We start from the raw sequence: 72,089 nt of genomic DNA, 5'->3' as shown, positions 1-72,089 counted from the left end.
TGTTGTGGTTTATATACACAATAGAATACTACATGGCAATGAGAAAGAATGAAATATGGCCTTTTGTAGCAACGTGGATGGAACTGGAGAGTGTTATGCTAAATGAAATAAGTCATACAGAGAAAGACAGACACTATATGTTTTCACTCTTATGTGGATCCTGAGAAACTTAACAGAAGACCATGGGGGAGGGGAAGGAGAAAAAAAAAAAAAAAGTTAGAGAGGGAGGGAGCCAAACCATAAGAGACTCTTAAAAACTGAGAACAAACTTAGGGTAGATAGGGGGTGGGAGGGAAGGGGGGATGGGTGATGGGTATTGAGCGTGACACCTGTTGGGATGAGCACTGGGTGTTGTATGGAAAACAATTTGACAATAAATTTCATATTACAGAAAAAAAGAATTATAATTATGAAGTGATATGAATTCTTACAAAGTTTCTGCCTCTTACATCTATTTTGTATGACATTAAAAAGCTGCGTTTTCTTTTGCTATCGTCAGCAATGATTTCCTTTTTCTAAACTTTTACTTTGTTTAATAAAGTTTGAGAGAGAGAGATAAAGAAAGAAAAAGAGAGAAAGCACAAGCCAGGGAGGGCAGAGAAAGAGGGACAGAGGGAATCCCAAGCGGCTCTGTGCTGTCATTGAAGAGCCCCATGCGGAGCTCCATCTCATGAACTGTAAGATCCTTGACCTGAACCAAAATCAAGAGTCAGACACTTATCTGACTGAGCCAGCCAGGCGCCCTTAAACTTTTATTTTCAAAATTTCTGTCATTATGTTTTAAATGTGTCTCTTTGAGAGAATAAGAGGTTAGATTTTAGTTTTTTAATCCAGGCTAACAATTTTTATTCTTTAAACTCTAAAATTTTATCCTTTTGTACTTGGTGTCATTACAGGTTATTTTGGATTTATCCTATCTTATTTTCTACTTATATTTGTTCTACTATTTCTTTTTTCTTCCCTTTTACCTTCTCTTATATTAACCATCATTTCTCATTCAATTTTTTCCTCTACTAGTTTATATTGCACATTATAACACACTGTTATAATTATGAAACATTATTATACAGCATGTTCTAATAAATAATATTATTTTGAAAAAATTTAGGGGCTCAGTTGGGCGTCCGACTTCGGCTCAGGTCATGATCTCACAGTTTGTGGGTTAGAACACTGCATCAGGCTTTGTGCTGAAGGCTTGGAGCCTGCCTCAGATTCTGTGTCTCTGCCCCTCCCCCGCTCAAACTCACTCTCTCTCTCTCTCTCTCTCTCTGTCTCTCTCTCAAAAAATAAACAGTAAAAAAATTTTTTTTTAAAGAAAAACTTTACCCTATCATTCAGATATGAGAGGAGAAAGGGTAAGACCAGTCCATAAGGGATATTTATTTACATAAATAATTTAGGAAACTCCTAGAAATAAACTCATCCTAAGGGAAAGAACAATAGTTTACAGGAAAAAAAAATAAGACTATTAAAACAATTTGGTAGGAATTCAGTGAAGAGCCTGAGTAATATATAAGGCCTCTAAGTATTCATTAAGTATTCATTCAGAAATCTTTGTGAATACGCAAATTCAATAAATAATTTTAGAGTATGCAATTTACTTTTACAAAATGCAACAGATATAAACATAGAATATAAGTTCTAGGGGGTAGGAACTTTTATCTCTTTTATTCACTGCTCTACTCCTAGTTACCAGAATAATACCAGTACATGTGCTTATTTGTTGATTGAATAAATGGACCAAATATTTTAACAAACCTCAAATCCTCAATGACTTGGTAGATGCAGGATTGTGTTGAGTGTTCTCCACCAGTCACTCCAGATCTACTCTACAAACTCCAGCTTATTCTGTGCCCCAGAAGGTAGGCTATAATTGGGTCCATCAAAAGTTCTCCTCTTTGGCTTCAATTAGGGCTGAACCAATGACAGGCCCCGTCAGGATACCAGATGATAGGATGGCCATTTCCATGACTCCATCTCTCTTAACTTGCCATGGGTTGGCCACACCTCTTCTGAAGGCCACCACCCCAGAAGATGGCTAGCACTCTCTTTGGATTCAAGTATCCACTCCCATACTTTGGCACTTTAGACCTACGAGTGGTAACACTTCGGTCCCAAACCATTGCTGTTTTCTTCCTTATACACTTGTCTTCATCTTTGCAAATATGTTTTTTTCCATTGTCTACCTTCAATTATTTGCATGAGCCATCTTCTTCCTGCTCAGACCGTGACTCTTACAAAGACTAAATTCATGAAGAGATTACAATAAATGTGGCTTGAGCATCTACTGAAACAGTTTCATGAGTTGTCTAGTCTTGACTCTCTAAAGACAGTATAATGGACTCATTCAAAAAAGGAAGTGATTAGCACTGAGCCTGATATACCATGACGTCATTTACTAGAAGCTTCTATTTTCTAGCTAAGATCCACTTATTTTTTAGATATAGGTATGTTCTCTTCACTGTAACCATCCATGTTTTAGAGCCATTCTCCACACATACACACACGGCCTCAAAAATTCTCGGGGCGCCTGGGTGGCGCAGTCGGTTAAGCGTCCGACTTCAGCCAGGTCACGATCTCGCGGTCCGTGAGTTCGAGCCCCGCGTCGGGCTCTGGGCTGATGGCTCAGAGCCTGGAGCCTGTTTCCGATTCTGTGTCTCCCTCTCTCTCTGCCCCTCCCCCGTTCATGCTCTGTGTCTCTCTGTCCCAAAAAATAAATAAACGTTGGAAAAAAATATTTAAAAAAAAAATTCTGCCATTATTTTATCACTTTGCATGAGCTATTGCCAGCAAAGTAATAAGAAGGGGCAATAAATCTGCACTGAGAGGTGAGGACCTAAACAGTCTCACACCCTAGCCTCTCTATACCTCTAAGACTTCTATCTCAGCAATATTACACATTATTACATGTCACAGATCTTCAGAGCTACTCACAAACAAGCCAAACTCTGAATGTAATGGTCATAAATGCAAAGGGCCTTGTGTACTACTTTGTGAAACAATTTGTAATCTCATGGCTGGTGCAGTCTGTGATAGTATCACAGGATGAGTTATAGTTAGTCCCTTAATAAAAACAAGTTATTGAGGCAGATACTGTTTTTATCTCCATTTTCAGATGAAGAAACTGAGAAACACACAGTTAAGGAAATTACCCAAGTTCAGAGAATGCATAAATGCTACAGCTCGGATTCAAATAAGGAGTCTGGTGGCGCCAGAGTTCATGTTCTTAACTCCAAACTTTCAAGTAATTAAATAGAAGTATAGAGCAATGGTTATTAGTTGTAAGCCAATAGATAGTGAAATTAGTTCTCCTTCATACCCCTGATAAAGATTAAATGGCTCATCATATGTCCTCTTCAGATTTTATTTTCACGTATGTAAAACAGAGATAATAAATGTGCCAAATCATGGAATTGCTGTGGGGAACTGATCAAATTAAATAAGACAGCGGAATATAAAGTACTTGGCTCAGTAAATTTTAAGCAATACCATTTTTTTAAGTTTCTGGAAGTATCTGGCAAATGCGATTGTTTTCATTAGAGAGTTAACTTATCTTAATTATTGTTTCCAAATACTATTTCTGAGAGAGCAAAATAAATCACCCATTTCTTTCATGTTGTAATAATAAGCTACATAATTCACACATAAGAGCCTATTTTTAATCTCTTCAATTTTCATAGCAAAAAATATATATACATCAAAATCCAAATTTCAAACACAGCCAGATGGGAAAACATCTTTCCCAGGCTCTCCCAAGGTGGAAAAGCAAATTTTTCTCAGATTTTCCCGGTGGAAAATTTGACCACCACCCAAAGAATGCCAATGTGCTGGGTGGTGTTCTCATGAAGGTTCCTCCATGGTCATACTCTTCTCAAATGCCAGGTTGCTCAAGCAGTCCATGACATTATAAAAAATCCAACATATTTTCTCTACAACACGTCTTGTTTCTCATCCAGTTTTACCTGGTAGGCAAGATTTAGGGTCAAATCCAGGATCATACTGGAGTGGAATGATGGCAAATTTGATCAATATACCTGGATCAAGGCAGAGATACTCCACAGAGCAAACAAATTTAATGTTCTACTTTACTTTTGATGTGCATTAACAGTTGTTGTTGCCCAGATTCCCCAAGAGATAGGTAGCATGGGTAGTCTGGGAGATTAACCAGAGTATGCAATGGTGATGGCTTTCTCTGTGGCTCAGTGCTGATCAAACCACATCTTATACCGGCCCTTTGCCCACTAAACAATGCTGGTGTTCTTGCTAAACACACAGCTATCTATGTTTTGATTCCTGAATCTCAAGGAAGTGTGATAATAATAAATATGAGTACTAAATATGAATAACAAATATGAACCTTAGAAATCAAGACATCAGATGGTTAATGAGAAAACAGGCATAGCCATGGAGGGATAGCCCAGCAAATTAATACTTCTATAGTTGCAAATTTGTAAACTCAATTTAATCGACAACATAAAATTACATGTAGTTAATATTTTACATACTATTAGTTGGCCCAGACTGTTATAAAAACTTAAATATTTGACTTTAACCTCAGCAGCATTGGTTTAGAAAGCTTAAATTTTTTGGTGTATATAATTGAGGTTAACCTTCTCCTTTTTCTTGAAGAAAAGTTCTAGTATCTTATTTTCCTGTGGTTTAAAGAGTTACCATCCTGGAGAATTTCTTAAGCCCTTGAAACTCGAAAAGTGACATCCCTTTATTATCATCATTAACAACACTGTAATTTCTAGGTGACAATATTTTCTAAATGGTTTCTGGGCACTTGTGGCACCGGTTAAAGAGACTGATCAAACGTTTAATTGACTTCCGTCACATTATTCTTCTAACTCAGAATCTGTGACCAAAGAATTACGGTAGCCTGAAAGTCTCTTGTTTTTCTTTCATTGTTTTCTGTGAAACACACACACGTGAGCGCACCCCACTTCCCCCTATTATCGAACTCCTCTTGTTCTATTCTGCTCGTAATGAAATCAAAATTATATTCAAGTGATCAATCTTTAGCATGAGAGTCTTTAAGAGGAAACTAATTTCCAAATCTTAACTTTGCTATTATGCTCTAAAGAGGCAAGACACTATCAGATTCAATTTATGTAATTATGCTTTCTCTACCCCACTGAAACGTGAATGCCTTCAATACAAAGTAAAGGATGGATTTTTCCAAAGTTGACCTTTGGACACTAGACTGTTGGATGTCAAGACTGTTAAATAGCTGTTCTTCCAAGGTTAAAACTCGCTGTTCTTGTTCTTGTGACATTTACAAGCTGTTGTCTTTTATCTAACTTTTTTTAAAATACATACTCAACATCTACAATGTGCTGTTATTAGAGCTATGGACTCAGAAGCAATGCAATATTTAACATTCTAATCTTAGAGAGCTATATAATTTACAAATAAATAGTTTCAAATAACAGGTGCTCTGAAGAAAATCCAAGTAAGTGATATACTAGTGAGTGATAGAGTACGAACTGGTTACAAAAGGTCTTTCTGAGAAATTGACATTTGAGCTGAGATCCAAACAAGGATCCAACCATGCGAAGATCTCAGGGAACTGTGGTCTAGGCGGAAAGAAAAGAAAAAGCAGGAAGAACAAAATTAGCACGGCCAAGGAATAGGGGAAAAAAGCCAGATGAGTGAAGAGCAAGAGTGGTAACACACTGGAGAAGTAACCCCAGACCCCAGAACATTTAGGACTTGGATTTCATTCTAAGTGCTAAGTCAATGGAAAATTCTAGCCAGGGGAATGTCATGATCTGTTGTTGTTGTTATTGTTATTAAAGAAATTACCCTGGCTTTTAAGAGGGGCACCTGGGTGGCTCAGTTGGTTAAGCATCTGACTCTTGGTTTCAGCTCAGGTCATAATCTCATACTCGTAAGATCGAGCCCTGCGTGGGGCTCCGTACTGAGCATGAAACCTGCTTAAGATTCTCTCTCTCTCTCCCTCTCTGTCTCTCGGTCTCTCTCTCTCTCCCTATACCCTACGGTATAAAATGAAATAAAATGAATTAATAAAATGAAATAAAACAAATTAATAAAATAAAATAAAATAAAAAATAAACATTTCCACATTTGGAAATGTACTCGAGAGGGCAAGAGTTGAAGCAGCCAACAGTCTAACATGTGAAAAAAAAAAAAAGTGATAGTCTTTAGCAGGACCATCATCCAAGCTCATGCTTTCCTAAGCCAATACCACATTACACCACCTAGGGAATTTTTAGACATTTTAAGAATACGAGTTTCCAGGCCTCGTTTCTTAAAGTTTCTGATGCACGGCTAAAGGGTTGACACCGAGGATCTGCATTTTAAAAATCTCCCCAGATGTTTCCGATGCACATCCCTGCATCAACACCCCTTGCCTGACTAAACCACACAGATCTGAAAATAAAGTTGAGAAAATGATCAGAAATGGCAAATAAAATTTCAATATAAGAAAGCTGCAATGAATAGGCATTTAAAAATATTTTTTTTTTCTCACAGTTATCCTTTACTATACTGAAGGGAATCAGAATTTTTTTTTTTTGACAGATGAGAACACAGGTACTTAAATATTCCCTTTGATATTCCTTCTGTTCACTGACCTGCTGATCTCTCTTATCACCCACAGCCTTTCTTAATGCTAGTCAATGTATTTGCTGCTGGGCACACACAATCCGTATAGAACGGTACCAAATACTTTAGGTTTCTATTGGCCTCTGACCTAATGTTCAATCTCAATGCTATTGCATTTCTGACAGGTTTTCTTTGATCTTCCTTTACACAATCCTTTAGCAGGTGCATTCTAACCCTGGTCTCCCTCGGTTACTATAGCAGCTAATAACTTTTCTGCTCCTTTAATTAATTCTGAAGCACAGCAATGAGATTTGCCTAATGTGGCTGATCTGGCCAATTGTGTTGAATATTCCTTCCTCTTCTGATAAATTCAGCAGCATAACTATGAACTTGCCTCAACCTAACCTATATTCACCCTCCTTGGTGGACCAGACTGCCGGGTAAATTGAAAGGATTATGTCAGAGATTATAACCCAAATAGATAACTTCTAAATTGGCTCTTTTCTCTGAGTCTGAGTAGTGACACTTATCAGCCCCTAGGAGCTTAAGGCAACATTGCTTTTAGATGTGACAAAGGAGTATGAGCCACCTGACTGCACATGTCCCCCCTTTTTGTCCCCTCACTCTAATTCACCAGCCTAGGCACACTTCTCTTTCCTAAAATCTCAGAACTGATTGTCTGCTTTTGCAACAGGCAGACTTCTTCCAGCTTTTCATACTGACAAAGTTCATTAGATGCTTTTCCAGTGTGCGGATCTACTCCGTGAACCATGGTGCTTCCCTCAGCCTAGGACCTATGACAGCCTCTCCATTGTTGACGACCACCTGGTCTACTGGACTTCACACTGGACTTGAAAGTCTATGTGAGTCTAAAGGGAGATTTTAATTTATCTGGGCATCTCATAGCCGTGACTTTGACTCTATAAGCCCTCCCTGAGGTAATACTGAGGTTTGACCTGAGCAGAGACACTGCATCTCTCTCAGGGTACTCAGGAAAATGGTTGTTGTTCAGTTTAATGTGAAGAGTTGGGGGTTTACAGTGCCTGGCACAGTTCTAAAGCATGGAAGTCCTACCTTCCTCAGGCATGTCTCAAAACTGTGGAGACCTTTCTAAAAATAGGAAATAGTAAAACTTCCTCCTCATAGAGCAGTGGTTTTCATTGGGGTTGTATTACCTCCAAAGGACATTTTGGAAATCTGTAGGAGTGTTTTGGTTATTACAAAGGTCAGAGGGCACTATGGCACTTAGTGAGGGAGATGGGGGGGGTGGGGAAGAGGTGAGGATTTTCTATGAGCTGCAATCTTAAGAACGCTCTAGCACAATGAAAAAATGTCCCATATCCTGCACTACTCTTGAATGTCCTACAGAACAGTTAGTTTAAGTGAAAAATCTCTTTGTAAGTTTCTGAGGATTTTTTTTTTTTTTTGGCACAGCTTCAATATAAACGGAATTATTCAGGGATACAACTACACAGGAAAATAAGGGAAAGCGTTGACTTCCGTTGGTGGGAAGCTCTGCCGAGAGTTATTCATCATGTCATAAAATCATGACACTATTAACCGCGCCTCTCCTGGCATTTCAGTCAGCTCCATCCATCTCGCCTTGGAGCTACAACACTCACAATGATCCTATGTATGGGGAATATCATCTGGCAACTTCACTATGCTTTCTAGAGTGGCATGCCTATGCATTTGTATATTAAAATACGCCTTTTCCTGCATATATCTTTCCTTGGATTTTTGCTTTCCATTAAAATACATTCATTTTTAAAAGTATTTCATGTGTGAGTAGGCTCTATGATCTACGGACTTTATTTCAGGAGGAATCAAAGACAGCGCTATAGAACGCTATGAAAAGGAAGTTTTGCCTGATAAAATTGGTAACCTCTTCCCTAGGTGGAAGGCTCTCTTCAGATAGGCTTTATTTATGATAACCTGCCCAAGGAGACCACACTCAAAGCCCAATCTGCCACCCACCAAACACTACTAGCATAAAAACCTACTTGTAACATAACTTGCTTATACCAAATACAACTCTTATTAACCGAACACCTACTGTATACCAGGCATTGTACCACATATCTTTCAACATATATTACATCTAGCCTTGGGGTGCCTGGGTGGCTCAGTCGGTGGGACGTCCGACTTTGGCTCAGGTCATGATTTCAGGGCTTGTGAGTTCAAGCCCTGCATCGAGCTCTGTGCTGACAGCTCAGAGCCTGCCTTGGATTCTGTGTGTGTGTGTGTGTGTGTGTGTGTGTGTGTGTGTGTGTCCTTCTATTTCTCTCTCTCTCTGCCCCTCCCCCACTCATTCTCTGTCTCTCAAAAATAAATAAACATTAAAAAAAATTTATATTACATCTGGCCTTCAACTCCCAAGGGAAGTAGTATTTCTAATTAGCTGTTTTACAGGCAAGAAAACTGATGCAGGGTGAGGGTTAAATAACTTGAGTGAGACCACACCATTTGTAAGTGCTTTGACCCACATCAATCAAATTCCAGTGCCAATGACTTTGTCAAAGACAGAGACGGACAGAATTCAAAACTGGAAAGGCAAAGACGTTGGAAAGGCAAACCTAGGCACAGCCTGGTCAGTTTGGCTAAGCTAACTGTGCGGAGGTGAAATCAGACAACAAACAGGACATTTAGTACCATCTATTGCCACCCCCTGGTCCTACATCTTGACGTTAGTACCCTCACTCAAGCCCCCAGCAAGTTCCTACTACACTCCTCAGACTCTGAGCAACAGCATTTGAAAAGTGACTAGTCTGAACTGAAATTTGCCCTACATGTAAGACACACATCCAGTTTCAAAGACTTCAGAAAAAAGAATGTGAACTATCTAACAATTTTATGTATAACATTATGTGTTCTCCTGATCATGTTTGGGGATATATTGGGTCAAATACATTATTGAAATTAATTTCACCTATTTCTTACTATGTTTCTAATGGTGATTTTAAAAATATTATTTTTTAAAATCTTTAAAAACAAAAAAGGGGGGGCTGCTGGTGCCTGGATGGCTCAGTCGGTTAAGCTTCCAACTCTTGATTTTGGCTCATGTGGTGATCTCGCGGTTCATGAGATCATGCTCCGAGTAGGGCTCTGTGCGGTCAGTGCAAAGCCTGCTTGGGATTCTCTCGCTCTCTGTCTCTATCCTTCCCCTACTCACTCTCCCCCCACCCATCTCTCTCTCTCTCTCTCTCTCTCTCTCTCTCTCTCTCAAATAAAAACCATTAAAAAAAATCTTTAAGAATATTAAATTATACATATGTGTCTCACATAACATCTCTATTGGACAGAGCTGAGATGGATATTTGAGTATCCTTCCCCTGCACACAGAAATCTGCAGAAACTTGGGGCCTTGGCCAAGTGCTACCTGGAATGACTGTTCAGGTAGCTGGAAATAGCAGGAGAAAACAGTGTGGGTGAATGGTGAGGGAAGGGTCAGCAGATGTTCCCACACATTTTGTCATGTCATTCGGGTCACTCAGAGAGTGGGAACCACATGTTCATTTACTATTTATACCATTATTTTTATCCCATATGCTTCACACAACTGCCAACACATGGGAGCAGTAAGCAAAATCTGGAACAGAAGCTGTGTTTGAGTACACGTGTAAAGAACAGTCAAAATATTGAACAAGTTACCTGAATATAATATTGTTTGTATTTACTAACAGTGAAGAAGAAAATAAGGGGCTTGTAGGTCTACCAAGACCCAGACAAGTCATATTAGCTCATTACAGATGAAAAACACTAGAATTAGGTTAAATACAAACTCATTCAAGGCAAGGGGGTAAAGCCCATGACCTCTCAAGATCAGTGTCCCCAGTAATCAGATTCCCAACTTCTGTACTATAATAGTTTTCAAAAGGAAGGAAAACTGCATTCAGTGAGGTTGACTACAATGACCAATCACAATGATGTCACCTCTCATTTATTAACTGAACAAACTGTCGAGTAAAAATAAAAAAAGAATTTATAGACAAAGTATATGTATCACCTCAATGTCTATTAATGGAAGAATTGCTCATTGCTTCTGATACACTCCTACTGTGAAATATTACACATTTTGGAAAGGAAGAAAGTTGGCTTTAGCTCTAGATGTCCAAAATGTATTATTGTCTGTGATACTTACCTCTTACCCCATTTTGTAGCTCTTCGAGAAGCTCCACATACTTTGATTAACAAGATCTGGACATGCCAGAAAGAGCAAAGAACAGTTTCTAATTATCATGTGGATGACCGTGTGAGGCAACTCTAACAACTTGGCTCAGGTCTCTAAGCTCATTACTGGGCACGTGCCCATGAGGACCATTTGAGAGCCTTCTCAGCTGAGCCAGCCTAATTGCAGAGGAACTGCAAAGTCCTTGTCACATCATTTTTTCTGGATGAAAGTAAGCAAAATGCAAACACATTTTGGAGATTGTTTAGTTTCCAACTCAAATGTGATCTAATCTGAAAAATTGTTTCTTTGAAGCTGCCCTAATGCTTGACACATGAGGTCAATAGGTTTTATACTACTGGGTTGAACCTCTCGACTGTTCCAAGGAGCAGCAGCAAAGAGGATGCATCAGCAAAAGTACACCAGACCGAACAATCGGCAGCACTGATTTATAATCCAGAATCCACCATTTAATCTCTCCTGGGTTCAGCCCCATCCCCTGTAAAGCAAGAGGACTAAGCTAGCCTATCTCCAAGGTCCAATTCCCTTCTAACCCTTTGTGGTTCTGCTAATCTTTAAGACGTCTGAAAACGTTCCACTTTGTTATCTAAGATAGAGCAGATTTTTCTAATAAGGATCTAAAACATAAAAGTCGCTTTCCATGTTTTCATTATTGCCTGAAAAGCCCAGATCAGATTTGTTACCAGCTCCAGGAAATCTGTATCAAATTCTATCAACCCAATTTGAGATTTGATCTAGTAAATCACAGACTTTTATTTTATTAAGAAACACTCTAGCTTAAGCTCCTTTGTATGATAGTTTATTTGGGGATAGGCACATGTGAGAGAAATAGAGTCAGGGGAGAGGGTGGGGCAGGGAGGGAGGGAGGGAGGGAGGGAGGGAGGGAGGGAGGGAGGGAGGGAAGGAAGGAAGGAAGGAAGGAAGGAAGGAAGGAAGGAAGGAAGGAAGGAAGGAGAGAGAGAGAGAGAGAGGGAGGGAGGGGTCTCAGAAAAAGTGTAATGTCTCAAGCAAGTGCCCTATCTTGATTTTCCTCTTGAACTGCTGATCATCCAGACCCTCTTGCATAGGGGATGGTTTTTGACACATAATTCATGCTTATTAAATGTTTAAGAAATAAATGTGTGAATGAATCAATGAATAAGCAAATAGGTGATTTGAGTGTTTGAAAACTATTACCAGAATATCTTTGCAGAATTGCATCGCAACAGTATGAATTTGTGTATGGCTTGACTTCTGGCTTTTTCCTAGAAAGTCTACATACCAGGCAAAAATAAAAGGTGGGCGGACTGCCACTAACGGTAAACAGAATGAGTAACTGCACAGCCAGGAAGTCAGGGGAAACTGGAGGGCCATCTTCACCCAGATGCACCACAGAGACTGACACAAAAGAAGCAGAGAAGGCATGCCAGACCTCCCAGATTGATTCTCAGCAGACACTTCCCAGACCTTTGGATTCTCCTTCAGCATCTCAGTATGAAATGCAACATTATACGTGATTGACTTCCAATACCAACTGACTATTCATTTCTTTAAAAGTTGGGGGTGATGGTTTCATGACTTTCTAAAATGACTGGTACCTTCCTGACTGTTAATTGTTGGTGACTGCAATCTATTTTTCCTTAATAATTAGATTTCAGGAGAAAAAAAAAAAAAACAAAACAAGCAAACACAAGTTTCTTATACTAAGACAAAACAAGTAGAAAACAAAGCTTGGGGAAAGAGGAAACTAGCAGGGAAAATGACAAAGTTAACCTGGAAGGAAGAATGAGCCAAATCCTGCTCCAGGAAGAAGACAGTGTAAAGGATAGTCTGGGGCTGAGAAGGAGCCCTAGAGTTTAATTGGCAGTAAATCTACTTGGCTCCTCTATCGTAGGCTGAAATACAGAGAAAAAGCTCAATTACTATGCAGAGTATAGTATATACACTCTCTATGAAGAAGGATGAATGCTTGGGGCACCTGAATGGCTGAGTAGGTTTAAGCGTCAAACTTCTGCTCAGGTCACGATCTCACTGTTCGTAGGTTTGAGCCCCGCGTCAGGCTCTGTGCTGACAGCTCAGAACCTGGAGCCTGCTTCAGATTGTTTCTCTCTCTCTCTCTCTCTCTCCTCCACTCATGCTCGGTGTCTCTCTCTCAAAATAAATAAATAAATATTTTTAAAAAGAAAGAAAGAAACTCATTGTTAAAAAAAAAAAAGTACGAATGCTTGAAGTCATACAGGATGCACTGTGGAAATAACTGTGACACAATCCATCAGCATATGAACAACAAGGAAGAAAAGTTTCTAATACTTTCACTCCCTCCTCCATTCATCTTAAAAGCTTGGCAAGCAAAGAGGACTTGAAACAACAATAACACTAAGTTAGAAGTATAAAGTTCCTCTGATTTCCAAGACCTGCTAGTCAAAAAATATCACATATCTTGATGAAAGTTTTAATTTTGGAAAAAAACGAAGTACTACCGAGTGTTCAAATGGAAATATAAGTGATCAAAAATCTGCCACCCCCCCCGCTAAAAAAATTTCCCCTCCATCCAATTTAAAAATCTTTCTTATGGTAGACAGCCTCCAAAATGACTCCCAATTATTCTTGCCACCTGGTATGTCTATTCCTGTGATCTCCCCCTGTTGCAGAAATGATGAGTGTGACTTACGAGGGTGAAGAATGAGACCCTCGCCAAGGTACAGGTAATCAGAGAAGATCTGAGAATGGGGCAGAAATATTAAGGAAAAAAATGTAGCATCCCAGTCCCCACCCTAAGTGTAAAGTAAAAACAAAGGAATTTGAAGTTGATGGTACGCTGAAAGTAATCACAGGACAACAAAATCCAAACTCAGCAGAACTCCTACACAACAAATAGCCAGAAGAAGTGTGCTCACTGCTGGACATAAATAACCTCAGTCTCTAATGTTCTATGCACATTGTCCAGCACTCAATTGAAAGCAACTAACAAGATGATGGATTTAAATTCATCCATATGAAAGATTATATTAATTGTAAGTAATAGAAACGTAGCAATAAAAATAAATGATCATACTGAATAAAAAATTAAGACCCAATTATATGCTATCTATAAGAAATCTATTTTTTAAATATATAAACATACATTAAAGGTAAAAGAATGGAAAATACATATCATGTAAACGCTAATTAAAAGAAAGCAGGAGTGACTATATTAATATGAGAAGAAGTAGACGTCAGATGAAGAAATATTGCAAGAGATAAAAAGGATATTGCAGAGGTGCCTGGCTGGCTCAGTTGGTAGGGTGCAACTCTTGATCTTGGGGTTGTGAGTTTGAGTCCCACTTTCGGTGGGGAGGTTACTTAAAAATAATTTTTTTTATTTTATTTTTTTATTTTTAATTTTTTTTCCAACGTTTTTTATTTATTTTTGGGACAGAGAGAGACAGAGCATGAACGGGGGAGGGGCAGAGAGAGAGGGAGACACAGAATTGGAAACAGGCTCCAGGCTCTGAGCCATCAGCCCAGAGCCCGACGCGGGGCTCGAACTCACAGACCGCGAGATCGTGACCTGGCTGAAGTCGGACGCTTAACCGACTGCGCCACCCAGGCGCCCCAAAAATAATTTTTTTTAAAAAGACATTGCAAAGAAAAGAAAACATTACATAATGATTAAGGTGTCAATTCACCCAGATCCCCGGGGGGCTCAGTGGGTTGAGCATCTGACTTCAACTCAGGTCATGACCTCACGGTTCATGAGTTTAAGCCCTGCGTGGAGCTCTGTGCTGACAGCTCAAAGCCTGGAGCCTGCTTAAGAATCTGTGTGTGTCTCTCTCTATGCCCCTCCCCTGCTCATGCTCTGTCTCTCAAAAAATAAATAAATAAAATAAAATAAGAAACATTTAAAAAAAACTATAAAGAAGTCAATTCATCAAGAAGAAATAACCATCCTAAATTTGTAGGCACCTAACAACAGAGCATCACAGTACATTGAAAAAAATCTGAGAGAACTAAAAAATAGACAAATCCACAATTAAAGTTGAGGATTCAACAATCCTTTAAGTAAAGAATAGAACAGATGGACAGAAAACAGGTAAGGATATGGAAGATCTGAATAACACTATTAACCAACTTAACCTCATATTTCTAGAATGTTCCCCCCAACAATGACAAAATGCATATTATTTTCAGATGTACATAAAACACTCACCAATATAGACTCTATCAAGAACCATAAACCAATATCAAGAAATTTAAAATAATTGAAAAACAAAAGAAATTTAAAATAATTGAAATCATACAGCATATTCTGTAGGTTACATGGAAGCAAAGTAGAAACCAGTAACAGAGATATGAAATTTCTCCCAATATTGGAAAACTAAGCAACACATTTTTATTCATTTTCTTATATAATTTATTGTCAAGTTAGCTGACATATAGTGTATACAGTGCACTCTTGGCTTCGGGAGTAGATTCCCATGATTCATCACTTACATACAACACCCAGTGCTCAATCCATCAAGGCCCTCCTCAATGCCCATCACCCATTTTCCCAGTGCCCCATCTCCGTCAACCTTCTGTTTATTCTCTGTATTTAAGAGTCTCTTGGGGCGCCTGGGTGGCTCAGTCGGTTAAGCGGCCGACTTCGGCTCAGGTCACGATCTCACACTCCGTGAGTTCGAGCCCCGCGTCGGGCTCTGTGCTGACAGCTCAGAGCCTGGAGCCTGTTTCAGATTCTGTGTCTCCCTCTCTCTGACCCTCCCCCATTCATGCTCTGTCTCTCTCTCTCTCAAAAATAAATAAACGTTAAAAAAAATTAAAAAAAAAAAAAAGAGTCTCTTATGGTTTGCCTCCCTCTGTTTTTAACTATTTTTTTTCTTTCTGTTCCCTCATGGTCTTCTGTTAAGTTTCTCAACTTCCACAGATGAGTGAAAACATACGATATCTGTCTTTGTCTCCCTGACTTATTTCACTTAGCATAATACCCTCCAGTTCCATCCACATTGTTGCAAATGGCAAGTTTTCATTCTTTTTCATTGCCGAGTAGTATTCCATGGTGTGTGTATATGTATGTATGTATATATCACATCTTCTTTATCCATTCATCAGTTGATGGACATTTAGGCTCTTTCCATAATTTGGCTATTGTTGAGAGTGCTGCTATAAACATTGGGGTACATGTGCCCCTATGAATCAGCACTCCTGTATCCTTTGGATAAATTCCTAGTAGAAGCAACACACTTTTATATAACTGTATCAAGGCAAGAGAAGTCACAAAGGAAATTAGAAAATATTTTGAATCGAATGAAAATGAAAACACGATATATCAAAATTTGTGAAATGCAGAGCTCAACGAGAAGTTTCTAGTGTTAAGTGTTGATATTAAAGAAAAAGTCTTAAATCAATGATCTAGACCTCTTAAATAAAGATTTTAAGAGAAGCGTCCAAAATGATGGCACAGGACGACCCTGAGCTCATCTTCTCCTGCAGATGCACCAAATCGACACCTACATATAGAACAGTTCCTCCTAAGGACTGAAGGCTGATTGAACAGCTTCTATACAACAAAGGACAGAGGGACCACACAGAAAACAGCAAGAGAGATGGAGACACTGTAATGACAGAAGTCCCATTCCTGCTACAGATTTCAGTACGGAGGGAAATCACTGAGGGCCCCTTGTGCAGATTCACCCAACTTGGGGAACAACAAAACAAAACAAAGCAGCTTAAAAGACAACTAGACTATAAGTGAATTAAACTCATTTATTAACTCTGGAGCATCTACCCAATAGTGGGGAATCTGCTGGAATTCTCTCTAGGGTTGGAGGTGCTAGTGAATGCCATTGTTTATGTTCCCCTTCCACCTTGAGAGCACAGATGGGAGGAGGATCTGAGCATGGCCTGCTGGTTTAGTGAGCCCTGGGTGCCTAGTGTATCCCAGATCTAGCTATCCCCCCAAGACAGCTCTTCCCACCTGTGCCCATTTCAGCTCCAGCTGTCCCACCAGTGTCACCCCAGCATGGAGCAACCAGAGACTTCCTGGCTTGCACCTGCTTCAGCTCCAGCCATCCCACCAGGGTGGCTCTGGTGTGGAACACACAAGACCCCCCACTTCACACCCACTCCATCTCCAGATATCCTACCATGGCAGCCTTAATGCAGAGTACCCTGGGACCCCCACCTCATGACTACCATAGCTCTAGTCAGCCAGCCTAAGGCCCCAGGCACACAAGTCTATGCAAGGAACATTCCAACACAAAGCCACTCCTTCAAGTCTGGGAGAGGTAGCTCTTTCACTTAATTCACAGAAACAAACACAGAAAGTCAAACAAAATGAGACAGAGAAATACGCATCAGACAAACAAAAGACAAAACTTAAGAACTCAATGAAACAGATTAGCAATCTACCTTATAAAGAGTTTGAAGCAATGGTCATTACTAATTTACTAATGGCTAAGATGCTCACTGGACTTGAAAGAGTGTATAAACTCAATGGGAACTTCAACAGACAGAAAACATTAAAAAAGAACCAATCAGAGTTGAGGAATACAATAACTGAAATGAAAAAATACACACTAGAGGAAATCAACAGCAAATCAGAGGATGCAGAAGAACAGATTAGTGATCTGGAAGACAGTGTGGTGGAAAGGACCCAAGCTCAACAGCAAAAAGAAAAATAATATATATTTTTTTAATGGGGATAGGTTTGGGGACCTCTGAGACAACATCAGGCATAGTAACATTTGCACTATAGGGAAAGGATAAAAGAGAGAAAGGGGCAGAAACTAACTTGAAGGAAAGCTGAAAACTTCCCACCCTGGTGATGGAAACAGGTATCCAGGCCCAGGAAGTACAGAGAACCCCAAATAAGGTGAAACCAAAGAGCTCACACCAAGACACATAATAATTAAAATGGCAAAAGTTAAAGATAAGAAAATCTTAAATACAGCTAGAGAGGGGCACCTGGGTGGTTCAGTTGGTTAAGCACTGACTCTTGCTCAGGTCGTGATCTCAAGGTTTGTGAGTTCAAGCCCCACGTGGGGCTCTGTGCCGACAGCACAGAGCCTGCCTGGGATTCTCTGTCTCCCTCTCTCTCTGACCCTTCCCTGCTCACGCACTCTGTCTCTTTCTCAAAAATAAAGAAACATTTTTTTAAAGCAGCAAGAGAAAAACAACTACAAGTTACACACAAGGGAAACCCCATAGGTTTTCAGCAGAAAATGTTCAGGCTAAAAGGGAGTGGCATAATATAATCAAAAGGCTAAAAGATAAAAACTTAAAACCAATAATACTCTACCCAGCTAGGTTATCATACAGAAATGAAGGAGAGATAAAAAAAGTTTCCCAGGCAAACAAATATTAAAGGGGTTCTTCACCACTAATCGAGCCTTACAAGAAATTTTAAAGGAACTTCCTTAAGTGGAAAAGAAAAGGCCACAACTAGAAGAAAATAAAAAGGAAACATTTCACTGGCAAAAGCAAATATATGATAAAGATAGTAGATCAATCACCTCTAATGGTAGTATGAAGGTTAAAGTACAAAGGTAGTAAAAACAATTATATCTAAAAAACTAGTTAAGGGATTCACAAAATAAAAAGATGCAAAATATGACATCATACCTAAAATATGGGGTAGGAGAGTAAAAAAATAGTGCTTTTAGAATGTGTTCAAATTTACATGACCATCAACCTAATAGAGTGTTATATACTTAGGACGTTATATGTGAACCTCATGTTAACCACAAGCCAAAAACCTGTAACAGATACACAAAAAAATCAAAGGAATCCAACCATAACACTAAAGAAAATCATCAATCAAAAGGGTAGAGAGCGGGGCGCCTGGGTGGCTCAGTCCATTGAGCGTCCAACTTCAGCTCAGGTCATGGTCTCGCAGTTGGTGAGTTCAAGCCCCGCATCGGGCTCTGTGCTAACAAACAGCTCAGAGCCTGGAGCCTGCTTCGGATTCTATTTCTTTCTCTCTATCTCTCTCTCCCCCTCCCCTGCTCATGCCCTGCCTCTCTCTGTCTCTCAAAAAATCAATAAATGGTAAAAAAAAAAAAAAAATTTTAAAGGGTAGAGAGCAAGAGAAAAAGGAGCAGAGAACTACAAAATATAAATAAATCGAAAACAATGAAAAAATACCAATAAGTACATATCTATCAAAAACTACTTTAAATATAAATAGTCTAAATGCTCAATCAAAAGACAAAAGGTGACCAAATAGATTAAAAAGCAAGACCCATCTCTATGCTGCCTTCAAGAGACTTACCCAGACTAAAGACATCTACAGACGGAAAGTAAAAAGATGGAAAACGATATTCCAACCAAACAGAAGTGAAAACAACAAATCAAAACAAAACAAAGAGCCAGAGCAGCAATATATTTATCAGACAAAATAGACTTTCAAGCAAAGACTCTGGCAAGAGACAAAGTAGGGTGTTACAGAATCATAAGGTGATCAATCCAATCCAACAAGACGGAGTAACAAGTGTAAATATCTACGCACCCAACACGAAGCACCAAAATATAAAAAGCAAATACTAACGGACAAAAATCTGTTGCTAAATCTTTGTCACGAAATTTTCTTTGTCACTTAATCTTCTGCCTATGTTAAAGTAGCCTACTTTTTAATGCCCTTACTACAAGTACAATGTCAAGGAATCGTGAAACATTCCTAAATACTTCTAGGAATTTATATTTTGGCCTGAACCCTCATTTTAAAATTTTATTTTTTGTATATATTGATGGCCCAGCCAAAATGCTTAAATTCAAATTCCGTAACATAAACATGAAACTTTGGTGAATTACTTTTTTTTCTATTTAATCTTCCCGTATCTGATTGTATTTGCGTACCATCCTTCTAAAGATGGAGAATTTTTTCACAGAAGAGTCTTCATTGGTTCTGCTTGCCCTCATGTGGCTGGTGTTTGAACTTACTGTTTTTGATTTGACAATTTAGGAAGGAAAATGGTTCCTAATTTGGGAAATGTGGGTTTAATATATCTGCTATGCATCAATTGGACTGGGCTGGATTTAGCTGATATTGTGGGAGTCCCTTAATAATTCAGCATTTCTATAAATGTATCATCCTGCCAAAAGATGTTCTCGCACATTTGCACAGCACCTTTGGCCTCTCCAGAAAACTGAAGATGATAAAAACTGGTAATGTTAGAAATTGTCTCTTTGTGATGATACATGAAGGAATTGCCATAAATTGTGATCTATTATCTATAACAAGTTCTTTTGAAATCTCCTTATGAGCAAAATAGATTCTTCAACTCTCAAATAGAGTCCAACCTGGATAGTGATTTCCCCCCCACCCAAAAAAAGGGAGCAATTTTTTTTCTCCCCATGGAGTGTAGTATCTGCCTAATATGAAAAAGTGTCTGTAGATTGGTAACTAATCTCCCAAAACTGTGTTGTCATTTCACATTGCCAGCACAGTATATTTTCCCCAAACCAGAGCTTAAACTAGAAAGGACCTCAAGGGATCTTTAGTATCATGGCGGGAGAAACAGCCCAAACTGGTTGCTTTCCACCAACCAATAGCACCATTAAAGAACCCAAGTGATTCCACAGACCAGCCAGTATCCTGACAAAGGGGCAAGTTATCATCACCTGCAGCAGACAATTGATGCATCAGAGGGAGGGTTTTCCTGTCTAAAAATCTTCTCATTTAAGCTCAGTAAACTTGTTCCATTCTTTGTGGACCATATAGTTTCTGCCACAACTACTTAACTTTGCCACAGTAGTGCAAAAGCAGTCAGCGAAAATACGGGAACAATCAGGCATGGCAGTGTTACCATAAAACTTTATCCACAAAAACAGACAGTGGGCATAACCTGGCTCACCAACCATAGTTTGCCAATACCTGGTGAACTCTAAATCAGTTATGTACACCTTTTCATTAAAAACTATCCTTCACATTACAAGGTAACTCTATCTGTAAGGAGTCACGTATCAAAAATTCCTCAGTGTGGATGGGAGATTCCAGGATCCTACCCCATATCTACTTCAGGTACTGGTAGGCTGACAGCATCCAACTTCAAGAGCCTGAATCTCCACCCTCTTCTCTGAAGGAGGGTTTTCTCCAGAACACTGAAACCCAGGTATGGAAGTGTTAATCCCTCCAGGATAACCTTCGGGCATGGGATGATGAGAGTCCGTGGATAAATGAGAGCCTGCCTCCCTGTCTCCAGAGAGATGATTCTGAGATACGTTTCACATGGCCCCTCAGAAAATCCCAAGTAGAACTGAGTTCCAGTTGCCTAAAAGGTACTCTGCTCATTACAGACAATGTATTGGCATTTCTCCTGTCCCAATCTCACTTCCTCCCTTGCGCTTCCTGGGATCACTTCACGAATAACTACATACACTTCACATTCTTGTCTTAAAGACTACTTTGAAGACAACCCTAACGAAGACAAATCAATTCATGTGCTTTCTGTTGTTCCTCCCTAGCAGAAGAGAGCAGAGTGTGCGAAAACACTGGAAGCCATGTGAGTAAGTAAGAAGAGAAATTTTGATACTGGGGTAGAAGGTGCTGAAATGGACTGTGAGCGAATAAGAGGTGATGTGAGACAATGAAACAGGCCATTTAGTTCAAAGATGTAGGTCTAACTCCCCAATTCACCACTTACTGTGTGATTAGCCGGCTTTGGGCAAGTTACTTAAACTCTCTGAAGCTCTGGGCTTGTGGCTGTCGTTGTGTAATAATAAAATGGCACTTTGCGGGGGTTAGCAGATTCTCCTGTCCAGAATAAGAGAAACTCAAGCCAATGTGGTTTATAATAATTACAATATCAAAGAGGTCTCCCCAGGGTTGTTGGTCTGCAGCAAAGACTAGGTTAAGAGAAATAAAATCTCAAATTTTTCTTAGTTGGTACTTCAATGAAAAATAGAGACTTACGGTCCTCTTCAATGTTGTTGTGGCCGTATGTTGGCTTCTGTGACACATAACTAATCATAAAAAGCTCTTCAATATATATACTCCAGACAGAAGTAAAAAGGTCAACAGAAATGACTAACAAGACAGTGCTATTGCAGACCTCATTTCCTTATAATTACTATTTGCTAGAAAATGGAATTTGACATTACCTAACAATTATAGCAACATTTGCGAGGCCTGAACATCACGAGCGTATGGGCGGACTGTCGCCACAAACTGTCTTTGCTTCCTGAGTAGTTTTGTTTGAGCTCTGAAGGTCAGTAAGCACAGCCACACTGGTTCTTAACAAGTAGAATTTTTATGTCCGTTCAACCACAGTGTCTCTGACATCTTTCTGGGCCTAGTCATTTGCAGGGGTAGAAAGTGTCACTGCGTTCCTCATATCATGCATTCATATGTGATGCCCATCTTCACATGTTGTCCAATTTCTCGAGGATAAAAGGTGTCACTTGCAGCAGGAACGAGCAGATGAGGAAGTTCCATAGGGAGGAGATCGCAGCCTCAAGCATGTTCCAATTCACGTCCTTGGGTTCCAGCTTTGGCATGAGGCACTTGATCTGGAACATCCCAGCTTTGCTACTCTGGCTTCCAGCTGCCCTACAGGGCTCTTCTCAGAGGCTGCCTGGACCCCTTAAAGCTCTGTTTACTCATCCGAAATAGGAGGGAAATCACCTCCCTATGTTTTTTTTTAACATTTTAAAAACAGTTTTAGATTCACAGAAAAACTGAAGCTAGTTCAGGGTTTCTTTTTTTAAAATTTTTTTTTTCAACGTTTATTTATTTTTGCGACAGAGAGAGACAGAGCATGAACGGGGAAGGGGCAGAGAGAGAGGGAGACACAGAATCGGAAACAGGCTCCAGGCTCCGAGCCATCAGCCCAGAGCCTGACGCGGGGCTCGAACTCACGGACCGCGAGATCGTGACCTGGCTGAAGTCGGACGCTTAACCGACTGCGCCACCCAGGCGCCCCTAGTTCAGAGTTTCTATAAGCTCCTTACCCAGTTTCCTCTATTATTATTCCTCTATTATTGTATTAGTATACCACATTTCTTACAATTAACAAATCAGTACTGATGCGTTTGTTAACTGAAGTCCATATTTTAGCCAGATTTCCTCAGTTTTCACCTGCTGTCCTTTTTTCTGTTTTAGGATCCCATCTAGGATGTTGTATCATATTTTTCAAGTCTCTTTAGGCTCCTCTTGACAATGGCAGTTTCTCAGACTTTCGTTATTTTTAATGACCTTGAGGGTTTTGAGGAGTACTGACCAGGAATTTTATAGAATTTTCCTCAGTTTGGATGTATTCAAATTTTCTTCATGGTGACACCGGAGTTATGCATTTTGGGGAGGAAGATCACAGAGGAAAGTATCATTTTCAACACATCATGCCAAGGGATGAGACGATCACCATGATTTTTTTCATTATTGATGTTGACCTTGATCACCTAGCTGAGGTGGTGTTTTTCAGGTTTTAACAGTATAAAATTAATTTTTCCTTTTTCCAGATTGTACTTTGGAAGAAAGTCACTATGCACAGCCCACACTTAAGGAGTGGAGAATTATGTTCCACCTCCTTGAGAGACGAATATATACTTAAATTATTTGGAAATGTTGTTTGAAAGGTTGGTGTTTTCTCCCATTTATTAATGTATTTATTTATGTATTTTCACTGTATTTGAGTTAGAATCCAATTTTACTTTATTGAATTTGTTGTCTATATTGTTCTAATTTGGTCATTAGGACTCTAATTTGGTCATTTGGTCCTCATGTCCTTTGATAAGCCCATTGGTGTGGATCTTTTTTTTTTTTTTTTTTTTTTTTTGCACTTCCCTACTTTCTGGTGCCACAAGATGTTCTTGCCCCAGTCCAATTCATCATTTCTCCGAGGATCCCCGCTCCCCTTCATTGGGAGGCTTATTGGAAACCAAGATCTGGGTGCCAGGTGTTCTCACTATGTTCTTTTAAGGCTTGAGTGAAATAAAAATAAATTAGAACCCCAACATCCTACTCTTTTTTTTTTAATTTTTTTAACGTGTATTTATTTTTGAGAGAGAGAGAGACAGAGGGTGAGTGGGGGAGGAGCAGAGAGAGAGGGAGACACAGAATCCCAAGCAGGCTCCAGGCTCTGAGCTGTCAGCACAGAGCCTGATGCAGGGCTCGAACTCACAAACCGCGAGATCATGACCTGAGCTGAAGTCAGACACTTACCGACTAAGCCACCCAGGCGCCCCATCATACTACTCTTAAAGTTATTCAACAAACATAAGTATGAATTTTGTCTAGTTCCAGTGCTGATAAGGATGATCTTTGATAAATCCCCAGTGTATTTTTGAAACAATAGTGAATAATGGTGTACCATTCTTGATTTATTTCAGAGATAGAGTAGCCAAAAGGCAACTTGGGTGATCACACTTGTGCAGAGTTGGCTTCCTTCCAAGAGGGCATGTGGCCCTTGGATCTCCCATGCTATTCTTGATTATTCAGGTTTCACCATATTCTTTTCCTTACCCCAAGGTTATAATTGTATTAACTCCATATAAATTTTGAAATGCCATGTTATCATGACGTATTATTCCCTTATGCTCATAGAAGAAGAAAGTTTTAAAATCAAATGAACTAAGTGCCCACCTTCAGAAATAAGAAAAGGAAATTAAGCCCGAAGTAAGTAGAAATGAGAAAGTAATTGAGATAAGAGCAGAAGCAAATGGAATGAAAAATGAACCAAAAACGTAGAGAAAATTAACATATCATACATTGGGTTCTTTGAAAAGATTGATAAAAATGGTAACACCCTAATATGACTAACCAAGAAAAAAGGGAAAAGTCACAGATTACTATTACCAAGGATGAAAGAGGGACTAGCACCACAGATAATACCAACAAAAATGATAAGAAATATTTTAAACAACATCATGCCAATAAATTCAACAACTTAGATTAAATGGGAAAACTTCTTGCAATTACAACTCGTCAAAATTAGCATGAGAATAGAAAACATGATCTACCCTGTATGTGATAAAGAACTGAACTCATAATTGAAACCTTCCTACAGAGAAAACTCCAACTCCAGATGGCTTCACTGGTGAAGTCTATCAAATGTTTGAGAAAAACTAACACACAAATTTACAATCTCTTCGAGCACACAAACTCCTGGGGTGCCTGGGTGGCCCCCTTGGTTAAGCATCTGACTTCAGTTCAGGTCATGATCTCACAGTTCATGCTGCATAGGGCTTGCTGTTGTGAGAATACTCTGTTCCCTAGCGCCCCCTCCAACTCTCTCAAAAATTTGTTTTAAAAATTAGCATACACAAACTTTTTCTCTTATAGGAACCCTTTAGAATAATAAAAAGGAAACACTTCACAACTCTTTTTTTGAGGCCAGAATAACCCTTTCATTAAAACCTGATAATACAACCAACAAAACTAAAAGGCAACCAATGGAATGGGAAAAGATATCTGCAAATGACATATCGGACAAAGGGCTAGTATCCAAAATCTATAAAGAGCTCACCAAACTCCACACCTGAAAAACAAATAACCCAGTGAAGAAATGGGCAGAAAACATGAATAGACACTTCTCTAAAGAAGACATCCGGATGGCCAACAGGCACATGAAAAGATGCTCAACGTCGTTCCTCATCAGGGAAATACAAATCAAAACCACACTCAGATATCACCTCACGCCAGTCAGAGTGGCCAAAATGAACAAATCAGGAGACTATAGATGCTGGAGAGGATGTGGAGAAACGGGAACCCTCTTGCACTGTTGGTGGGAATGCAAATTGGTGCAGCCGCTCTGGAAAGCAGTGTGGAGGTTCCTCAGAAAATTAAAAATAGACCTACCCTATGACCCAGCAATAGCACGGCTAGGAATTTACCCAAGGGATACAGGAGTACTGATGCATAGGGGCACTTGTACCCCAATGTTTATAGCAGCACTCTCAACAATAGCCAAACTATGGAAAGAGCCTAAATGTCCATCAACTGATGAATGGATAAAGAAATTGTGGTTTATATACACAATGGAATACTACGTGGCAATGAGAAAGAATGAAATATGGCCTTTTGTAGCAACGTGGATGGAACTGGAGAGTGTGATGCTAAGTGAAATAAGTCATACAGAGAAAGACAGATACCATATGGTTTCACTCTTATGTGGATCATGAGAAACTTAACAGAAACCCATGGAGGAGGGGAAGGAAAAAAAAAAAAAAGAGGTTAGAGTGGGAGAGAGCCAAAGCATAAGAGACTGTTAAAAACTGAGAACACGGGGCGCCTGGGTGGCGCAGTCGGTTAAGCGTCCGACTTCAGCCAGGTCACGATCTCGCGGTCCGTGAGTTCGAGCCCCGCGTCGGGCTCTGGGCTGATGGCTCAGAGCCTGGAGCCTGTTTCTGATTCTGTGTCTCCCTCTCTCTCTGCCCCTCCCCCGTTCATTGTCTGTCTCTCTCTGTCCCAAAAATAAATAAACATTGAAAAAAAAAAAAAAACTGAGAACAAACTGAGGGTTGATGGGGGGTGGGAGGGAGGGGAGGGTGGGTGATGGGTATTGAGGAGGGAACCTTTTGGGACGAGCACTGGGTGTTTATGGAAACCAATTTGACAATAAATTTCATATATTGAAAAAAAAATAATAATAAAAATAAAACCTGATAGTACATTATAAAAAAGAACAATCACAGTCCAATAGCCCTAATGAATGCAGGCAAATCAGCAAATCAAATTCAGCATATTGTATCACAATGCACACAAGTGATACTTACCTAAGAATTCAAACTTGGTTGGAAAATGATTCAATACAATTCACTACGTTAAAAAACAGAACCGTATAGTCACTGCTTTAAAAGAACAAATATTCCTCAAAGAAACACCTACACTAACATTACACTTAAAGGGAAACTATGAAAAGCTCTTCACCTGAAAACCAGGAAAAGGCAAGAATGTTCACTCATAACTTCTAAGCAATTGTACTCTTGGAGGTCCTAGTCGGTACAATGAGGCAAGGACCAAAACATGGAAGCATAAAGATTGAAAAGGAAAAAGCCAAGCTGTCTTTAGTCACAAACATCATTTTTATGTAGAAAATCCTAAGTGTACCTACAAACAAGTACTAGAACTAATAAGTAAATTTTGCAAGGTTTCAGGATACAGGGCCATTATACAAAAAGCAATTGTAGCACGTGTCGGGATGAGCACTGGGTATTGTGTGTAAGTGATGAATCACAGGAATCTACCCCCAAAACCAACAGCACCCTGTATACCCTGTATGTTAGCCAAATTGACAATAAATTATATTTTTAAAAAGCTATTGTAGGGGCGCCTGGGTGGCTCAGTCGGTTAAGCGTCCGACTTCGGCTCAGGTCATGATCTTGCGGTTCGTGAGTTCGAGCCCTGCTTCGGGCTCTGTGCTGACCGCTTGGAGCCTGGAGCCTGTTTCGGATTCTGTGTCTCCCTCTCTCTCTCTCTCTCTCTCTCTGACCCTCCCCCGTTCATGCTCTGTCTCTCTCTGTCTCAACAATAAATAAACGTTAAAAAAAAAAAGCTATTGTATTTCTGTATATTAGCAATAAAACATGGAAAATGAAACGTAAAAGGCAATGCCATTTGTAACATCGGAAAACATAAAACTCTTAGTAATAAATTTAATAAAAAATGTGCAAGATCTCTGTGCCGAAAACTGCCAAAAATTCCTAAAAGAAAAATTTACTAAGTGAAGTGATATACTGTTTATAAATTATAAGATACGATTCCGTTAAGATGATGATCTAGAACGAGGATCAGAAAACTATTTCTGTGAAGGGCCAAATAATGAATATTTTAGGTTTTGTGGGACACACAGTCTCTGTTTCATCTCAACACTGTTGTTTTGGGGGCCATTCAGTTATACACGATGCGTAAACAGATGAGCCTGGCTGTATTTCAATAAAACTGTATTCACAAAAACACGTGGCAGGCTACATACGGCCTACAAGCTATAAGTTGTCAAATTCTGATCTAAAATATTAATTTTGTTACTTTGTTAATTTACAATATATAAGGAATGCCTGAAAATGAATAAAAGATAACCCTTTAATAAAATGGCCAAAGGTTTTTATAGACGTATTACTAAAGAAGATATAAAAATGGTCACACACACACACGAAAGAAACGACCCACACATGAAGTTTTTCACAACATTTTAACACCAGTCAATTATTTACATATTGGTTGTCTAGAAAAAGTACTGTAGACTTTATTTATTTTTTTTTTACTTTATTTGTTTAATTTACATCCAAGTTAGTTACCATATAGTGCAACAATGATTTCAGGAGTAGATTTCTTAATGCCCCTTACCCATTTAGCCCATCCTCCCTTCCACAACCTCTCCAGTAACCCTCTGTTTGTCTCCATATTTAAGAGTCTCTTAGGTTTTGTCCCCCTCCCTGTTTTTATATTATTTTTGCTTCCCTTCCCTTATGTTCATCTGGTTTGTCTTTTAAAGCCCTCATATGAGTGATGTGTTATGATATTTGTCTTTCTCTGACTGACTGATATCACTTAGCATAATACCCTCCAGTTCCATCCACGTAGTTGCAATTGGCAACGTTTCACTCTTTTTCATTGCAAAAGTACTATAGACTTTAGATTAGCTTTGCCCACAGAGAGAAGCACTCTTACTACAGATGCAACCTCCCTTCTTGCCACAGGGCTATTTTTCAGTGATATTGGGTAGGAGAGGGTGGGAAGCTCTCTGATTGGTGAGGGTGGCATGGCTAGGACTGTTGCAGCAGATTCAGGATTCGAGTGTCCACAGATGCTTTCTTTGCAATCTAGCTATCACTTTTATTGAATCTATCTGTGATTTAAAAAAAAAAAAAAAAAAAAATGTCTGCAACCCTCACAAAAACTGCAGGGTTAGATACTTCTCTATATTCCCTCCACATTACTTCTCATTGCTTATTTACTTTGCATTGCTTTGTGAGGGTTGAAAAGAGAAAGAGGAAACAATCAGATTTTGCTCTCAAAACTAACTGTTCAAAAAAAAAAAAAAATCCCGTAAATAGGAACAAAGCTTAATTATGAGAACAAATTCTAATATTTGACGAGCTTCAATCATTTTCTTCAGATATACAGCATACTCATTTGATAACTATTTGACACCCGATATATGGAAGGCATCCTGGGGTGTATCCGTAGATCTTTGGAATATCACAGTTTGAAAGGGCGGGCCTACGCCGGCCCTGCGGACCCCATCTTGTTCTGTGTCCTTCACCTAGACCACGCCTCCTCCCCTTGAGTAACCTCCCGCTCACCCGTTCAAACTTCCTGATTAAAACACACCCAGCGACCTGCGTAACAGGACTCCGACCCTTCCCCAGCCAATCGGCCGAGGCCACAACCCCTCCCCAGCCAATGGGCTGAGGCCACAGCCATTACCTCACCAACTTCCCCTAGGCCCCAATAAAACCTTTGTGCTTTTGAAACTCGGTCTCTCTCCCTGGTATCTCACCACTGCGTCGGTGCAGGTAGGGGATTGAGCTCGAGCTAGCTCGAATAAAGGCTCTTTTGCTTTTGCATCGGACTCAGCTCCCTGGTGGTCTTTGGGGATCACGAATTCTGGGCATAACAAGTTTAGGGTAGCAGAAGGTGAGGAATCACACCAATCTAAGTTCAAATCCCTACTCCGCCTCTTAACTATCTGTGAGAGCCTAAATGAAGCACATCAACTCTTTTGTTTCTTAATTTGAGGGATGGGCGCAGTGTTAGCTACTTCATGTGTCTCTGTGGAGATACATAACACATCTGTACTGTTCTGGACACAGCAGACATCCAGATATTAGTTCCCATTCCCACTCCATCCAAAAAAGGAATGGATGACCAAGAACACCGTGCACTCCGTTTCTGACACATCCTAAAACCCATAGTACACACAGTCTTATCCTTCTGGGCTATAGATGGAAAAAGGTACCGACTGACTGTGTCCAGAGCATTGAGCACCCTCATTATACTCGGAACAGAGAGCTGCTGACGTGTAGAAACAACAACTAAAAAAAGCCCTCCGCTCTCCTGGATGTGAAAATATTCTGGAACTTACCTTTGCAAACTGTGTTTTCCAATTTGCCTATCTCCACTCAAGAAATGCTGAGTTTCATTGTTGTGTTATTAGGTTGGATACATTCTTGGTTGAGATTATGACTATTTGCTATTGCGCCCACTCCCCAGAGCAGATTTCATTATGAATATCTGGGTCCTGACAGACTCGGATGGAAGCTGGCACCTCTTTATTTTCCTATGCTCTGCACTCCCTTGCATCGCTGCGCAGTCCTTCCCTAATTCACAAGTCAAGGAAGAGATCATTGTTGAATCAGAACAAGGTATAACATATATTACACAATCAATATAGTGCTGCCTATCCCAAAGTACCCTTTGATCTTGCTCAAATGTCCACAACAGTGGTTCTTCCTCCTTCGCATCAGAGATTATGGATATAATTTCCCCCCTTTAGAAAATTATAACTTGTTTTATCACTTACCATCTTTGTTACTTCCTCTCCAAGTCTTGCCTTTATATCTTTTTTTAACGTTTTTTAATGTTTTATTTTTTTTCATATTTGAGAGAGAGAGACAGAGAGAGAGACGGAGCACGATCAGGGGAGGGGCAGAGAGATGGAGACAGAATCCGAAGCAGGCTCCAGGCTCCGAGCTGTCAGCACAGAGCCCAATGTGGGGCTCAAACTCACAAGCAGCAAGATCATGACCCAAGTCGAAGACGGATGCTCAACTGACTGAGCCACCCAGGCACCCCACCTTTGTATCTTAAGGCTTCAATATCAATATAACTATTATAGAATCATGTGTGCACACTTTCACGTTGGTAACTATGCTTCCAGGACCTCTCCATACTAATCTAATGTGCTAAAAGAGACCTATTCTATCTAATTTGCCAGAATTAAATATATCCTCATGATTGCAGGAAGAATTCTATCGTTCTGTAAAAACTGTGTTTTAACTTTGAGCATAACTAAAGCAAATGTTTGATAGAGACCAGTTTCCAAAACTAAGGAGAAGCCAGCAGATTGGTAATATGTAAATATAACTAACCAGAATAAAGATTTATTTTAAGCAAAGATTCATTTCTTTTTTTTTTTTTTTAATTTTTTTTTTCAACGTTTATTTATTTTTGGGACAGACAGAGACAGAGCATGAACGGGGGAGGGGCAGAGAGAGAGGGAGACACAGAATCGGAAACAGGCTCCAGGCTCTGAGCCATCAGCCCAGAGCCCGATGCGGGGCTCGAACTCCCGGACCGCGAGATCGTGACCTGGCTGAAGTCGGACGCTTAACCGACTGCGCCACCCAGGCGCCCCGCAAAGATTCATTTCTAAGGGCTTACGTTGGAGAGGAAAATGGGTCATAGGGAAAAAATATATATTCTAATTGGAAAATAACCATTATTGAGTATTATGAAACTCTGGCAACTTCATATAATAGTATAGCAAGTTGTTTAGAAGCAGGGGCCTCTTCTGTCACTCACTAGCTAGGTGACCTGAGGACACTGTTTTATCTCCCTAAGTCCTAGTTACCCTGACAACAAAACGGAAATTGTAATGACATTATTTACCTCATACACTTACCATGAGGATTGAATGAGATAATGCCTGTGTAACTACTTAAGTGACAAGGACAAAAATGTATCTCTGTACGAGTTCCTCCATGTTTCCTCCCACCCAATCCTTTAAAAGAAAAAGGAACTTGTCTTTCTTTTGGTTTTTCTTTTGTTGTTGTTGTTGTTGTTGTTGTTATTTTCTTTCCTTCCCTCACTTACCCTTGAAAGAACTCTGTCTTTGCTGACTACATTCCCAGGCTTTTGAGATAACAGATTCAGAATAAAGGTGGAAGCAGGGGGTTGGCGAGTAACAAAGGTAGAGACAAGTAGGAGAAATAGACAAACCTTGCAGAGACTGCAAAAAGAGTGAGAGGCATTTGTGTGAGAAACATCAGAGCAGGTGGGGTCTTGGATATTTTAGGAGAGGAAGGAGGCTTTTGAGAATTGTGTGGCTCTGAGTTACGGATGGAATACCCATAATGATCCTGACATTTCCTTTCAATTACTTTGTGTTGCTGTTTAGCACCTCTTTGAATGTGACTCAATACAAAGACTGGAATACACGGGACTCCAGCTTACATGGAAGTTACTACCATGGTGGTGACAATGACGATGATGATGATTGTGTGGTCCTTTTCCTATAAGAGGTGCATTGAGAGGTAATCACCAATTTTCCGCGGTAACAGGATTCTGTTTTGAGGCCAAAGTATACTCAAAGAAGATAGCATGAAAGAGAGTATTTTGGGTTCTAAATGGGAAATTGATGCTCTCTCTGAGGAATTATAAGCAAAATTGTAAGGAACTTTAAGAAATATTTCCCAAAATAACTTCTCTAAAGTCCCCAAACCAGACAACAAAAGCTAGCCAGAAGCTCCTAAAATATTTTAACATATAAGAAAATATACTAGGAAGTTGAGAATAGGGAAAGCCAAAATCAGATTAAACAATGATGCATAACCATTAACACTTAACAAAAAGAAAACTTTGCTTCTCAGTTTCCACATCTCTGACACAAAGAGGGAAAGAAATCACATTATGTCTGAAGAAATATTAAGGTCCCATGGAGTTGCCCTTGACATTAGAATGGTAAAGTAAAAACCAGAGAACTGAGTTATCAGAGCTCTGAGTCTTTCACCCCAGCTCTAATCAGAGATATATTCTCATAACTTTTATTGACTGAGGATAACATTACCTTTTGAATTAAAAAAAAAAACTCTTTGGTTTAAAAAATGTGTTTCAATATTAAATTAGCAGTTCTATTCTCAGTTATCTTTAAAGTGCTTCCAGATCTGGATATTTTTATATTGCAGGATTTTAAATATTGCTCTAAACAGTATTTTCCATTTAAAGTCTACACACTGTATTTTATCAGTGATTCAATGGTTATATAACTTTATTAAAGAATAATATTTTCTGGGAAAGATTATTTTAAACAAATTAAATATTCAACTCTAGAATTTAAAAATCGAAGAGCAGAGGGGCGCCTGGGCGATTCAATTGGTTGAGCACTGGACTTTGGCCCAGGTCATGATCTCACAGCTCAAGCCCTGAGTTCAAGCCCTGTGCCTGGTTCTGTACTGATAGCGTAGAGCCTGGTGCCTGCTTCGGACTCTGTGCCCCCTCTCTGCTCCTCCCCCAACTCACATTCTGTTTCCCTCTCTCTCTTTCTCTCTCTCTCTAAAATAAATAAACATTAAAAAAAATATTTTTTAAAAAAAAGAGAAGAGCAGAGAGGTTCCTGAGTGGCTCAGTCATTAAATGTCGGACTTTGGCTCAAGTCATGATCTCAGTGTTTCTGAGTTCAAGCCCCACAATGGCTCTGTGCTGACAGCTCAGAGCCTGGAGCCTGTTTCAGATTCTGTATTTCCCTCTCTCTCTCTGCACCTCCCCAGCTCGTGTTCTCTCTCTCTCTCTCTCTCTCTCCCTCCCTCCCTCCCTCTCAAAAATAAACATTAAAAACATTTTTTAAATAAGAGAGAAGAACAGAGAAAAAAACCAAATGAAGTCAGTAGATAAAAATGAATTAATGTGCTCAATGTAAAATCCTTAGCACAATGCCTAATACAGAGTAGGTAATTTCATCCACCAGCTAAACAAAGAAAGAATTAACATTAGGATCTAAAAAATTAGAATTAGCATTATCTTTAAACAAGGTAGGAGGACTAACCCATAACTAGGAAAAATTTCCAAAAACTTTAGGGATTCAGTGTTTTTTGTTTTTTTTTTAAATTTTTTTTTTTATTTTTTTTTTTCAACGTTTATTTATTTTTGGGACAGAGAGAGACAGAGCATGAACGGGCGAGGGGCAGAGAGAGAGGGAGACACAGAATCGGAAACAGGCTCCAGGCTCTGAGCCATCAGCCCAGAGCCCGATGCGGGGCTCGAACTCACGGACCGTGAGATCGTGACCTGGCTGAAGTCGGACGCTTAACCGACTGCGCCACCCAGGCACCCCTAATTTATTTTTTTTAAACTTTTTTTTTTTAACGTTTATTTATTTTTGGGACAGAGAGAGACAGACCATGAACGGGGGAGGGGCAGAGAGAGAGATGGAGACACAGACTCGGAAACAGGCTCCAAGCCATCAGCCCAGAGCCTGACGCGGGGCTCGAACTCCCAGACCGCGAGATGGTGACCGGGCTGAAGTCGGAAGCTTAACTGACTGCGCCACCCAGGCGCCCCCCGGGATTCAGTGTTTTTGAGGGCTTCTTATCACAGGTACCTGGAAGGGAAAGCTTAAGTAGATTCTGAAAGGACATGAGTAACCTTGCAAGACAGAAGTCAATATGCTGTCTTCAAGTAAGATGGGAGAGCTAGCCTTCAAATGGAAAAAGTGATAGCTCTTACTTCTACAGGTGGAGAGAGTCCAGGAAATTCAAGATATTTCAGTGCATCAATTCAAATGTCTAGATCCCAGGTGTTATTATTCTAGTCCTGCCAAATCAGGACCCTGATCTTCAGACAACAGACTTGCTAAAGTGAAAATTCAGATTTTCCTAGATCACTACAACTCTTAGAATTAAAATACATGCACATACATATACATATATACATGGACACACACATATTTATACATGCATGTATGTATATATAATTAAAATATACAATGATTAAGATGTAATTAAGAAAGGAAATACATCTAAAAATAAAATGAACCAGAAGGAATGAATTATATCATCACTTCTTCTGTGTGCACAGATTATTTCCAAAATCAATATATGAATAAATTAATGACTACATTATTTTTTCTCACTTATCTGTGCCTGAAGAAAACTTAGCTGGTCATCCATCCTGCACTTTCTCAACAAAATACATTTTAAAAGGCTAACAGGATTGAGAGAGAGGAAGATGGTGGTAGAGTAGGAGGACCTTAGGCTCATCTCGTCCCATGAACACAACTATCAAATCATTCTAAATACCCAAGAAATTGACCTAAAGATGGACAGAACAAATTCCACACTAAAAAGAAGAGAAGAGAAGAAGAGAAAGAAGGTAGGAAGGCCAGAGATGTGGTTCAGAAGAGAAGTGGATCACAGGTTTTGTGGAGGAGGGAGCTGTGGTCTTGGGAAAGGATGATGGAGAAAGAGGAGCAAGCACGTGGGGAAATGCATGAGAAGAACATTTCCCTGAAACCATTGGCTTGGAAAACAAGAGAGACTGAATTTTATGAATTCTTACCACCAGTAAAGCTTAAATCCTGGAGTGTTAAAGGTCAGTGAGCTTGTCTGGGATACAGCCCAGAGGGTGTTGCCCTACTCCTGGAGAAAAGGCAGGCAAATGACCTGGGGGCAGACAACATGGAAACAGCAATCTGAAGTGCATTTGGGGTAAATAGAGGGGAGATTATTTGCTCTTTCTGGAATGTATCCCTGAGAGCCAGCATTCATGGAGACACCTCTCCAGGAACAAAGGAGCTGGCAAGCACGATTTCCCTCCCCCGCTCCTCAGCATAAACACAGAGCCACCTGCAGGAAACAGCACAGCTCCAACAATGGCTGCCTAGCTTGCATATGCCAAGCCCCACTCCCTGTGCTCTGGGTAAGACTGCCCTTTTCAGGTAAGTTTGCTTCAGTCCAAACACAGTGGGTGCCTCTCCCAGAAGACCAACACAAAAACCTGCCTAACCATGTCTCCCAATGAGAGTTCTGCAGGGCCTCAGTTCCAGTGGAGGTAGCGACAGGTCTCATTTCACAAACAGACCAGAGCACACCTGGTTAAAACTTGACATGTTCAGACCAGGGACCAAACACTGCCACAGTAGACAAGGAGAGCCTCCGCAGATGACTGGCCTGAAGGACAGCGCAGCCAAAACACAGCAGTAGAGTGTACACAGCACACACCAGAGACACTCCCTCAAGTGCCAGGCCTTGGGCACTACATGACCGCTTCTTCATGAGTCTATTCCTTTCAGGAGCAGAGGACATAACTGGTTTTTCTAACACAGAGAAGAAGGCAAAGACTTAGACAAAATGTGAAGAGGAGGAATTTATCCCAAATGACAGAACCAGGCCACAGCCAGAGATCTAAGCAAAACAGATATAAGTAGCATACCTGGTGGAGAATATAAAGTGATAATCATAAGGATACTCACTGGGATTGAGAAACAAATAGAAAACATCAGAGAGAACCTTGAAACAGAGATACATGAGTTAAAAAGAATCAATCAGAGATGAAGAGTGCAATAAATGAGATTGGAAATACACTTGATGCAATGAATACAGGCTGGAAGAAGGAGAGGAATGAATTGCTGATATAGAAGACAAAATAATGGAAAATAATGAAGCTGAGCAGAAGAAAGAATACACAACATGAGAATAGACTTAGGGAACTCACTGACTCCATCAAATGTAATAACATTGATATTAGAGGAGTCCCAGAAAAAGCAGAGAGAGAAAAGGAGACAGAAAATCTATTTGAAGAAGTAATAGCTGAAAACTTCCCTAATGTGGGGAAGCAAACAGACATCTAAATCCAGGAGGCACAGAGAATTGCCATCTAAATCAATACAAGTAGGCCAACACCCAGACATATTGTAATTAAATTTGCAAAGTATAGTGATGAAAACATTTAAAAGAGAGCGAGACAAAAGAAGTCTATATTCCAAGGGAAACCCCATAAGGCTAGCTGGAGATTTCTCAGCAGAAACTTGGCTAGCCGGAAGGGAATGGCATGATGTTTTCAGTGTGCTGAATGGGAAAAATCTGCAACCCAGAATATTCTATTGAGCAAGGCAAAATTCAGAATAGAAGGAGAGATAAAGAGTTTCCCAAACAAAAACTAAAGGAGTTTTTGACCACTAAACAAGCCCTGCAAGAAACTTTAAAGAGGACTCTTTGAGTGGAAAGGAGAGATGAAAAGTGACAAACCCAAGAAAGTATCAGAGGCAATTTCCATAAACAATGACAAAACAAGTAATAAAATGGCAACAAGTCCATATGTAGCAATAAGTACTTTAGGGGTGCCTGGATCAGTCAGTACTGCATGAGACTTAATGTCAGTGTTGTATGTTCAAGCCCCACATTGGGAGTGGAACCTACTTTTAAAAAATGAAAATTACTTTGAATATGAATAGACTAAATGCTCAAATCAAAAGACACAGAGTTCAGGATAGATTTAAAAAACAAAAACCAAAACTAAGACCCATCTATATGCTGTCTAAAAAGATTCATTTTAGACCTAAAGATACCTACAGATTGAAAGTGAGAGGATGGAGAAGCTCTTACGCAAAAATATCAAAAGAAAGCGGGAGCAGCAATACTTATATCTAACAAACTAGACTTTAACACAAAGACTGCAACAAGAGACAAAGAAGGGTACTAAATAATCATGAAATAATCATGACACAATCCAACAAGAAGATAAAACCATTGTAAGTATGTAAGCACCCAACATGAAAGCACCCAAATACATAAAACAGTTAATAACAAACATAAAGGAACTAATTGATAATGATACAATAATAGTAGGGGACTTTAACACACCACTTACATCAATGAACAGATCATCTAAACAAAAAAAAAACAACGAGGAAACGATGGCTTTGAATGACACACTGGACCAAACGGACTTAACAGATATATTCAAAGCATTCCATCTTAAAGCAGCAGAGTACACATTATTTTCAAGAGCACATGGGGTGTTCTCCAGAATAGATGATACATTAGGTCACAAATCAGGCCTCAACAAATACAAAAAAGATTGAAGTCACACCATACATCTTTTATGACTACAACGCTATGAAACTAGAAATCAACCACCCCAAAAAATATGGAAAGACCACAAATACATGGAGATTAAATAACATGCTGCTAAACAATGAGTGGGTCAGCCAGAAAACCAAAGAAGAAAAAATAAAAATACATGTGAACAAAGGAAAATGAAAACACAAGGGTCCAAAACCTTTGGGATGCAGCAGGAGTCCTAAGAGGGAAGTATATGATAATACAGGCCTAACTCAAGAAGCAAGAAAAATCTCAAATGAACTACCTAACTTTACACCTAAAGGAGCTAGAAAAAGAACAAAAAATGAAGCCTACAGCCAGCAGAAGGAAAGAAATAATAAATATTAAAGCAGAAATAAATAATATAGAAACTAAAAGCAACAATAGAACAGATCAATGAAACCAGGAACTAGTTCTTTGAAAAAATTTATAAAATTGATAAATCTTAAGCCAGACTTATCAAAAAGAGAAAGGACCAAATAAATAAAATCAAAAATTAGAGAGGAGAAATAACAACACCACAGAAATGCAAATAATTATAAGAATATATCATGAAAAACTATATGCCAACAAAGTGGACAATCTGAAAGAAATGGGTAAATTCCCAGAAACACATAAATTACCAAAACTGAAACATGAAGAAATAGAAAACTTGAACAGACTGATAACCAGCAAAGAAATTGAATCAGTAGTTTAAGAACGTCCAAAAAACAAAAGTCCAGGACCAAGAAATTCTACCAAACATTTAAAGAAGAGTTAATATCCATTCTTCTTAAACTCTTCCAAAAAATAGAAAAGGAAAGAATTTCAAATTTATTCTATGAGGCCAGCATTACCCTGATACAAAACCAGATAAAGACACCACTAAAAGAAAGAAATACAGGCCGCTCTTTCGATGAACACAGATGCAAAAACTCAGTAAAATACTAGCAATCTGAATCCAACCAAATGTTAAAAGAATCATTATATATTGTACACAGTACGTTGACCCCATGATCCAGTGGGATTTATTCCTGAGCTATCAGTGTGATACAATATTCCCAAATCAATCAACATGACACACCACATGAATAAAAGAAAAGATAAGAACCAAACAATGCTTTCAATAGATGCAAAAAGAAAAAAAAGGAAAAAAAAGCATTTTACAAAGCACAACATCCATTCATGATAAAACCCCTCAACAAAGTAGGGTTAGAGGGAACATACTTCAACATAATAAAGGCCATATATGAAAAACCCAGAGGGAACAGCATACTCAATGCAGAAAAACTGAGAACTCTTCCTCTATGGTCAGGAAAAAGACAGGGATATCCACTTTCACCACTAGTATTTAACATAGGACTGGAAGTCCTAGCCATAGCAATCAAACAACAAAAAGAAATAAAAGGCATCCAAATCGGCAAATAAAAAGTAAAACTTTCACTATTTGCAGATGACATGATGTTGTATATAGAAAACTGGAAAGACTCCACCAAGAAACTGCTAGAACCGATACACAAATTCAATAAAGTTTCAGGATACAGAAACAAAAATGTGTTTCACTTCTATACACCAGTAAAGAAGCAGTGGAAAGAGAAATGAAGGAGTCAATCTCATTTTCAATTGCACCATAAATAAATAAATAAATAAATAAATAAATAAATAAATAAATAAGATACCTAGGAATAAACTTAACCAAAGAAATGAAAGAATTACACTCTGAAACTACAAAACACTGATGAAAGACACTGAAGATGATTTAAAGCAATGGAAAGACATTCCATGCTCATGGATTGGAATAAAATATGTTGTTAAAATGTCTATACTACCCAAAGCAATCTACACATTTAACGCAATCCTTATCAAAATACCAACAGTGGGGTGCCTGGGTGGCTGTCAGTTGAGCATCCAACTCCGATTTTGGCTCAGGTCATGATCTCACAGTCGTGAAACTGACTCCCACATCAGGCTCTGCACTGACGGTGTGGACCCTGCTTGGATTTTTTTTCTCTCCCTCTCTCTCTCTGCTCCTCCCCCACTTTCATGTGCACACTCTCTCTCCCTCTCTCTCTCTCTCTCTCAAAATAAATAAGTAACATTTAAAAATGCCCACAATATTTTTATAGAGCTAGGACAAACAATCCTAAAGTTTGTATGGAACCACAAAAGACCCTGAGTAGCCAAAGCAATTTTGAAAAAGGAAAGCAAAGCTGGAGGCATTGCAATTCCAGACTTCAAGTTATATTACAAAGCTGTAGTTATCAAAGCAGTATGGTACTGGCACAAAAATAAACATACATATCAATAGAAAACCCAGAAATAACCCCAAAACCACATAGACAGTTAATCTTCAGCAAAGCAGGAAAGAATATCCAATGAAAAAAGAAGTTCTCTTCAACAAGTGATGTTGAGGTAACTGGACAGCAACGTGCAAACAAAAGAAACTGGACCACTTTTTTATATCATTCATAAAAATAATTTCAAAGTATTTAAAGATCTAACCGTGAAACCTGAAATCATAAAAATCCTGGAAGAGAACACAGGCAGTAACTTCTTTGACATTGGCCATAGCAACGTTTTTCTAGATATGCCTCCTGAGGCAAGGGAAACAAAAGCAAACATAAACTATTGAGACTACATCAAAATAAACAGCTTCTCTGCACAGTGAAGGAAACAATCAACAAAACTAAAAGGCAACATATGGCATGGGAGAAGGTATTTGCAAATTACATATCTGATAAAGGGTTAGTATCCAAAATCTATAAAGGACATATAAAATTCAACAGCTGAAAAATGAATAATCCAATTAAAATACGAGAAGACATGAATGACATTTTTTCAAAGAAGACATCCAGATGGCCAACAGACACATGAAAAGATGTTCAACATCGCTCATCATGAGGGAAATGCAAATCAAAACTACAATGAGATATCACATCACACCTGTCAGAATGGCTAAAATCAACAACACAAGAAACAACAGGTGTTGGTGAGGACGTGGAGAAATGGGAACTCTCTTGCATTGTTGGTGGGGATGCAAACTGGTGCAGCCACTCTGGAAAGCAATATGGAGATTTCTCAGAAGTAAAAATAGAATTGACCTACAATTCAGGAATGGCACTACTAGGTATTTACCAAAAGAATACAAGAATATTAATTCAAAGGGATACATTGCATCCTGATGTTTACACATGCATTATCTACAATAGCCACATTATGGAAAAACCCAAAGTATCCATCCACTGATGAACGGGTAAAGAAGACGTGGTATGTATATGTATACACACACACGCGCACGTGCACACACTGGAATATGAATCATAAAAAAAGAAAGAAATCTTGCCATTTGCAGTGGAGCTAGAGAGTATTATACTAAGCAAAATAAGTCAGTGAGAGAAACACAAATACCATATGATTTCACTCATACGTGGAATTTAAGAAACAAAACAAATGAGCAGAGGGCCAGAGAGAGAGAGAGAGAGAGAGGCAAACCAAGAAACACACTCTTAACTATAGAGAACAAACCGATAGTTACCAGAAGACAGGTGGATGAGGGGATGGGTTAAACAGGTGTTGGGGATTAAGGAGTGCACTTGTTGTGATGAGCACTGGGTATTGAATGGAAGTGTTGAATCACTATATTATATACCTGAAACTAATATTACATTTATGTTTACTAAATGGAATTCAAATAAAAACAATAAAATGAAATAAAAAAATAAAATTAAAGTAAAATAAAATCAAAAAGAAAAGCAAAAGAAGAGAAAATACTATTAGGGTTAATCTAGCAAATCCAAATATATATAGTGCTAGAAAATTGTTCTTTATAATTTTTCAATATATGCTACTCTTCTACGGCACAGAGTATATCATTAAAAATCCAGTTGTTGGTTAATTTGAATACTTTGAACTAATGTATGGAGAGAAACTGCTAATTATATCAAAACATAGATGAAAACGTTTTATACATGTCCATTCTTCTGCCCATGTGTTCTTGCACATTTTTTAGAATAGGCTCTGACAGTAATCCTTGCTTTTCACTCTCCTTCCTTTAACCTTGAGATTAGAAGTATGTTCTTTTCATGAGAATCATTTGATGTACAGAAGACTCAAAAAGCCCTGTGAAGTGACTTTGAAAACCTCTTGAGATCTTTCCTGCCATGTTAAGGCAGTTCTTCCTATCAATAGAAATTTGAAACCTCTCCCCTGCAAATTACCATTTTCTGTAGGTCACAAATCCAACCTGCAAGTTTCAAATGGGTCAGACATTTGAAAACTCAGAGTAAAATCCCCTGATACAAAGCTGTGTGATCAAATATAAGGACTCAAGATTCTAATCATATATGATGCCCAGATGAACGATGACCTTGAGCAACTTAGTTAACTCTTTGACTACTTTATTGTATAAAGCAAAGAGAAGCAAATACTTGGACCTGCCAACTTGCAAGTTGAGTGAGATTGTCAGAAGCAATGTTTGTCAGAAGCAGATGCACACCTCAAAAGATGACCTAGAAATCGGTAATTTCTAGAGTTTGCTTTGCCAATCCAAGAATATTTCGGGTCTTAAGTGGCCCCATAGTAACTTAACGTTATCTGTCATGTCATCTGTAAAGGCTTAAATGGCATGCAGTTCCAGCCCAATTGCCAATACTTTTCCTGGAATGTTTTCCCTCCCAAACCTAGCTTGGGTGTAATGGAGAAGGAGACTCTTAGGTTGAACAGAAAACATTATTAAGTCCCTTTCTCAACACTGTACTCACTGTTTTCCTTATCAAATTCAATGAATTAAAGTTAATTTGGATAAAATGCTCCTCTTTGGGGCTACAAATGGGTATTAAATATAGTAGTCATTTACTCCATCATGTTAAAAGTCACCAAGTTAAGGGGCACCTAGGTGGCTCAGTTGGTTAAGTGTCTGACTTTGGCTCAGGCCATGATCTCATGGTTCATGGGTTCGAGCCCCACATCAGGCTCTGCTGTCAGTGCAGAGCCCCCTTCAATCTTCTGTGTCCCTCTCTCTGCCCCTCTCCCCCTATCAAAAATAAATGTTAAATTTTTTTAAAAAAAAAAATCACTAAGTTAATTCCAGCTCAATAATTGGGAGTTTTCATTAAAGTGAAAAGGAGGAGGAAAAGTAATTATGGTAAATCAATTACTTGGCAAGGGAGGAGTAGAGAAAAACATATTGGGGGTGAGAATTTGAGAACATGGTGGCAGTACATGAACACTGTGTGCCTGGAGGCTGGTGTGTGCTATGGATGTGGAGAGAGAAAAGGAGATAGGTGGCCCTACTTTGCCAGGTAAATGCCCCAAAATTCATTTGTGTGAAATTTTACTGCAGTTTGTCTTACTGATGTGTTGATTGGAGCGATTTGGGCTTGCTTGGAAAACTGCAATATTCCATTTGCATAGTTCGTTCTAGCCTCCCCAGTCCCACCCAATCAAATTCCAAACCTAAGGTATCCGGTTCTTGCCTTCTCAGGGATAAAAGTGAGAAAGGAGAAAAGTGGAGAAAATAAGGAGAAAAGCTATCTGCCAATTGCCAGAAGACACAGGAAAAGGGAGGTCTTTCCTGCTTTCAGGACCCCCTACTCTTTCTCATTCTATTCCATTAAGTCTTCTCCTACATAAGAGAGCAACTAGAAATTATTCTCCATATGTGACTTAGATCTCCAAGAATTACATAATATAGAATAAAGCTGTTTTACCCTGGGTCTTGTTCAAGTGGTTAGGGCTATTTAGACACGGGGAGGAGTCAGTATAAAGCAGACCCAGTCTTCTATAGAAAAACAAAATGGCCACTGAGAGAGGCTATGACAAAATGAGCGGGTTGCAAGGCCAACATCTTTACCAGTTAGGGTAGAGTCGGGAGAAAGAAACCACTTAGTGATGTAAGTAAGAAAAGCTTAACATGAAGAATTATTAGCATGGAATTGGAATAATGGAGGATTGGCTAATGAGAGTTAAAGAAAATTCTGAAGAACACAGGAGTAGCAGGTATATGGAACCAGCAATGTCTCTAAGGCTGAAATAGGACACCCATGGAAGGGTCCTCCTGTCCAGAGTTAAAATGCAATCCTCAATGGAAAGAGCAAAGCCAGGACACTCTGGTGGAGAAAGTGCCGAGGAGCCTCATTAATGGAACTTGCTGAAAATCTGCCCTTGAGAGCACGCATCAAAGGAAACTTGATTGCGTTCTCTTGCGTTGGCCTCTGAGAACTGCTGAAATTAGGAGCTGGAGGAAGCATCCGTAGGAATTCAGTGCAAGAAAAAGCCATGAATGACTCCACAGAATCTCAGAGCTGGAGATCGCCATTCCAAGAGTTGAGTACTGAAGAAAGGGCACAGGCAAGGAGTCCAGGGTTAGAAAAACCAGGCTGCTGCAGGAGTGCATGCGGAGAAAGCCCATTCTGTAGGAGTCCAGCCCTGGAGAAACCACACACTGGAAACACTGCCCAAGACTGGGAGGTAAATGTACAAAGGATGTCACAGCAAAAAGACCCCTTACCAGCAGGGCACAAGGAGGTGTTGGGTGCATGATGTCCGCGTAGGGTGATCAGAAGGCCAAAATTAGGGCTGAGACCTTTCAAAATGACTATGTACTCTGGGTACACAGCTAGAATAAGTGCCCTGGATGCTCATCACCCCCCCCCCCCCCGCACACACACACACACTGCTGATAAATCCATGAAAAACAAACAAGCCAGCAGCTGCACCTAGGAAGCCCCATTGTCCTGCAACATCCCTCCATTTCCCTCTACTGGAAAAGCTTAATGTCGTAAGTGTGGCAAAGGAAAAATGTCCCATTGTGGCAGAGAAGGTAATGAAGGCTGAATGTGCAGATGAGAAGCAATATATTGATAACTGGCATGATGTCTAGTAAAGATCACAAAACTCATTTTTAAAGGTACCTATAAATAACAACACCAATACCAGTTATGCAGTCCTGAGATAACTTGGAAAGCCCCAGTTAAAGTATAATCTTGAATAGATAATAACTAATAGTAGCTTCCATTTTACCTTTTTTATTGAACTATAATTAATATATTATACTAGTTTCAGGTATATAACATAATGTTTCCATATTTGTATATATTGAGAAATGATCATCACAATAAGTCCAGTTAATATCTGTTACCATACATACACATTTTTGTGAATGATGAGAACTTTTAAGATTTATTCTCTTAGTAAATTTCAAATATGCAATACAATATTATTGTCTACAGTCACCATGCTGTACATTACATCCCCTGTACTTACTTATTTTATAACCTGAAGTTCATGCCTATTGATCCCCTTCCCCCATTTAGCCCACTACCTACCCTTCCACTCTGGCAACCACCAATCTGTTCTCTGTATCTATGAGCTTGTTTTTGTTTTTGTTTTTGTTTTTGCTTTAGAGATTCCATGTATAAATTAGATCACATAGGATTTGTCTTCCTCTGACTTATTCTACACAGCATAATGCCCTCAACATCCATGTTGTCACAAATGGCAAGATTTCATTATTTTTGTGGCTGAATAATATTCCACTTACATATATATCACATTTTCTTTACCCATTTACCCATTGATGGACATGTAGGTTGTTTCCATATCTTAGGTATTGTAAATAGTGCTGCCATGAATATAGGGGTGCAGATATCTTTTTGAGTTTGTGTTTTCATTGTCTTCAGATAAGTACCCAGAAGTGGAATTGCTGGATCATATGATAGACCTATTTTAATTTTTTTGAGAAATCTCCATACTGCTTTCCACCGTGGCTGCACCAATTTACATTCCCACCAACAGTGCACAAGTGTCCCCTTTTCTCCACATTCTCACCAACACTTATGATTTCTTGTCTTGTTGGTAAAAGCCATTCTCACAGATGTGAAGTAATATCCATCTCATTGTTGAGACTTGCATTTTCCTGTTTATTAGCAATGTTGAGGACCTTTCCATATACCTGTTGGCCTTCTGTACATCTTCTTTGGAAAAATATCTATTCAGATCCTCCACCCATTTTTTAATTGGGGTATTTTTTGCTTGTTGCTATTGAGTTTTATGAGTTCTTTATATATTTTGGATATTCACCCCTTATCGATATATGATTTGCAAATATTTTCTCCCATTCGGTAGTTTGTTTTTTCACTTTGTTGATGGTTTTATTTGCTGTGCAGAAGATTTTTAGTTTGATTTGGTCCACTTATTTTTGCTGTTGTTGCCTTTGCTTTTGGGATCCAATCCAAAAAAATCATCACCAAGAATATGTCAAGGAGCATACCTTCTGTGTTTTCTCCAGGAGTTTTATGGTTTTAGATTTCAGATTCAGGTTTTAATTCATTTTGAACTAATTTTTGTGTATGGTGTATGAGAGTTGCTCCATTTCTTTCTTTCTCATGTGGATATCCAGTTTTTCCCAACACCGCTTATGGAAGAGACTGTCCTTTCCCCATTGTGTGTTGACTTCTTTGTCATTAGCCTCAGTTTTATTAATTGCAAAGTATGTGTTGCTCATCCCAATTCACCAATTGAATTTAGCAAATGAAAGTGGCAAAATTATAACTCATTATTGGGCACAACCTCAACAGCTTTCTTCTTCATTTATTCAATCCTCATCCTCCTGTACCTAAGCTTTAGAGGTACACATGATTCTTCTCGTTTGGTAAGCCTCCTGCCGCCAGCATTCAACAAATCACCACAAACAGTTGTTTATCTTAATTTTTTATGGAAAAATGACTGAGAAAATTAGCACCTAACACCATGATTTTTATCATAGGTTTCTGGTTCATGTTTCTATCTTCCCATTTTTACTATTCTAATAGATTGTATTACAATTGTCACACTTTACCTAAATACTTTGGTTACATCACATTTGTTTGAACAATAACTATGTCATGTTTAATATAATTAAACTTTTTCAGATTTACATAAGCTTCTCTACATCCATTGATCCCAAATGACATTTCCAAGCTATTTTATTAGACAATCTCTGCTTTGTATAAGCAAGTTACATCTACTTGTAAGGTAGTGCTTTCTTACTCCTTTCATCATTCCCACCTTGTCCCATGGAAAAGGGTGGTTTACTCCCCTGAAGGAAATAGTCTTCATGAATTCCCTCACTTACCTTTCTGGTGCAATTGAGAAAAAGAACAAAAACACTTGATCCAGTACCTTCGGGATACTATTTTTGGAAGTGTGCCCTCAGAATGTATATATTCTCTACTTCTCCAGGCAGTAAGCTTACAGAGGCATAAATTTTCAGTTCCACTGAAGGTATCAATGCACCATGCAGAGAAGCAGCATAATGAAATGTAAAGAAATACATGTGGCTAAAGATCGAAACCATATCCTCTAATCCAGCTTTTACAAAATTGAAATTTGGTCTCCATCTGTTTTACTCACATATTTTACTTTATCTGATTCCAAATTCTTGAGAGGAAGAATAATGTTACTTAGTTCTCCCCCTAAGCCCCAGCCCTGTGCATGGTAAGAGATAACTTGCTCAAATATGTGCTGGCTCGCGAAAGAATGATTTATGAAGTTCAGATTTCAGAAGTCCAAATGTAATGCGATTAGTAATAAACCATGGGTTCTTTTATGTGGGTCCTTTTGAGAAGTTAGTGAAAGTGAAGAATCTTATCTTCCAAAAGCTACACTTTATCACAATAACATCTTTAGCAATTTCAGGAGGTTTACAGGCTCCCAAAAGCCTAAAACTGACCCTCAGGTGTTCCGTGGAGTCCAGGGTAAGGACTTCAAATTAACTCATATCCTGTTTATTTCTTTTAAAATGTATACTTATACTCTTTTCCTCATAGTCTAATTTCATCTTCCTTCCCGTAAATCTCACTCTCTCTATAATGTCCACTGGTTTTTGGTCATTTCCTTTTAAATTTTAAATTATTAGCTAGCACCCTTTCCAGGCTCATGCTGTTAGTTCTAAATGGTATTTGCCTGTAGAAACAACTAACATCCCCTCCAAGAGAGCATGACACAGCCATTATAACATGTACAAAATTATTACCTCTACGCACAGATTTCTGGAACTAGGTTTGGACACAGTTGAACTGAAGTGAATTCTGAAAGTTGGAGTGATGCCTTTAAATCATTTACAAATGCACTCAAATTGAAAAATGGATAGGCTTAAGAAATTTGGGACTTTTAGGTTTGGTCAGTACCATCAAGATGCCTAGATGTGAATGAATATATAAAACTGATTAATAACAAACAGTTGGCATCGTCCTAATATTCATCGATTCTCAGATCATGCCAAGTTTTGTGTAGAATTAAACATGCAAATTAAAATTCTTCACATTATGCAACGTGAACTTAATAGCATCTGTCATCCTCTAATCTAACGGGATGTTAAATGCAAGCTTCCCCCCAAGACCTAAGGGACAACACGTACTTCCTTCCAAAGAAAGTGCTGGATCATATGCAGAATTTATTTTTTTTTTTTTCAACGTTTATTTATTTTTGGGACAGAGAGAGACAGAGCATGAACGGGGGAGGGGCAGAGAGAGAGGGAGACACAGAATCGGAAACAGGCTCCAGGCTCTGAGCCATCAGCCCAGAGCCCGACGCGGGGCTCGAACTCACGGACCGCGAGATCGTGACCTGGCCGAAGTCTGACGCTTAACCGACTGCGCCACCCAGGCGCCCCTCATATGCAGAATTTATAAAGTAGATGTCTAGAAGGAGTTTGTAATCCTCATTCTCCACTCACATTAACCATGTTAAAAATTAAATTTGGATAACAAAGAAGGATCGTGGGGGAACTTTGAACAAAGTTCTCCCTATTAAAAGTGAAGAGAATGGATGTATTTACTCTTCACCCCAAGTCACAAGAAAGGGGCTTCATGTGTCCCCTAAGTCAGAGGACATGGTCAACTAATATCTTTTTCCTGCCTAGATCTAGAAAAATTACTGGACCATGGATGTTATGCATTAAAGAGGTTTTTCAAAGCAAAAAAAAATAAAAAATGTGTGAGTGTTTGGGGTGGATCAGATGTGGGGCACTTATGGGAGAACCAACATTCTCTATCCTTGGTCTTGTCCAAGAGGGCTGGCTAACTTGGCTTTAAATACTTGCCAAGCACAGGTCGTGGGATAGCCATCCAATGAGACCTTTCTCGACCCCCTTTCCTCAACTTTCTCCTTGCATGAAACACTAGTGGAGAAGACACAGATATGAGGAAAGAGACAAGAGACTGAGCCAGTCCCCCTAACCAACTAGAGACCTTGCATACGAATAGGTCCAAGCTAGGGAAGGAAGAAGATTCACCTTTCAGTGATGGGTATAGTTATGTGTATTATGTGGGACTGGGTATTTCAGTCCTTGGAAATGAAGCCATTTACAGTTGCTAAGAGAAACCAGAACACCCCGAAAACATGGCTTATATTTAATCCTGGGCAAAAGAGAAACGAGGGATAGTGGCAGCCAAAAATAAATTTGTTTATGATTAAATCCCTCAGGAAATGTTTGTTCAACATTTATTTAATAACGTGAAACCAAAGGAAAGAAAATTTATTTCTGAAAAAGGATGGAGATTAAATTAAGATATAGAACTGGTCTCACAGTGCTCTAGAAACATGTAAACATAAGTAAAGATAAGCAAGTGTCTTCCAGAAAGGGAAAAAAGACACAAATAGTGAAAAACAGACTGGTCAGTTTACACTAACTGACATCAATGAGATATAATTATCCCATTCTTTGATGGTTTTAAACATGTTCATAATATGTCATCCATAAATGCAGGAGATAATTAGCTAGCATTATGGTTATCACCAAGAAAAGCCTGACAAGGCACCAAACAAAGTAGACTGAGACAAACCCTATGTTTAATGATGTAATGATAAAAAAAAAAAAATGCATTATGAACCTTATGTCTATAGGTAGATGTTATTGAAAGTTATCTCCAAGAGATGCGTCAGGCAGGATAAAGGGGAGGCACCCAAGAAGACAGGGTAGTTTGCTTTGGCTTATGGGTACCAATGCCGGAACTAGGCTTTCTGCTTGGGAATTTTGCTGGTAGTGGTCCAATGGTATGCTGGGAAATGTTTTTCAATCAGTTCTCCCAGAAAGAAAAGAGGCCCCAGTTCACAGCATCTACTGTTTTCTATGCTGTAAATACTACCCCCATCAGTGATTTCTAACTACCAAAATGAAGTCCCTGAGCATAGAGATGCACAGTATCTGTCTTTGAATTTCCACTTTCTGGACACCAAGAGTATATTATCATAGATAATAGGAAAGGTACTAAAATATTTAGGAAGTCCTAAGTTTTTTGAGAATTTATCACCTTTGTTATCAGTGTACATAGTTTAATTTTAATGATGGCTACGTTTCACAACCCAGCACAAAGTTTCTGAAATTTTTTAATAGCTCTTGGTGAGCCAGTCTGAGCCAGCTCCTACATACCTCTGACCCCAGATGTCTTGTTTCTTCTGCTGACACTCAGCAAAGATAGTGGAAGTAAAAAAAAAAAAAAAATCCAAATGCTGTTGGCACAAGTTCAAAGACTTGACAATATGCTCTATATGTTAGACTAAGGGGGGAGAAAACACTTTTAGATGTTGGTGAAAGTACAAAATGTTTTTTTCCTCATTGAAGGGAGATTGGGAATACATCGCATAATAATATATGTATTTTGCCCTTTGTCTGAGCAATTACACTTCGGAGCATCTTCTCTGAAGATACACCTCCACAAGAACGTAGCATTTGTACAGATCTATTCGTTGAGGCATTAGTTATACTAGCAAGTGTTAGAAGCACCCAAATTTCTATCTGTAGGGAACCAGTTGGATAATCTATGGGGCATTCACACAGTGAAGTACTATGCAGCCATAGAAAGAAGAAAGAGGTCCCTTTGTACTGATTGAACTGATCTGCAAGATAGATCATTAAATTAAAAATAGGAAGAAAATAATGTTTATATGTATATTGTATATATTGTATTGGGAGAAGTAGGATAAGATGCGAAGAATAGGAATGGAATGGAACCTCTCTGAGTAGACCTTTTAAAAATGCTTTTACTTTGAATCATATAAATATTTTATGTATTCAAAACACCAGTCCAAAGGTTTTTCAAAAGCAAATCCTGAAACTGTAAACAAACCAAAAAAAAAAAAAAAAAAAGGCCTAACAGAGAATATTACAGGTGACTTTCAAACCCTGTGTTCTGATCATACATCCTTTATAAGATAGATTCTAAAAACAAAACAAACTGCAAAGAAATTTTAACCTTCACTCAGTAGTCATATTGTTTAAGAGTACTATTAGAATTGCAATTTTCAAATGTTTTATTTATGTTGCAAAGTAAGGCATATAAGAAAACCACTAAATATTGCATTTGAATTGGAAATGCCAATACTAATATAAACTTGTGGTTTTAAAAATATGTTTCCTAGCTCAATGTAAGAACCTAACACTGTAATGTCCCTGAACTGTATACTTAAAAAATACTTAAAGCCACAAGTTTTGTTATGCCAATTTTATCACAATATTTTCAAAATAAAGATTTTTTTTTCTAAAATTTAAAGAGCCCAAGGATATGGAAAGGGAGGATTCAGTCCTGGTCAGCATGCAGTTGAGATCAGAAGTCCCTCTGGGCTCAGCTACTCTGACCTGATGGTTATATGGGAAACATGACTGTAGAAATGAGCTCTAGAAATGGAGGCCACACCAGGGGTACCCCACCCACCAAAGTAGGGCTCTTCGCAGAAAAGCCTTTCCAGAAAACTGTCAATAAGCCCCACCAGACTGTGCTGCCCCTGCGACCAATGATGCCTAAATAGCTGCTCATCTGCTAATTCCTTCCATCAGTGGTGTTTGGATGGACAACCCTACAGAAGCCCCCTGTGTTTTAAACAGGGGGCAGAGGGGAGACTAATTTCTTCTCAAGACAGATGGGGGTTCGGGCAGTCTCTTTAACAATAGGAAAGAAGTGTATGCTTTGCCCGTGTGACCTGTCTTCACTTCTGATGTCTGATTATGTTTGAAGCGATTTGGTGACAGCAACACATATGACCGCATCAAATCTGAATGTTTACTTCAGCATCCATGAGCAACAAAACTCACTCGGCTTAATTATTCCATTTTTTAATTATCCGTGCGCGCCTGGGTGGGACCCCGCTCCCAACAACACACTGATGCATGTTCGCTTGATTTGAGCTCAGATTAAGCAGGATCCAGTGAACCATGAAGAAGAGTCCTTTCAATCCCCAGCTGGGACAAACAGCAGATTCCGGGGAGCAAATCAACGCTCCCACGGTAATTTTAATTATTTGTTGTATTTCGAATACACGGTACTTTGACAGAAAAAGGACGCACTGATGTCGGTCTCTTGACGTAGAACTTGGAGGACTGGGTGGTTCAGTCCCATAAATTATTTCGTCTCCCACTCGAAGCATAATGATCTTGTTTTCCATCCTCGTACCTCACGTGTCAAAGAGAAGGAATTTCCAAAATAAAAGAAGTCAACGAAAATACCAGTGTCTCATTTAAAAACTAGCCACCTGCTTTGAGACTTTTCCGTAATTTTTAAGGGCAAAGCTATACTAAATATTGATCGTACTTGGCTTTCCTTGACATAAATTTGGGCGGCTGAAATAAAACTGACTGGCAGCGGATGAAAAACAGCTAGGCAAATTCTATCCATCCCTTGTGTGAATCCGCGTCTTCACAGAAACTCTGGTAACACATCTTCAGCCACAGAAATAAGCTGCCAAGAATGGCACCTTCCGGCCCAGAGAAGATGGGCTATCCAAGGAAATCACTCCCTACTCGTTTGGTTTAAGGCATCGGACAATGCCAGTGACAGGCATGTCATGGGGTGGCAGCCGCAGCTGACACAAGTGCCACGGCATCATTTGTGTCATCCCTCCAGTCTGCTGCTCCTTCAGGCCACGTGCTCCCTGGCTCAGCCAACCAGGCCCCAGCCTTGAATTCTAGAATGGGATCACCTTGAATCAAAGGTGACTCAGTGTCTCCACCAATACCAACCTCCCCCAAACTGGTTCTTTAGCCCAGCCTATTAATCTTCTTGAAATTTCTAGCAAAGGGGATCTCTTAGGTGTTTGTGTATGAAGGTTAGGGGGTGGACGCTCGTGTTACATGATCAGGACTGATGTCACCCTTGTGGGGAAATGTAGGAACATGGAAAGAAACCCAACGTCATTCAGTTCAAAGGTGCTCTAGAGATGATCTCATCGCTTATTCACCCTGCTGTGTCTGTGTAGGAAGGAATTCTAGAAGAGGAAAATTTTACAGCGGGAGTGAGTGGAGGTGTAAGCATTTTTTTTTTTTTTTTACTTTATTTGGGAAAACTTCTAATTTACAGGAAAGCTTCAAGTACAGCTATGTACCTTTCGCCTAGATTTGACCATTGCTACCACTGGTTTTATCATATATAGGTTATACTATGGCAAAGCTAATTGAAAGTTGCAGACAACATGACCTTTGCCTTCCAAAAAGTCCTCAATATTTCAGCACGCATCTCCTAAGAGCAAGGGTGTGATCTTGCATAGTTACATTCAAGTAATCAAATTCAAGAAACAGAGCATAGTGATTTCACGGAATCTGCAGACCACGTTAAGGAGAGCTGTCATCTTAGCAGTAACTAGCTAGTGTCCCTTCAATGCCACTACCCCTTCACACATTCTTTTGCATATGCACTTGAGAGTTGATTCCACACAAGGATGAAGTTTTGTGTTCCGTGCCTCGGGGTCTTCTTTATTTTTAAAAATATGTGTTGGTTATTCATGACACCACTACAAGGAATCACAACTGATTCACATAGACATCTCTCGTGACTCAGCAACTCATCTTCTGAAAATGAAAGTCACCCTATGGGCCAAAATGAATACCTATAAAACCAAAGGACCCAGGTGTAATGCGACGAGGCATCCAAACATCCAAAATTTGAGCCATTTAAGATGTTTCATGACAACGATAAAAAGTAGCCTGATTTTCTCAACTTAGTGATAATGGTTGACCCTGTTTTCTAAACCTCATTAATTAAAGCATAAACCATCCCACGAGAGAGTAAAGTTCCTTTTAGGACTGATTCAGAAGTGGCAACATTTCTCTTAATTTTCTAAGTGAACAAGGATTCATTTATACTAAGTATCAGGAATAAATCTTTTCTTTCCTTTTTTTTTTTTTTTGGAGAGAGAGAGTGACAGCATGCAAGTGGGGGAGAGGCACAGAGGCAGAAAAAGAGAGAATCTTAAGCAGGGCTTGATCCCATGACCCTGAAATCATGACCTGAGTCAACATCAAGATTTGGACGCTCAATTGACTGAGCCTCCCAGGCACCCCAGGAATAAATATTTTCTTACATCACTTGAAACTTTGGTGATTGCATTTAATAACTAGGATAAAACTTGCCTAATATAATACTGTATGTTAAGTATACTTCAGTAAGAAAAAAGGAAGGAAGGAAGGAAGGAAGGAAGGAAGGAAGGAAGGAAGGAAGGAAGGAAGGAAGGAAAGAAAAAAGGTGGGATTTTTTAACGTTGTCTTTAGGATTTTTTATTTTAAGTCATCTCTACACCCAACATGGGGCTCAAAGTCATAACCCCAAGAGTCACATGCTCTTCCAACTGAGCCAGCCAGGCACCTTGAAAGGTTGTTTTTTTGAAAATTGAATAGTGTCTATCCTTTCACCTGTTGGGGGAGGAGAATTCACAGAGAACAAAGGGAGAGAAATGGAAGGGTTTCTTTTCTCCCTCTAGTGTTAATTTAGCTTCATTTAGGTGAGTTGCACTCAGGGTATAACATAGTGTCATGTTTAAGAGCTCAGTTAGGGAGTCACTCAGGGATTCAAAGAGGTAACCTAGTAGCTCTCTATTTAATCTCACTATCCGTTTCCTCATCTGGAAAATTCAAATAAAGGCAATTAGTCTTGACTTCAGAAGGTATAGACCCATATATCCTAAACTCTCCCTGATCAAAATAAAGTAATGGCCATACAGTGCTGCTAGAAGCTGGGAGTTTCTTAGAAATGCACAATTTTAGGGCCCATCCCAGACATCCTGAAATAGAATCTTTATTTTATAAAGTCTCTCTTGTGATTTGCATGCCCATTAAAATTCGAGAAGTACTCTCCCAATGGTTCTCCAAAAGTTTCCATCATAGGCGGTTAATATATATATATCCGGGAGCGTGTGTTGATCTACTCCCTCACTCCCTCTATCTTAAATTAATAGTTTTAACCTGAAAGCCTTCATCAATAAGGAGAAAGTAGAGGGACAAGGGCAAAGAGAGAGATTATCGGAAGGAAATGTAATCATTGTGTGGGAAACTGGCTACAAATGTTCTGAGGTTGTCTGCAGCTGACTTGTAGCTGGCACGCCTCTGGCTCACACACACCCAGAGCAGAAGCTGACAAGAGCAAGAACTCTTAGCAGGGTGCTGAGAGATGTACAGTTAGGACTGGGGGGTGCTGTGAGAGGCCAAGTATTCAGTCACACCTGGAAAGGAAAATCGAAGCAGTGCCTTCATAATAGTTTCAATTAAAATTAGCGGCAGGTGCTTTAGGACAAGTAGGGCCTCGTTATAAGAAGACAGACTCTGGGAAGAATCCGGACAGATTCTGGGGACACAGCCTTTGATGAGCATGAATTGAAGTTGATCAACAAAAACCAAACCATCCAAGGTAACCGTAACAACCCGTCCTATTTTCTTTTTGTAACATTTATTCATTTTTGAGAGAGAGAGAGACAACGCGCGAGTTGGGGAGGGGCAGAGAGAGAGGGAGGCAGAGAATCTGAGCAGGCTCCAGCCTCTGAGCTGTTAGCACAGAGGCCGATGTGAGACTCGAACCCACGCACGAACTGTGAGATCACGACCTGAGCCGAAGCAGACACTTAACCGACTGAGCCCCCCAGGCACTCCACAACCCTTCTTCATCTTGAGTAAAGTATGTTCTTTTTTTTTTTAAATTTTTTTTAATGTTTTATTTATTTTTGACACAGAGAGAGAGAGACAGAGCATGAGCGGGGGAGGGTCAGAGAGAGAGGGAGACACAGAATCGGAAACAGGCTCCAGGCTCTGAGCTGTCAGCACAGAGCCCGATGCAGGGCTCGAACTCACAGACCGCGAGATCATGTCCTGAGCCGAATTCGGATGCTCAACCGACTGAGCCACCCAGACGCCCCGAGTAAAGTATGTTCTTAATAAAACAATCAAGAGTTTATATGATTATTAAAAAAATAAAATAGCACACTGAGCTAAGATTTCAAAACCTGCGTTTCTTGTCACCTCTACCCCTCGATAATTACGTAATGCTGGGAAGTCACAATATCTCTACACTCTGCCATACCTAAAGTACATGAGTATACAGGTGAAGAGCAATCAGCTCTGGAGTTAGAATGGGCTTTGAGTTCTGGTTCTGTGAATTAGTAGTGCTGACGAGCATCTCTTGAAAAGTCTTGTAAGAACTGGTTTCCAACGCAGCCATCTGCCATACTTCCTGGGCTGAGAAGAGCTGAATAAAAGGAATTGTGGAAAGAAAATGCCTCTGCAGCTTATGTGACCTTGGCCTGTTATTTATCAAGGCTATCTTAGGAGGAAAAGGATCACACAAAGAGAAATGATGTCCATCCCACAGCACCTGCCAAACCCTTTGTGGGGAGGCGGACTGCCTCAGGCAGTAACGTGAAGTAAAGCGATAAAGTAACCACAGCCAAGAACACTGGAAGTCTTACTCAGTTTGGGTTGCTATTACAAGAATACCAGAGAGTGGATGCATTAAACAACAGAAATATGAACTCCAGTTCTAAAAAATTTTTTTTCAACGTTTATTTATTTTTGGGACAGAGAGAGACAGAGCATGAACGGGGGAGGGGCAGAGAGAGAGGGAGACACAGAATCAGAAACAGGCTCCAGGCTCTGAGCCATCAGCCCAGAGCCCGACGCGGGGCTCAAACTCCCCGACCGCGAGATCGTGACCTGGCTGAGGTCGGACGCTTAACCGACTGTGCCACCCAGGCACCCCTGAACTCCAGTTCTAGATGGCAACTTAAGAAGATCATGGGCTGAGCTCCTCCCATGGACATACTGAATCTACAGCGGTAGGTTTTTCCGAATGTGTTCACATTTTACACATGGAAAATCCTCCTTAGCGGGTGGTGGGACGGGTCCGGAAGGGAATACCACCGGAGCAACTCCTACCCACCAGGCAAATGAGAGAGAAAAAAATCCAAAACATTGAAGGGGGTGGGTGAGGCTGAGACATAATCCCTATAAACTGCACCCCTGTCATGGCACAAGGGAACTCAAAACCCAGAGTTTCTTCCTAAGGAGCAAAGAGTTTGAATCTCACATCAGGCATCCCAACTTCTAAGGCCTACACCTGAAAGATGAGCCCCCAAAACATCTAGTTTTAAAAACCACTGGGGTTCATGTTGATGAGGCCACAAGGCTGTAGCCAACTGAAAAATGGCTCTTTGAGGGCTAACACACTTGGACTCGCTCACCCTGGGGACCAGAACAGAGGCAGCTGATTGAGAGGCACCCAAAAATAAAATAGAGGCACCCAAACTTTATGCGAAGGAGGCTTATTTGTTTCATTTGTTTACCATTTATTTAAAGCTTCCGCCTGGGGGCACCTGGGTGGCTCAGTAGGTTGTGCATCTGACTTCGGCTCAGGTCATGACCTCACAATTCCTCAGTTCGAGCCCCACGCTGGGCTCTGGGCTGACAGCTCAGAGCCTGGAGCCTACTTCGGATTCTGCGTCTCCCTCTCTTTTCTCCTCTCCGCTGCTCACACCTTCTTTCTCTCTCTCTCTCTCTCTCTCTCAAAAATAAACTTTGTTAAAAAAATAAAATAATAAATATAAAATAATAAATATTAAGCATTGCCTGAAAGCACGCGGCTAATTTAACACACACCTAGGGGCATGCTTGGATATTCTCTAGGGGCGGGGCTTGTGGGCACCATCTTTATTTTCGGTTCTCCATCGGCCTTGCTTCAGCTCCTTGAAAAGAGCTTGTACCCGCTTCCGGCACCCCGATCTTTGCAGCTGCCACAAAATCTGCAAGTTGCCTGACTCTGGTAGCCACTGGGGCTTAGGCTGGCGTGTGCTACAGGATGGGAACCAACGGACACAGAGTTCTTAAATGGTTACTACCCCCAGGGCAGAGCAAGAGGCAATAATCCTAGGGCTCATCTTTCTGCAGAAGAGGCCTATTAGCTTATCTTCATAGCTGTGGCCTGAAGGGCAAGCTTCTAATTAAACATATATTTAAGGACCTACTTTAATCTTTTCCTGAGACCTTGGAGGGCACACACTCTTCCTTTGTTGCACTCCAGAGAGCCAGTATCTGCTGGAGGAGACTTTCACATTTGTTTGGTGCCCCAGTTTCTATGTCCAATGCTCCCATTTTTTCACTGGCATTTTTCACTTGCTGCTCAAGTGTTGCCCCCGATCACCTGGATGGGATGGGAGGGGTGCTTGTGTCTCTGCGTCTCCCGGGGCTCTTGGCAGGATGGCATCCCCGAGGCACTGCACAGACAGGAGACTGAAACCCATCCCCGGTTGGTCTGAGAAACAGGCCTGGTGCTCATGCTGAGGCTTCAGCCACAGGGCCAGGCATCTGGTTTTGCACCCATCTGGAGGCTCACAGGTGTCCCCTGAGGGGACGGAAGCGTGTCTGGTGCCCTGGGTTTTGTGGCTGCACCCAGAGATGCCCTTGGATTGCCTAGCTCTGGTGGCCAGTACAGCTCGGTTCCTGGGTCCCCTGGAACTGTAACAAATGAAGAGACAGTTCCTGGCTGGCTATCATCCGCATGGCCCTGCACAGATGGCAGACTGAAGCACACCCCCAGCCTTTCCATGCGAGAGGCCAATTGCTTCTCCTGGAGCTTTGGTCTCAGAAGTAGGCTTCAGATTTGACCCACAGCTAGAAGCCTATGCAGGTGAGGTCTGAGGACAGAGTCTGGTATACGTCATCTTTGTGCTCTCCCTCTGCCTTGCTCCAGATCACTAGTATCTCCTGGAAAGGAACTTATACACTCATCTGGCACCTCAAGCTTTGTGACTGCCACCCAGGGCTCGCCTTTAGATTGCTTGGCTCCGGTGGCCAGTGACTGACACTTATAGTGCCATAGGAATGTAGTATATTTGCACACCATAAAAGCTGCCGCCTGCACACCTGCATTCTAACCAGCCTGAGTCTAAGGTGCTGACTGAGATTCTCCCTCTTGGACACTGGCAGGTCATAGGATAACTAGTGACAGTCACTGAAAATAAAATAGGCTGCTTGGAGAATCACAAAGGTATGACGGTCAACCAAGAGCAAGGGCAGATTTGAACAAGATTCATCTCCAACACAAAGCCACTCCTGCAAGACCGGAAGAGGTGGTTATTTTATCTAATGCGCAGAAACCGACACCGACTCAAGGAAAATGAAGAAACAGAGGAATGTGTTCCAAGTGAAAGAACAAGATGAAACTTCAGGAAAAACATATTGAATGAAACGGGCAAGAGTGACTTACTTGATTAAGAGCTCAAAATAATGGTCGTAAAGTTGCTCACTGATTGCAAGAGAAGAACAAATGGACATAGTGATAACTTTAACAAAGAGAGAGAAATATATAAGAAAGTGCCAAACAGGAGTCATGAAGCTGGAGAATACAATCGCTGAGCCGAAAAATACACTAGAACAGCAGACTGTATGAATCAGAAGAAAAAAATCAGTGAGCTCCAAGATAGCATCCATACTATAGGGGTCCCAGAAGGAGAAGAGAGAGAGAAAATGACAGAATACTTATTTGAAGAAATAAGGGCTGAAAACTCTCTTAAGCTGGGCAAGAAAACAGCCCTCCAGGTCCCGGAAAACCAGAGAGTTCCAAATAATATGAACCCAGAAATACCCACACAAGGCACGTTATAATTAAAATGTCAAAAGTTAAAGAGAGAATCTTAAAAGTAGCAAGACAAAAGCAACTTCTTATGTATAGGGGAAACCCCATAAGGCCATCAAAAGATTTTTCAGCAGAAACTGCAGCCAACAGAGAATGGCATGATATATTAAAAGTCCTGGGCTCGGGGGGTGGGGAGACCTGCCAGAACACTCTATCCAGAAAAGTTGTCACTTAGAAATGAAGAAGAGACATAGAATTTTCCAGACAACAAATGCTAAACTATTTCATTACCACTTAACTGGCCTTTCAAGAAGAGTTAAAGGACTTCTTAAGCTTTAAATAGAAAGTGCTAATTACTAACAGGAAAACAGGTGAAAGTATAAAATTCGTTTACAGTAGTAAATGACTGCTGTGTAGTAAAATGTAAGATAACCCAATGTTGCAAAGGCGATGGATTAATCGCACAAAGCTAGCATAAAGGATATAAGACAATAGTTGTAAAAATAACTACAATCATTAGGTAAGGGATACACAAGATAAAATATGTAAAATGTCACACTAAAAGCATGTGTTGAGGGAATAGATTAAAAATGTAGAGTTTCAGAATGCATTTAAACTTTAGTCGCTATCACTTAAATAAACAGTTACAAGTCTTTGTATGTAAGCATCATGGTAACCACAAAGCAAACACCTATAGTAGATCCTCAAAAGATAAAGAAAGCTAAGCACACCATTAAAAAAAAAAAATCATCAAATCACAAAGGAAGAGAACAAGAGAAGAATGAAGGAACAGAGGAACTACAAAAAGGCTAGAGCACAATTAACAAAAAGGCAAGAAGTACATACCCATCAATAACCTTAAATGTAAATAGACTGAATTCTCCAATCAAAAGACATAAAGTGACTGGATAGATTAAAAAATAAAAATAACAACAACAGGAAAAAACAAGACCCAGCTATATGGTGCCTACAAGAGGCTCACTTCGGTCATAAGGATATACAAAAACTGAAAGTGAAGGAATGGAAAAACATATTCTAGGCAAATGGATACCAAAAGAAAGCTAAGGTAGCTATACTTAGTTTAGACAAAATAGATTTTAAAACAAAGACTGTCATGAGACAAAGAATGGATTACATAATGATAAAAGGATCAATCCAGCAAGAGAACATGTCATTTATAAATATTTATGCATCCAACATAGGATCATCTACATATGTAAAGTGAATTTTAACAGACCTAAAGGGAGAAATAGACAACAATTCATTAATAATAGGATATTTTAGTATTCTGCTTTCATTAATAGATAGATCATCCAAATAGAAAACCAATAATCCTTAAATTGCACAATACACCAAATGAAATTTACAGATATATATGGGTCATTCCATAATAAAAGCAACAGAATACATATTCTTCTCTAGTGCACATGGAACATTCTCCAGTGCAGATCATACACTATACCACAAAACAAATGTTCATAAATTTTAAAAGATAGAAATCATACCAAGCATGTTTTCAAACCACACTGTTATGAAACCAGAAGTCCATCCCAAAAGACAGTTAGAAAATTTGCCAACATGTGGAGATTAAACAACATGCTACCAAACATCCAATGAGTTAAAGAAGAATCAAAATAGAAACCAAAAAACACCTTGAGACAAATAAAAATGGAAATATAACATAATAAAACTTAAAGGATGTAATGAAAGTAGTTGTAAGAGGGAAATTCATAGTGATAAATGCTTACCTCAAAATACAAGAAAAATCTCACATAAACAACAAAACTTAACATTTCAAGGAACTATTTACAAAAAAAAGAAAGAACCAAGCCCAAAGTTAGTATAAGTAATAACAAAGATTACAGCAGAAGTAACTGAAATTGAGACTAAACATACAATTGAAAAAGTCAATGAAACTATTATCTGGTTCTTTGAAAAGATAAACAAAATTGGCAAATGCTTAGCTAGACTCACCGACAAAAAAGGAAGGATTCAAATAAATAAAATTGGAAATGAAAGAGGTTACAACTGATAAAACAGGAATACAAAAAATCATAAGAATCTACTATGAGCAACTATATGCCAACAAACTGACAACCCGGAAGATATGGATAGATTTCTAGATAGAAATAGAAAACTTAAAGTGAGCAATTATTAGGAAGAAGATTGAATCAATAATCAAAAATGTTCCAACAAACAAAAGTCCAGGACCAGACAGCTTCACTAGTGAATTCTACCAAACATTTAAAGAAAAATTAATACAAAATCTTTTCAAACTCTTCCAAAATAGTAGGGGCAGGAACATTTCCAAACTTTTTTTTTAATATTTATTTATTTTTGTGAGACAGACAGTACAAGTGGGGTACAGGGCAGTAAGAGGTGGGGACAGAGGATCTGAAGCAGGCTTCATGCTGACAGCAGAGATCCCGATGTGGGGCTTGTATTCAGGAATGGAGAGATCATGAGCCAAAGTCAGATGCTCAACTGACTGAGCCACCAAGGTGCCCCCACCCCCCCCCAAACTCGTTTTAAGAGGCTGGCATTACCTGATACCAAAACCAGGCAAGGAAACCACAAGAAAAGAAAATTACAGGCCAATATCCCTGATTAACACAGATGCAAAAATCCTCAACAAAATATTAGCTAACCAAATTCAGCAACATTAAAAGAATCATACATCATGATCAAGTGGAATTGATTTCAGGGATGAAAGGATCGTTTAATATCCACAAATCAATTGTGATACACATTAACAAAATGAAGGACAAATATCACATGATTATCTCCATAGGTGCAGAAAAATCATTTTAACAAAATTCAGCATCTAATTATGATAAAAACAAAACTCTCAACAATATGGGTAAAGAGTAAGAATTCTACAACATAATAAAGGCCATATATGAGAAACCCACATTGAACATCATACCCAATGGTGAAAAGCTAAAGCTTTTCCTCCAAGATCAGAAACAAGGCAAAGATGCTCACTCTCTCTATCTGTATTAAACACAGTATTAGAAGACCTAGCCAGAGCAATTGGGCAGGAAAAAAATATCCGAATGGGAAAAAAAAAAGAAGTAAACTGGAATTATTTGAAGATGGCATATTACATATAAAAAAATCCTAAAGATTTCACCAAAAATTGTTAAAATAAATGTATTCAGTAAACTTACAGGATACAAGATAAATATATATATATTTATATATAATATATATATATATATTATACATATATATAACTTACAGGATACAAGATAAATATATATATAATATATATTTATATATATTATATATATATTATATATATTATCTTGTATCCTGTAAGTTATATATATATAACTTATATATATATAAAAGTTACATATATACAGGATATATACAGGATATATATATACACAGTATATCCTGTATATACAGTATATATATATATATATATACACATATGTATATATGTATATGTATACATATATATATACATATATATGTATATACTGTATATATATGTACAGGATATATATATATACAGTATATCCTGTATATATACAGATATATACAGGATATATATATATATAGTATATCCTGTATATATACAGGATATATATATATATCCTGTAAGTTATATATATATAAGTTACTGAGAACTATTTTGAGATTGTGCACACATATAAAGTTAACTATATGAGGTGATATTATATTTATATAAATAAATATATATAATATAGACATATATATGAATATATATTATATATATATATTTATCTTGTATCCTGTAAGTTATATATATAAGTTATATATATATATTGTACATATTTATTATATATATAATATGTATATTATAATTATAATATAATATAATATTGTATATAATTATATAGTATATTATATTTATACTAGTGGATTGAAAGAATATTGTTAAACATGCCCATACTATCCAAAGCAATCTACAGATTCAGTGCAATCTCTATCAAACTTCCAACAGAATTTTTCACAGACATAGAACAAACAATCCTCACATTTGTCTGGAACCAGAAAAGACCCTGAAAAGCCAAAGCAATCTTGAAAAAGAAGAACAAAGTAACAAGAATCATGTTTTCTGGTTTTAAACTGTACTACAAAGCTATATTAATGGATCTACAAAGTTAGATCAATGGAACAGAATAAAGAGACCAGAAAGAAACCCACACTCATATAGTTGATTAATCTATGACAAAGGAGGGAAGAATACATAATGGGGGAAAGACTGCCTCTTCAATAATGGTGTTGGAAAAACTAAACAACTACATGCAAAAGATTAAAACTAGACAACTGTCTTGCACTATATACAAAAATAAACCCAAATAGATTCAAGACTTAACTGTAAGACTGGAAATAACACAACTCGTAGAAGAAAACAAAAGCAATAAGCTCTTGGTGCATCAGTCTGAGCACTAATTTTTTTTTAACCTGTCTCGTCAACAAAAGCAAAAATAAACAAATGAGACTACATCAAACTAAAAAGCTTTTATACAGCAAAGGAAACCATCAATAAAACAAAAAGACAGCCTATGAAAAAGGAGAAGACATTTGCAAATGATGTTTCCAATAAGGGGTTAATATACAGAATATATAAGGAACCCACATGACTCAATATCAAAAAAACAAACAATCCAATTTTAAAACATGGGCAGAGGACCTAAATAGACATTTCTCCAAAGAAGACCTAGAAACACATGAAAAGATGCTCAACATCCCTAATCATCAGGAAAATGCAAATTAAAAACACAGTGAGATACCACCTCACACCTGTTAGAATGGCTATCAAAAGGAAAAGAAATAATGAACATTGGTGAGGATGCAAGGAAAAGGGAAACCTCGTGCACTATTGGTGGGAATACAAAATGGCACAGCCATTATGCAAAACAGTACAGAGGTTCCTCAAAAAATTAAATATAGAACTATCATATGATCTAGCAATTCCATTTCTGGGTATTATCTGAAGGAAATTAAAACACTTAATCTGAAGGGGCTCCTGAGTGGCTCAGCTGGTTAGTCGTCTGACCTTAGTTCAGGTCATGATCTCGTGATCCGTGGGTTTGAGACTCACATTGGACTCTGTGCTGACAGCTCAGAGCCTGGAACCTGCTTCAGATTCTGCGTGTGTGTGTGTGTGTGTGTGTGTGTGTGTGTGTGTGTGTGTGTGTATGTCTCTCTTTCCCCCTTCCCCACTCTAGCTTGCTTGCTCTCTCTCTCTCCCTCCCTCCCTCACAAATAAACATTAAAAAAAAGAAAAAGCAAACACTAATCTGAAAATATATATGCACTCTTATGTTCATTGCACCATTAATTACAATAGACAAGATATGGAAGCAACCTAAGTATCTATTGATTGACAAATACATAAAGAAGATGTGGGACATATATACTCAATGGAATATTCCTCAGCCATAAAAAATAACAAAAGCATGGATGGACTTAAAGGAATTAGGCTAAGTGAAATAAGCCAGACAGAAAAAGGCAAATACTGTATGATTTCACGTATATGAAGACTAAAAAACAAAACAAATGAACAAACACAGTAGAAACAAACTTTAGAGAACAGCGTGGTGTCTTCCCAGGAAAAGGGGAGGGAAGATGGACAAAATAGGGGAAGGGGATTAAAACGTACAAACTTCCAGTTATAAACTAAGTAAGACAGGGATACAATCTGTATAGGGAATTTAGTTAATGATATGTAATAACTTTATGGCGACAGATGGTAACTGTCACCATCATATTATAGTGATCACTTTGTAATGTATTGTCATATCATGTATTGTATGGTGTTGAATCACTGTATTGCACACCCAAAACTAATACAATATTATAGTCACCTAAACTTCAGTTAAAAATTTAAAAACTAACTGATTTCTCACCAAAGAGAACAAATACCTTTGTGGATTTTGCCTTTGAACCCAGTGTATCCGTCCTTTAGTCTGGGAGTCAGTTCTATAATGGTTTCTATTGGAGACGTGCAAGCAAATTTTACTCAGTTCTCAAATCTGTCTCTGCGTTTTATTGATAATGTATTTCTCTAAATGAGCTTCTTGGTGCCAGTAATCAAGATATTAATCGGATCCCCTGATATTCTCAATAATGGCCAAGTTCAGCATTCTACTGGTGACATCAGACACCAGACAGGGTGGAGTAAGCCCACTATGCCCACTGATTACAGCTAAAACTTCTGGACAAAGCGGAAAAAGCAACAGGCCGCTTCGGGAAAGTAACCAAGAGAAGAATAATTAGAGAAAAGGCTCACACTTGAAGAAGTCATCTTTTTGTGGGCTTTCTCTTCTCTCTCCTCCCAGCTTTGAACAGAGGGTGACCTCACTCATGAAACTGCCCAGCAGAGGCAGCTGCTGAACTTTCAGCCCATCTTTCTGGCCCGGAAAATAGACAAAGGAGACAAGGTGATCAAAAGAGTATTGCAAGGGAAATTGCTTTCCTCCTGCCACTTTGTATCAAGAGTGACTCCAGTTACACAGCAGTGTGGGCAGCCTAAGCTCAGGGGAACCCTGACGTCTTAGCCAGGGAACTGAAGAAGGGATCACTGGAAACGAGAGTGTGGGAGCAGTCCCAGACAGAAGGGAAGCGGAAAGGCACATTCCCAAGCGCATAAAATGGCAGTTACTAGACTCACGCCAGAGATGCACATGTGAAAAAGACCCAAAGTAACATAACAAAGACTTTTTAAAATAGAACTACGATATAAACTGCATCTGGGCTTATATCGAAAGGGATTGAAATCAGTTTCTTAAAGAGATATCTGCACACCCATGTTTACTGCATTATTCACAACAGCTAAGATACGGAGATAACATACATGTCCTTTGATAGATGAATGAATAATGAAAAGGCCGCGCGCGCGCGCACACACACACACACACACACACACACACACACGCAGTGGAATATCTTCCAGCCATAAAAAAAGGACAACCTGCCATTTGTGACAGGATGGATGGAACTTGAGGACAGTGTGCTAAGCAAAATAAGTCAGTCACAGAAGGAGAAATACCATATGGTACCACTTACATGTGGAATCTAAAAAAAAAAAGTGTCACTTTTAGAATGGTAGCTGTCAGGGACTGGGGAAGGGTAGAGTGGTGGTGATGTAGGTCAAAGGGCACAAATTTTCACCTATAAGAAGAATAAGTTTGAGGATCTAACATACAGCATAGAGACTATAGTTAATACTATGGTATCGTTTACTGGAAAGTTACTGAGAACTATTCTGAGATTGTGCACACATATAAAGTTAACTATATGAGGTGATAGATGTGCCAGTTATCTTGATCTTGGTAACTGCTCCACAATGTATATGTATATCAAATCATCATATTGTGCACTATATGAATACCCAATTATACTTTTCCATTATTCCTCAATAAAATTTAAAAATAAAAATAAATTTAAACAAACAAACCAACAAACCACCCCCATAGGGGACCAAGCATTCATAGCAAAGACTTGGAAAACTGAGCTGACATGGGAAATGCCATCCACAGAAGAGTAGACAGAACATATAGTCTGACCCTAACTGGTTTGATTACCTACTAAAACGACAACAAAAATTCAACATTTTTCAGAGGATTATGTTAGGACTAAGAGTTTTAGAACATAATGGTGAAAATGTCTGGGATACAATCCAAAATCACTCAACATATAAAGGCTAAAGGAAACATGACAAATTCGCAAGTAAAAAGGCAATTCGTTGATGGCAACCCCAGCTAGCCCAGATGTTATAATTACCAGACAAAGCATTAAAGCAGATGCTGTAACTACACTCCATGAGGAAAACTGTCTTGAATGAAAGATGTTCTCACAGGGAAATGAGAACTGTAGAAAAGAACCAAATGGAAAAATTTAAACTAAAAAATACAGTACTTGAAATGAAACATTTGCTAAATGGGGTCAAGAGTGGAATGGAGATGGCAGGGAGACCAACTAAAAGAAACTCTTGGGTTGGTAGAGAGAAAAATGGGAAAGAATCAACAGAGCTTTGTGGATCTAGAATAGAATATCAAAATGTAGAGCCTTCATGTCATTGGGGTCCCAGAAAAAAAGAAAATAGGTGATTAGTGCAGAAAGTAATATATTTAGTGTGTGTGTGTGTGTGTGTGTATGTATATGTATATATATATGTATATATATATATATATATATATATATATATATATATATACCATTGTGTATATTTAGTAATATATACAATATATATACATATATATATACTACCCAGTATATATATACTATATATATATAAATATATAATAGTAATGTATTTTTATATAGTTATACATACACACACCCGTATAACCCTTGATTAACACAGGTTTGAACTGCATGGTTCCGGTTCTATATGGATTTTTTTGATACAGTACAGTAGTGTCATGAATTTTCTCTTCCTTATGACTTGAGTATTTTCTTTTCTCTATCTTACTTTGTTGTAAGAATACAGTATATAATATGTATACAAAATATGTGATAATTGACTGTTTATGTAAAATATGTGCTAATTGATTGTTTATGTCATCAGTAAGGCTTCCAGGCAACAGTATGCTATTTGAGTTAAAAGTTGTACATGGATTTCCAACTGTGCAGGGGTTTGGTACCCCTAATTCCTGTGTTGTTCAGTGGTCGACTCTACTGAAGCCAGGAGAGAAATCTGTAATCTAAATATGTCGCCTGAGGTCCTGTGTACTTTCTAGGGGTATTCTCCTGATCTGGATTTTCTCCTGATTGAATTTTCTCACAGCCAACCAGAAGGTGGAAAGCAGGACTCATATGAGAGTCACAGTACTCATGCAATGCAAATAAGCCAATTGCCTAGAAGAACTATTATTCCCAGAAATAAGACCAAAAAGAAATTGCTCCCATCAATTCTCATAAAGAGAACACTATACAGCATCTTCTATATCTTTCCAATAGTGAGACAGTAATGAATTTCAAAAGGCTGCTTCTCATCACATCCCTCCTATGTATTCATTATCACCTTTAGACATGAGCAAAAAGGGGCCCCTTACAGTGCACTGAATGCGTCTCCCCAAAAGTCAGATACTAAAGCTCTAACCCCCAGCATGATGATATTTGGAGATGGGAGTCTTTGGGAGGTAAGCAAGATTAGATAAGGTTCTGAGAAGGGGACTCCAGTCTGATGGAATTAGTGCCCTTGTAAAAAGAGACACAAAAAAGCTTGAACTCTGTCTCCACAGGCATGTGCGCGAAGGAGTCGAGGGAGCACACAGTGAGAAGGTTGCAGTCTGCCAGCCAGGAAGAGTGCTCTCACCACCAACCAGCTGTGCTGGCACTCTGACTTTGGACTTCCAACCTTCAGAACTGTGAGAAATCAATTTCTGTTTTTTAAGCCACTCAGTCCTATGGTGTTTTATTATGGCAGCCTGAGCTAACGAAAACAGCCTCACTCTAGAAAACCCTGCTCTGGTTCTTCTCCATCTGTGCTTCTTCCCCAGCACAAAGGGTCTCCAAAGGCCAAGGGATCCATGTCCAAAGAGAACCTCTACTACTTGGGCTCAGGTCGTAATCTTGCAGTTCCTGAGTCTGAGCTCCCTGTCGCACTCTGTGCTGACAGCTCAGAGCCTGGAGCCTGCTTTGGATTCTGTGTCCCCCTCTCTGTCTGCCCCTCCCCAACTTGTTCTCATACTGTCTGTCTGTCTGTCTCTCTGTCTCTCTCTCTCTCTCAAAAACAAAATAAAACATTAAAAAATATATAAAAATAAATAAAGATTGTTAGCTCAGTTTATAACTCATATGGTAGGTGGCCCCACAGATGGTTGGGGCAGAACTACCTGTGTTAGATTTAATTCTACTTCATCATTTTCTCAAACATATGTCTGTCTGAGCTCTGAAGTACTTAATTAAGCACTTCTAAGGACACTTTTGGGGGGGGGGGCACCTGGGTGGCTTAGTCGGTTGAGCATCCCACTTCACCTCAGGTCATGAATTTGTGGTTCATGAATTCGAGCCCCACGTCAGGCTCTGTGCTGACAGCTCGGGGCCTGGAGTCTGCTTTGGATTCTGTCTCCCTCTCCCTCTGTTCCTCCCCCACTCGCACTCTGACTCTCTGTCTCTCAAAAATAAATAAAGATTAAAAAAAAAATAAGGACACTTTTGACCCCTACATTAGGAATGTTGCCCTTGAGGATATGATCCCATTGGATTCTCTAAGAACAAAGTCCTTGGAGTCCCTGCCTCAGGATCACCAATGGCTTACCTTGATCTTGGTAATCGTTCCACAGTGTATATGTACCTCAAATCATCACATTGTACACTTTAAATATATATAATTATATCTGTCAATTATTCTTCAACAAGGTTAAAAAATAAAAATAAATTTAAAAATAAATTAAAAACACTCAGCCAAGCCCAGATCCCCCTTGGTTGACCACATAGTCACAGCAAAGACTTGGAAACTAAACTGACATTGGAGCTGTAACCCACAGGAGGGTATACTGACCCTAACTGGTTTGATTGCCTCTATAAGACAACAGAAAGTCAACATTTTTCAGAGGATTTTAACAGGACTCAGAGTTTTAGAGCATAATATCGAAAATGTCCAGGATACAATCCAAAATCACTCAACATAAAATAGGCTCAAAGAACATGACAAATTTGCAAACAAAAAGATAATGATTTGATGGCAAGCCCAGAGAGCCCAGAGGTTTACAGGTTACTGGTTATTATCCCTTCACGTGATGGTAAGTGAGGCCCATCTTGGACAAATGTCTTGGGTAGGTCTAATATATAACAACTGCCCCCCAAGTATTAAAGGCCAGTGTGGGTCAGCCTGGTGACCAGCCATGGTGGGTCCACCATTTTGCTACTAGGCTTTAATGAAAGAAAGCCTTGGAACACATATGTCAACACTTATTAAATAAATATTTATAAGCCAACACGTTCATAGATATTTTTTAAGTTCAATGAATATTACGTTAGGGGATCCAGCCACACAGGTTCACTCAAGGCAGGTGCTACATATTCTACACAAAATGTTCTGTTGGCCTCACACTTAGTATCTGGCCACCAGATTCCTTCCAGCATCTGGACTCAGGTCCATATAAGGAGAGACACTTAGATGAAGGCTTCCTGTATTCTTGTTCCCAGATAATGCAAGGGGTGAGGAGTATCATCATAATCATTTAGCAAAGCCACATGATCGAGAAGAGCAAGGAAGCCTATTTTTAACACCCATTATGCTAATTAACAAGTCACTTATTTCAGCAATAAAAATTTATTTCTGGAATTATTATATGATGAAGAAAAGGCTCCAGTGTTGATGTAGAGAAAAGAGCACTTGTAGTAGTCACCTCTAGAGTGTGGCCTTTCTAATAAAATGCTGCATTACTGGAGTCATCAGTTAAAATTAATGCACTCATATCTATCACACCACCTCTGAAGTTTTTTGAAATAAATTACATACATTCTAATACCATTTTTTGGTGTCATGTGAGTCACATATACCATGGCTTTTCCAATGTCCCTCCTGAGCTCCCGTGTTTGAATACGATCCCAATGTCATATCGTGGCAAATCTTTGTCATTGCTCTATTTGTGATGTTCAAGAAACCAGTATTTGAAACATGACCTGGTACACAAGACAGGTAGAACTGTACCTACCAATCATAATAATATCCAAGTAATAAATGTGAAAGCTTTGGAAGATCAGCGATTCTCAGCCCTCAGTAAACCCCTGTAGGTCTGAAGTTTAGAAGTCAGTATCCTGTGTTCTGACAAACTTTTTGCTATTAAAATGCAACATTTTATTGAATAGTCTGAATCTCCTGTCAGTCATAAGCTTGGGATGATCCATCAATGTCACCACCATATAATGTGGCAAATGAGGACTCAAAGTCAAGTTGGAGACTTGACGAACGCTAAGAGAACAGAGAGTAACAGATATTCATGAGACTTTACCTAAAGGTAATATGCTCAGTAGTTCCTCTGATGAATCCTTGTGCACATCCCCACACAGACTCTCCAAACTAAGCACGCTCCAAGTGGAAAAAAGGGTGAAGTTTTCATCCACAGTTTGACAAAGTGAAAAGTATTGCAGGAAAACACTGTTTTGGACAACAAGCAGCCTAACAACTGAATTAAGTGCTGGCTTTCAGCTCCTTATGGATCTATTTAAACATTTCTGGTTGTCAATAGTCCATGCAACACCTAACCCAGAACATTTCTGTGTGTTTGAGTGAGGACAATTAGATTGTAAGGAAACTCAGTATAACTGCTAAATGACTAGCTCTAAGTTAGCAGTAAATTAAAGGAGAAGGAATGTCCTAAAAGACAAACTAACCAAGCCACAAAAATCTATTTACTTCCTTCAGTAAAATGTGAGGGAGAAAATTAATGATTTAAAAATTGGTCCTATTACTCAGTTATTTGAAATTTCACCTCAGTCAGAGTGGCTAAAGTGAACAAATCAGGAGACTATAGATGCTGGAGACGATGTGGAGAAACGGGAACCCTCTGGTACTGTTGGTGGGAATGCAAACTGGTGCAGCCACTCTGAAAAACAGTGTGGTGGTTCCTCAAAAAATTAAAAAGAGAACTACCCTATGACCCAGCAATAGCACTGCTAGGAATTTACCCAAGGGATACAGGAATGCTGATGCACCTGTACCCCAATGTTTATAGCAGCACTTTCAACAATGGCCCAACTATGGAGAGAGCCTAAGTCCATCAACTGACAAATGGATAAAGAAGATTTGGTTTATATATACAATGGAATACTACTTGGCAATGAGAAAG

Source organism: Puma concolor, chromosome D3 (assembly GCF_028749965.1).
Source record: "Puma concolor isolate L17-30 chromosome D3, mPumCon1.1.hap2, whole genome shotgun sequence".
In the NCBI taxonomy this organism is placed as follows: Eukaryota; Metazoa; Chordata; class Mammalia; order Carnivora; family Felidae; genus Puma; species Puma concolor.
This window is presented reverse-complemented; position numbering follows the sequence as displayed.